The sequence below is a fragment of the Cyprinodon tularosa genome, unplaced genomic scaffold (genome assembly GCF_016077235.1).
Source record: "Cyprinodon tularosa strain WSP-4 unplaced genomic scaffold, ASM1607723v1 ctg672, whole genome shotgun sequence".
NCBI lineage: Eukaryota > Metazoa > Chordata > Actinopteri > Cyprinodontiformes > Cyprinodontidae > Cyprinodon > Cyprinodon tularosa.
This window is the reverse complement of record NW_024039421.1, coordinates 46,025-108,651: the sequence shown is the minus strand read 5'-3', so window position 1 is coordinate 108,651 and position 62,627 is coordinate 46,025. Positions and strand designations below refer to the sequence as shown.

The 62,627-nt window shown below is 43.7% G+C and overlaps 4 protein-coding genes across 5 annotated transcripts in view; 1 reads left to right on the top strand and 3 right to left on the bottom strand.

Moving 5' to 3' along the window:
- Positions 1 to 2,097: 2,097 nt before the first annotated feature.
- Positions 2,098 to 26,791, bottom strand: wdr59 (WD repeat domain 59). Of its 2 annotated transcripts, XM_038267413.1 has the most exons (27): positions 26,677 to 26,791; positions 25,450 to 25,499; positions 25,156 to 25,291; positions 22,682 to 22,767; positions 22,527 to 22,607; positions 22,397 to 22,434; positions 22,214 to 22,302; positions 19,646 to 19,762; positions 19,326 to 19,403; positions 19,089 to 19,245; positions 18,944 to 19,023; positions 18,749 to 18,878; positions 16,034 to 16,140; positions 15,785 to 15,949; positions 15,571 to 15,666; positions 15,338 to 15,442; positions 15,139 to 15,260; positions 13,340 to 13,493; positions 12,419 to 12,475; positions 8,757 to 8,890; positions 6,481 to 6,562; positions 5,260 to 5,372; positions 5,066 to 5,189; positions 4,926 to 4,992; positions 4,728 to 4,848; positions 2,720 to 2,862; positions 2,098 to 2,551 (listed from the first exon to the last, which is right to left on the bottom strand). In XM_038267413.1, the coding sequence occupies exons 1-27, from the start codon at positions 26,728 to 26,730 to the stop codon at positions 2,316 to 2,318; spliced, it is 2,922 nt and encodes a 973-aa protein (XP_038123341.1). In that variant the 5' UTR covers positions 26,731 to 26,791; the 3' UTR covers positions 2,098 to 2,315. The 2 variants fall into 2 exon arrangements, with proteins under 2 accessions (XP_038123341.1, XP_038123342.1); XM_038267414.1 differs by lacking the exon at positions 12,419 to 12,475.
- A 377-nt stretch (positions 26,792 to 27,168) lies between these two features.
- nob1 (NIN1 (RPN12) binding protein 1 homolog) lies at positions 27,169 to 35,777 on the top strand. Its single transcript, XM_038267415.1, has 10 exons — positions 27,169 to 27,286; positions 29,015 to 29,147; positions 29,518 to 29,651; positions 29,728 to 29,799; positions 29,872 to 30,006; positions 30,084 to 30,203; positions 31,777 to 32,001; positions 32,074 to 32,171; positions 32,273 to 32,417; positions 34,776 to 35,777. Exons 1-10 carry the CDS (start codon positions 27,218 to 27,220, stop codon positions 35,043 to 35,045), a joined length of 1,401 nt encoding a protein of 466 aa, XP_038123343.1. The 5' UTR covers positions 27,169 to 27,217; the 3' UTR covers positions 35,046 to 35,777.
- An 8,791-nt stretch (positions 35,778 to 44,568) lies between these two features.
- cog8 (component of oligomeric golgi complex 8) lies at positions 44,569 to 59,035 on the bottom strand. Its single transcript, XM_038267433.1, has 5 exons — positions 58,625 to 59,035; positions 51,803 to 52,010; positions 50,887 to 51,711; positions 47,028 to 47,196; positions 44,569 to 44,951 (listed from the first exon to the last, which is right to left on the bottom strand). The coding sequence occupies exons 1-5, from the start codon at positions 58,942 to 58,944 to the stop codon at positions 44,713 to 44,715; spliced, it is 1,761 nt and encodes a 586-aa protein (XP_038123361.1). The 5' UTR covers positions 58,945 to 59,035; the 3' UTR covers positions 44,569 to 44,712.
- A 1,689-nt stretch (positions 59,036 to 60,724) lies between these two features.
- The window catches only part of idh3a (isocitrate dehydrogenase (NAD(+)) 3 catalytic subunit alpha), an 11,662-nt gene continuing 9,759 nt past the window's right edge, over positions 60,725 to 62,627 (bottom strand). Inside the window, exons 10-11 of the mRNA XM_038267432.1 lie at positions 61,695 to 61,847; positions 60,725 to 61,158 (exon numbers count right to left, since the gene is read on the bottom strand). Of these exons, the coding sequence (XP_038123360.1) occupies positions 61,075 to 61,158; positions 61,695 to 61,847 (237 nt within the window). The 3' untranslated portion in view covers positions 60,725 to 61,074. The remainder of the gene's footprint in view (positions 61,159 to 61,694; positions 61,848 to 62,627) is intronic.

The following is a 62,627-nucleotide window of genomic DNA, read 5'->3' as shown; positions in this document are numbered from 1 at the left end:
GATCTACTAAAATGTAACCTTCTTTTGGGGGAGGAGAACTCTGTTAAAGTAATCCTGAAGGTTATTAGAAAGTGGTCAGAGAGGACAGGGTTGTGAGGAAATACTGTTATTTCTTCACATTCTATGCCGTATGTCAGCACAAGATCCAAAGTATGAAGATGAGAATGCGTGGGACTATTCACATTTTGAACAAAGCCAATAGTGTCTAAGATAGCATTAAAGGCTGCTCTTAAGCTATCGCCTTCAATGTCAGCATGGATGTTAAAATCTCCCACTATGATGACCCTGTCAGTATTTAATACCAAATCAGAAAGGAACTCTGAAAACTCATCTAAAAATTCAGAGTAAGGACCTGGTGGACGATACAAAGTTACAAAAAGAAGAGGTTTTCTTGCCTTGAAATTTGGATCAGGGAAATTAAGGGTTAAATGTTCAAAAGAGTTGTAGGTATTAATTGTTTTGGGAGTAATCAGTAAGTCAGACTGGAAGATTGTTGCTACTCCTCCTCCTCGCCCAGAACTTCTGGGGATGTGAAAATTTAAATAGCTTGAAGGAGTTCCCTCATTTATGCTCACATAATCCTCTTGCTGCAGCCAGGTTTCTGTAAGGCAAAACAAGTCAATGTGATTATCACAAATCAAGTCATTAACTAGTAGACTTTTAGAGGAAAGAGATCTGATGTTAAACAGACCGCATTTAATCGTTTTTAATTTTTTCCCCCCAAGTGCAGTTATTTTTATTTTTATTAGATTATCGAGATGTACTCCTTTGGGAATATTTGCTAATTTATTAGATTTTAGCCGCGAGCAAGACAGTCTGGATGGAGTAATGAGGTGTGTTAACCATACATGTAAACAAAGTTTTATGGGCCCCAGGAACTTGGGGCCCTGGGAAACTGGCTAGTTTTGCCACTTTATTTTTCAGATCAAGGTCCAATTAAAGGAGGAAATGATATGTTGATGTGATAGATGCAGTGTTTCAATTAGGCAGAAAAATAGTGTTATATGCAGCTCACAGGCAGCCGTGGCAGATATGATCTTGTCCTTGCCCCTCCCTCTTTACCCAGCATGCATCAGAGCAGACTTGTTCGTCCTCCAGGCTGACAGCTGTCCCAGCATGCACTGCGGCGGGAGCAGCTTCCAGGTTAGCGCTCACAGAGCTCAGAGGATTAAAGTAAAAGTTCTCTTTTCTGTTGCTGTTCAATAAAAATACATTTTTAAATAATTTGAGGAGAAAACATTATACTTTAAAGCGTCACTATATGGACCATTTACTGATTTAGTGCGGAATAAAAAAAAATTCCGATGTTGAGTGGACCGCGGCAACCAGCGGAGCTCCAACAGCAACTTTTAAACAGCGCGTGCACGAGGAGAAACGGGCTCATGCACGCTCTCGCACGCGTTTAACAGGCGTTCTCCCTCAGAAGCGCCTACATGGCTGTGCATGTGCAGGGCGGGTCTTTTCAAAAATTCACAAAAATCCTCCACTATACCTTGAAGAACAAAATAATCCTCCCCCCATAAGTAGCAGCAAGTTAAGAAAAAAATCGGTATGCCTCAGGGCTCTGTCCTGGGGCCCCTACTTTTTAGTATTATTTTAAACATGTCAGAAATGTAAAATTCCTCTGAAATGTTATCTGGATGACACTCAGGTCTATTTATCTGGTACATCTAACCCCAAACCCCCCCCCTCACCTCCTGCCTAACTAAAAATAAAGCCTGTTTCACCTCAAACTTTAAGCTAAATTGAACCAAACGGAGATCCTCCTGGTAGGAATCAAATGATTTTTTCCAAGGCTGACATTTTCTGTCTTCCATCTGACAGTTCGATTGTCTTTTTTTTTTTTGTTTCCTCAGGTGAAGAGTCTGGGTGTCATCCTCCCACATCAATAACTTTATCTATTTAACGTTCCTTCATCTATAAATCATTGTCTTTGTCCCTTTTTTCCTGCATTCTGTTTTTGTTCTGATCCATATTGATTAATGCAACTCTCTTCTCTCCGGTTTACCCCTAGACTGTATTCCTCATTCTGTTCGTTTTAATATTTTAATCATTAGATTTAAAGCATCTTCATGCAGCTCTGATGATACTGAGGCCTTTCTGATAATGAATAAAACTTTATTTCTTCTTCTAAGGTTTTAAGTCTGTGAACTGGGTCCAACATGAGATTTTATTGCATAATTTCATCCAGCATCACTGTGGAAACGGTGTCAGTTTTGATCCACTGTGGGGAAAAGACACTATCTGAATGAATTAAAGGCGAAACCCGATCGTCTGTAGTTCTGATCTTTCAGACCGCCGGTCCTGACGGAGCTTTAGAAGGTGCTCTGCAGCAGGCAGGGGCAGCCGCAGCCGGCCGGACACTCGTCCCGGCGCCGGAACCAGTCCATCATGTGTGCGGTGTGACCTCCGTGTCCGCAGCTCAGGCAGAAGTTGGACAATCCTCGGACCGCCACGTGGCAGATGGCGCACTGGAAGGTCAGCCGCTTGCAGACGGCGCACTGGGTCCCGCGGGCCTGGCTGCGGCAGTGGCAGCAGTACACCCCGAACTCTGCAGACACACAAAGCCTGCCTGTTCAGAACAGGAGCATCGTCTGAAGCGGTTCTGCAGGTTCTGATCCTGGATTGGAAATACTGGATCCACTGACCAGACCTTCTGATCCAGGAGCAGAACTGCAGAAGCCTTTCAGACCTGCGATGAACCGTGAGGGGAACCTACCGATGCCTTTGTGAGGTTCTGGGGGGCTGGAGGTGAACTTCAGCACGTCGGCCCGCTTGTCTCTCAGACCCCAGCGGTACAGGATCTCGCCGTAACACTTCTTAAAGTCGTCGTACTGCAGCGTGTACGCCGGGTCCAGCAGCCTGGGCGGGAACAGGAAGTGACATCATCTCACTGAGATTTCACTACAGAACCGCTCCTAAGCGGCGTTAACCGATTTTACCGAACCACCGTCAAACATCTGAAGCTGCAGGTTCTATGAAACACGGACCGACCCGGGTTCTGGTTGGTTCTGGTCGGTGCTTCAGTCCAAACAGCTGCTGCAGGAAGGAGACCGTTTCCTTTCTAAAGGGTTTAGGGTTCTGCTGAAGGCGGGCCGGTCAAGGTTTCAACCAGGGCTGCAACTAACGATTATTTTAAAAATCGATGAATCGGCCGATTATTTTTCGATTAATTAATGAATCGAACAAAAAATATTTTTTATATTAACCTCTTTATTCCAAAATAAACATTTTAGACAGAACAAACAAGCACACAAGTACAGGTTGCTCATTAACTGTACTGGTGCAATATGAAAAATAAATGTTTGTGTTAAAACTACGCAAACTTACATGAGAAATGTAGCTGTACATCCACAAAATATAGGCTACTTTGTTTCATAAAGCGCAAAAAAAGACATTTTTGTTTTTAAAGCCCCTAAGGGATTCAAACAATAGGCCCCCCCATTTCAACAAATGAGGTTTTTTAGACTAGAAGAGTTCTGCCTTTTAAGACAGGAAAGTATAGCAGTTAAAGTTGCTGCTTGAGAAAATACTGAACCATAGAGATAAAAATAGCCCTGTGATTCAAATTATAAATTGTATTTGGAATAAAAATGAGAGAACTAGGGGTGCTAAAAACACATCCTCCAAAGACAGATATTTACATGGGAATGTGGCAGATAATTAATTGACATATTACTGATCTTGCTGGATTTTATTCTGCTTTACTTCCATAAATTGCAGGATCTTCTTTACTTTATCTTTGCCAGAAGATTTAAACTTTAAAAGCCTTGTCCTCATAATTTGCAAGTTAATGTATTTATAAAGGCTATTTTAATTATTGTGATCAATTTGCGCCGTCAATCCCGGCGCATGCGCGCTTCATTTGCAGTCTGGACGCTGAGGGTAAACATCCTGCGGCTCTGACTGCAGCGCTGAGAGGGACTCCTGCAGGAGAACGGGGTTGGGATGGGGGAGGCGCCCCACGGCAGAGTAGGAACGATACATGCTTTCACGTAAGAGTCTCCAAAAGCCGCCAGTGAAACCATAAAAAGTCGCCAGATTTGTCGCTAGTCGCTTTTTTGAAAAAATAGTCGCTGGAGGGGTCTGAAAAGTCGCTAAATATAGCAACAAAGTCGCTGAGTTGGCAACACTGCGCACCTGCAGCGCTGGCTCGCTCTGCCGTATATTTTTTCTTCCCCCGTTTCAGTCATGTGGATGTGATGACGGCGGCGGATGACGCATTAATCGCGCGACACAACTAATCGATGATGAAATTCGTTGCAAACGCTTTTAAAAGTCGATTTTATCGATTCGTTGTTGCAGCCCTAGTTTCAACCATCCGACCCAAACGGGCGACCCGGATGGTTGCAGTGTTCAGGAACAGAACCAAAGCTTGAGTCTGGGTTCTGCTGTGGACCGACTGTCATACACGACAGTGGCAGCATAATGCTGAGGGGAGATTTAGCTCAGATCCAGAGCCGCAGGGTTGAAACCTTGAACCAGAACCAGTCGCCTCTGACCGGCTGTAATTTCTGACCCTGGTCCAAATTTGTGTCAGCCCAGGAAACCGACCACCCAGTATAACTCAACCCCAGTTTTCCCCAGCAGAGAGGAAGCTTGGAAAGGATCCAGAACAGGCGTGAATAATTGTGACCCTGGCAGGATCTGAATCTTTTGGACCTGAGTGGTTCTGGAAGCGATGCTAAAGAAGAGCGGATGTCCTTCTGCCCATTTAGCAGCATCACCTCTTGTTCATGTCATGGAGCTCCCGCTCTCGCTCCCGAGGGTCCGTGTAGCCCTGGTTGCCATAGCGATAATCGTCAGGAGAAGACTCCCCCCAGGGGTTGGGGTGCTCGGGGTCTCTGACTGAAAACGAGACAGAGGAAGAGGTTTGGAGCAGGAGGCGCGGCGGCCTGACAGCAGGGGGAGCTGTAGAGTCTGACCTGTGTTCCAGGAGTCCGAGGCGCTGGAGCAGGAGCCGGAGGTGACGGAGCTGGACGTGTAGCTGGGCTAAAGGTCAACACACCGGGAACGTTAGAATCCCTGTCGCCAGCAGGGGGCGCTCTGTAAGCTCGTGACTCACGTATCGGGAGTGGAGGCGTGACGGAGGCAAAGAGTAACCGTCAGGGGGCGGAGCCTGAGCCCTGAACACGCTGCACAGCATACCCAGGGTCTGGACGTCGCTCATCTGGCTGTAGTGCTCCAGCCTGAAGGAAACACAGACTTCAGCTTCAAAGCTACGCCGCTTCAAAAAGGGCTCACCAGATGATCACTTACAGCGTCTCCAGCAGATGGCGTCCGAACGGATGTCTGGCCCAGGGCGTCTCTGTGTCCGGGTCAGAATCTGGACTCAGGTCTTGATTGGTGGCTGCGGAGGCCAAAGCCCAAACCTGCAGATCAGAGAACTGTGAGCTGCACAACGTTACCTAGAGGCAAACCTCTCTACTCTAACAAGCTGGATCGCCGTGGTAACGGATGCTCAGGTCCAAGTGGGACCTCACAGTATCCAGGTTTGCCAGACTGAAGCTCTTCAGATCGGACCGACCTGAAAGTTTTGTTCTAGGTTGGTCCAATCAGAACGTTCTGAAACTTTGCCTCAGAAGGTTATGTCTGCAGACATCAAAGCTGTTGGAGATAAACCTCAGAAGACCTGCAGGCACAAGATCAATGTCAGGGTTCTGACTTCCCATTTCTGCTAGGAAACCATGGAAACCATGGATCCGTTTGACTAAAGGAGCTGCTCAGCTCCTCTACAGTCTGGTGCAGAGGGTGGAAGGTGTGAAGTCCAAAGACTTTTACAGCCTGTTTTTTAAAAAGTAGCGCTACCACAGGTCATTCATTCCTGCTGCAACCAAACTCTCTGGCAGTAACTTGTGCAATGTCATTATTGTCATTCTACTGTCACAAGTATAGAGTAACGAAATTAACTCATGCATTTAACCCAACCCGTTGGGGAGCAGAGGGCTGCCATTGTACGGTGCCGGGGGAGTAGTGTTGGGTTAAAGGGGAACGCCGTTTTTTTGTACATTGGGCCCTTGACAGTGATTGGCCTCCATGATCTGAATGCTGGCGTACCATAAAGAATAAATGATGAACAGTTTAGTTTGTGCCTTCAAGTCGTTGCCCATAGGAAGACGTTACTGGATATAACCTAACAGAATATCTTCAGAACGGCTCCAAATGACACTAAACTCATATGGGAGAGTAGAACATGATGGAATAACGGAAAATCAAGGGTCCAGTGTAAAAAAACGGCGTTCGCCTTTAAGGGTCTTGCTCAGAGACCCAGAGTGGCAGTCTGTGGGAGCGGGGTTCAAACTCAGAACCTCTGGATTCCAAGCTCCATGCCCTAACCACTAGGCTACCCTATACCCCATACACCTTTTTCTTCCTTTGGCACCTTCTTCTTCCTTTTTGACCATTTGAGCTGATGTAATGAGTACATTTCACCACTGTGAGATCAATAAAGTCAATCAATCAAGATTGAAGTATGTTCACCTTGGCCAGGTCTCTGCGCCCCACCGCCAGCGCCGCTGCTGCGTTCTTCTGACACGTTTCTTGGATGTCGTTTATGTTCAGACTGAGGAAGACAGAGGAAAATGGAGACGTTCAGGTAGGACCCAGCTAGAGCTGAGGGAAGGTGTCTCTACTTCGAGTGCAGAACAGTCTGCGTTCTCCAGCTGGAACTACAGAACTACGTCCAACACAGTGCTCTTTGGAAGGGATTCCAGGAGGGGTACCACAGGGCTCAGTGTTGGGACCCATTGGCCAAATAAATCTATTTTTATTTAAAGCCAACTTTATCCACCCAGTAAGCTGAGTTAGTAGTACCCAATGTTGGCTCTGTGATAGACACCATCTACATGGTAAGTGACACCATTTACTAGCTGTCTCCTGTTTAGGAAGCCGGGTCCTGTTCTATTCTGCTGGAAATCACATATGGAGTTCCACAGGGCTCAGTTCTGCACCGCAAAAATTGAAGAAGAGTAAGTCAATTTGTTCTTAAAATAATTGAGACAATTTGTCAATGGCTAAAGACAATTTACATTTAAATAAGAAAAAACAATTGCACAATAGTCGTATTTCAAGTGTATATTATCTAATTATCTTATTTCAATAGTAAAAATACTCATTCCATTGGTAAATCATCTTATTTACTTAAATTAAGGGCAAATACCCTTAATTCAAGACATTTATACTTATTTGTAGTTAGTTTATACAGGTCCACCATAAAGAATAAAAATAATGAAAAATGGCCAAAAATCGCACTTTGACCCAAAATGGCTGACTTCCTGTGGGCTTTAGGGCATACCTCCAAGAGACTTTTTTTCATGATTTGATGAGATCTACCTGTGTGCCAAAGTTCAAATCTCTGTGACTTACAGTTTCCCCCAACTCACATTAGGGGGCGCTGTGGCGTAATTTGGGGGCCGCCATTTTGGATTCCATTACAGACCGGCTATTTCACGCGGGGGACAATTTACTGCCACGTTTTCCTGAGTTTTTGAATATGCAAAGTCCCCGTAAAATGCGTTCGAAGTGCCAAAAGAATAATAATAAGAAGAAACTTTCGAAATACAATAGGCCTTCGCAGCGCTTTGCTGCTCGGGCCTAATAAATCCTTTATTTTCCTGCAGTGGCCATTATATTTTTTATTCTTCTCCCTCACGGCTGTTTTAGTCCTGTTTACAGACTCTTAAAGGGATCCATCATAACTTCAACCAATAGACTTAACTTGGGAAATATTTATTTACAGTTTAATGACAACACTGTAAAAATAATCTAAGCTGTTTCAAATATTTCCATAAAATATTTTTAGACAGATGTTACCATGTTGTTTGAGCTTCAATGCATTCTGGGAAAATGGCGTACGCTAGTTCCTGTAGTGCTACTCACTCTATTACAGATGGAGTAATGTAACTAAAGTAATCCCTCCCTGGGATTATTAAAGTATTTCTGCCGCCATTTTTCTGTTTACTACAGTGTGTTGAATTCATGTTAATGTGGGTTTAAAGACATTTCAATTAGGCGGTAATATAAAAGAAAAAAAAGTCTAATCAACCTAAACTTTTGCGAACACCATGCAGTACCTCTGTGGACCCTCTAGGGGTCGCGGACCCCCTGTTGAAGACCTCTGCATTAAACCTTTCCAGTTTGAACCAGAATGTGTTGAAAATGGTGAGAATGTAGAAATCACAGGAGGAAGAGGGAAGATTTGTCCAAAGAAGTTTGATGTTTGTGCTATTGCTGCTAGCAGATGCTAACCCAGATGGAGAGCTATGTGACCGTTTACGGTTAGCAGTAATTATGATTTTTTTTACATTTCACGTTTTAAGTTAATATAAAAATGAAATGTTCAGGTAGTCGGGATCCCTGTAAACTGGTTTACTGGTTTCACACGGGGGATTATCACTACTGTCTTGGGTAAATAGCTGGAGTTTGTTATGCGCCTCGTGTTTCTACCGGATAAAGAGCTCTCCCTTAAAACACACATTTGGTTCAAGAATTGATGAGGAAGATTGTGTTGTTGTTTTTTTTAAAGAAATTTAGCAAAAAGAACATTGTTGTCAGCGGCCATTTTGCCTCTTGATTATAGAGATGTTGTGTATATGAAGGCCTCAGCCAGGTGTTCACTGGATCCCCTTTATTACTGCGCCCTGTGGCGTCTAACAGGCTGCAGATGGTTGAGTGTCCTTTGAGTTCCTCACAGACTGAAGAACGTCTGATGGTTGGACCCGTCTACAGGACCCGGTGGACTGAGTGGTTTCACTCACATGTAACTCTCTCCCAGAGCTTTGTGGACGGGCAGCAGGCAGGAGATATCCTGGATAATGACTTTCCCCGCCAGCTTGATGGGACGGCTGCCGTAGTCCACGCCTTCCCGCTTTGTCTTGAAGCGCCGGGATTTCTGTGGGGAGACGGGGACAGAGAGGAGGACGGGGACGGACGGCCGAGGAGACAGAACCGCAGCTGATTAAACTGGATCGCAGCAGAGTCTGTTCACACTGAGAGTCAGGAATCTCTGGGAAGTTCTCTGGGTTCTTTACATCCTGGAACTGATACCAGGAAGTCCAGCAGAACCATCCGTAGGAGAAACACTTTACCAGGTGGTCCAGAACCTGGACCCATTGGTCTGTCAGTGTGAACAGCTCATTAACACGCAGCCTGAAGAGCCAAATTACTGCAGCACAGGTGAGACAAAGTCCAGACAGAACCTACCTGGAGATGTTAGATGTTAGTGACGATACTGGACAAAACTTTCTGAGTTAGTTTCACTAGTTATGTGTTCAGAACAAACCCAGAACCCAGAGCTTCCAGTAGTCCCATCATCTGCTATCAGCTCTGTTTAATGGGAAAAGTTCCCACAGGCCCTCAGAGATGAAGAGGCTGAAAACTTCATCACCTTCTACTTCACGTCCAACAGTGTCTCTGAGCTAACAGCGTCCATGTCCAACAGTGTCTCTGGTCTAACACCGTCCATGTCCAACAGTGTCTCTGGGCTAACAGCGTCCATGTCCAACAGTGTCTCTGGCCTAACAGCATCCATGTCCAACAGGGTCTTTGGTCTAACAGCGTCCATGTCCAACAGTGTCTCTGGCCTAACAGCATCCATGTCCAACAGGGTCTTTGGTCTAACAGCGTCCATGTCCAACAGTGTCTCTGGCCTAACAGCATCCATGTCCAACAGGGTCTTTGGTCTAACAGCGTCCATATCCAACAGTGTCTCTGGCCTAACAGCATCCATGTCCAACAGGGTCTTTGGTCTAACAGCGTCCAAGTCCAACAGTGTCTCTGGCCTAACAGCATCCATGTCCAACAGGGTCTTTGGTCTAACAGCGTCCATGTCCAACAGTGTCTCTGGCCTAACAGCATCCATGTCCAACAGGGTCTTTGGTCTAACAGCGTCCATGTCCAACAGTGTCTCTGGCCTAACAGCATCCATGCCCAACAGGGTCTTTGGTCTAACAGCGTCCATGTCCAACAGTGTCTCTGGCCTAACAACATCCATGTCCAACAGTGTTTCTGGCCTAACAGCATCCATGTCCAACAGTGTTTCTGGCCTAACAGCGTCCATGTCCAACAGTGTCTCTGGCCTAACAGCGTCCATGTCCAACAGTGTCTCTGGCCTAACAACATCCATGTCCAACAGTGTTTCTGGCCTAACAGCGTCCATGTCCAACAGTGTTTCTGGCCTAACAGCGTCCATGTCCAACAGTGTCTCTGGCCTAACAACATCCATGTCCAACAGTGTTTCTGGCCTAACAGCGTCCATGTCCAACAGTGTTTCTGGCCTAACAGCGTCCATGTCCAACAGTGTCTCTGGCCTAACAGCATCCATGTCCAACAGGGTCTTTGGTCTAACAGCGTCCATGTCCAACAGTGTCTCTGGCCTAACAGCATCCATGTCCAACAGGGTCTTTGGTCTAACAGCGTCCATGTCCAACAGTGTCTCTGGCCTAACAGCATCCATGTCCAACAGGGTCTTTGGTCTAACAGCGTCCATGTCCAACAGTGTCTCTGGCCTAACAGCATCCATGCCCAACAGGGTCTTTGGTCTAACAGCGTCCATGTCCAACAGTGTCTCTGGCCTAACAACATCCATGTCCAACAGTGTTTCTGGCCTAACAGCGTCCATGTCCAACAGTGTCTCTGGCCTAACAGCGTCCATGTCCAACAGTGTCTCTGGCCTAACAACATCCATGTCCAACAGTGTTTCTGGCCTAACAGCGTCCATGTCCAACAGTGTTTCTGGCCTAACAGCATCCATGTCCAACAGTGTTTCTGGCCTAACAGCGTCCATGTCCAACAGTGTCTCTGGCCTAACAGCATCCATGTCCAACAGTGTCTCTGGCCTAACAACATCCATGTCCAACAGTGTTTCTGGCCTAACAGCGTCCATGTCCAACAGTGTTTCTGGCCTAACAGCATCCATGTCCAACAGTGTTTCTGGCCTAACAGCGTCCATGTCCAACAGTGTCTCTGGCCTAACAGCATCCATGTCCAACAGTGTCTCTGGCCTAACAACATCCATGTCCAACAGTGTCTCTGGCCTAACAGCATCCATGTCCAACAGTGTTTCTGGCCTAACAGCGTCCATGTCCAACAGTGTCTCTGGCCTAACAGCATCCATGTCCAACAGTGTTTCTGGCCTAACAGCGTCCATGTCCAACAGTGTCTCTGGCCTAACAACATCCATGTCCAACAGTGTCTCTGGGCTAACAGCGTCCAAGTCCAACAGTGTTTCCGGTCTAATAGTTTCCATGTCCAACTGGGTCTTTGGTCTAACAGCGTCCATGTCCAACAGCGTCTCTGGCCTAACAGTGTCCATGTCCAACATTGTCTCTGGCCTAACAGCGTCCAAGTCCCACCGTGTTTCTGGCCTAACATCCATGTCCAACAGGGTCTTTGGTCTAACAGCGTCCATGTCCAACAGTGTTTCCGGTCTAATAGTTTCCATGTCCAACAGGGTCTCTGGCCTAACAGCGTCCATGTCAACAGTGTCTCCGGTCTAATAGTTTCCATGTCCAACAGGGTCTTTGGTCTAACAGCAGTTTTAGAAATGTCTTGATAGTTTCATGTTGAAATGACCTTTGTCCTCCTGTAGAACCCTGAACCCAATCAGAACTCTAACTGGACGGCTTCAGAACATCAACACTGCTTGATCACATTGAAATTCCGCTACTGGAACATTTGATCGGACCCAGAAAATATCATTTTAACACAGATATGTCATCTTTGGACCTCAGGGTTTGATATGTCCTCCACAAGGAGGGTTAAACACCTTAGATCAACGCTTAAGGTGCGTATCCAGGGGAAGTTTGGTGAGTGGAAAAGCTGTCACAGAAGGATTACAATCAAAAAGTGAGTTGATTTTAAAATAAAGAACTAGAACTGAGAGCAGATACCAAACAGAACGTGACCACCCTGTTCAGCAGAATCACATATCTGGGTAAAAATCCTTTTACTGGTCTCATGTCATACTATCAAGTTCTGAGAAATGTCAAAACCATTGACACCTGTGAGTGAAATGAGTATATAAACCATCGAACGGTTTCCCCTTCAGATTAAAGCAAAGTTTTTCCAACAGGTTTCCTAAGAAACAAACAAAAAACTTCTGCTGGAACCAAAGCTTCTGTAGAAAATGACAACAAACAGAACCGTTTGGATCTCAGCATCTGGGGTATGGACCCTGTGGCCGGGTGGACCCTGTGGCCGGGTGGACCCTGTGGCCGGGTGGACCCTGCAGCCGGGTGTATGGACCCTGCAGCCGGGCCGCCCAGCATCAGCTGGAACTGGCGTTTTATTTCCGAACACATAAATGAGAACGGTAATGTAGATGATGATGCATTAGAGGTTAGTGGAGGAGAAGCAGCCAATCAGAGACATGCATGTTAGAACAACATTCTGCACTGGAGGGATGGGCAGATATCTGTACCGGCCAATCATGGAGGGTTTGAACAGACCAGCGACGGGAGGCAGACATAGGAAGCTTCTGATTGGAGGAGAGTGGGGAGGAGGCGTGGCCCAGCAGCAGGGTGGGCAGGTGATTGGTCGGGGAGAAAAAATAGCAGAGGAAGAAAAAAAAACAAAGAAAAGAGACAGAAGCCAATCAGGATGAAGGCGGACCAAAACCAGAACCTCTGCAGGGTTCCTCCAGCACCATCTCTGTTACCATGGTTACCTTAGGGAGAGACGGAGGAACCCAGAGTTCTACCTTCACTTTGGTTTCTCTATTAGGACTTGATTCTGATTAAATGGATGAAATCTAGCTGAACTGGATCCAGGAGATACATTTCCTAGGTGTGTATCCACCAGGGTTCTGAGCCTGGCCCGACCCAGTGGACTCTCAGTTCTCCTGTGGGTGAGTACCTGGGTTCCATTGAGATCAATCCATCGGGTCCTAAACTAGTCTTCCAAAAGACACTTTGTTCTAGTCTGCTAACCCAACATCCCAGCACTTCCAGGCATGTTTCAGCTGAGGTTCTGCTAAAACTGAGAACTGAGACCAACCTCCGGTGTTCTGAGGTCTCAGGTTCTGCAAGTCTTGCTCAGATGTCCATTAAGAAGAGCAGAGGTTCTCATGGTGAGGATGTTTGGGATGAGAGTCTAAGAACAGGTCTGGTCTGGTAAAAATCCTTCAAAATCAGACCTCCGATACCGCTAGCACCCAGCAGGGGGACGCTGTGCAGAATCAGCAAAACGCAAATGACAGAGAAGATGGATACCTGCCTCACTTCCTGGGGGAAAGAACCAGCCCAGGAGTCAGTTTCCCTCAGCTGAGCCCAGATCTGAAACCAAACTGAGTTCTGGTTCTGTTTGTTTAGTCCTTTAGTGAGTGTGTGTGTGTGCGTCTCACCCGCTCTTTATAGTAGAAGGAGGAGATGGAGACGGTGTCTTTATCGGAGCGGGTCGGGCTCCCGCTGTAGAGGCGCAGGGTGCTCTGAGACTCTGAACGCATCTTCATCGGGGTCAGAACCCCGCTGTGATAGGCTGACAGAGCCGACAGGGACCTGCACAACAACACACACACACACACAGGTGTATTTCTATCCATATTGGAACTTTTTAATTGACTGTCAAGAATTTTATTTATGCCTAAACCTGACATTCACTGTAACAGTAACGTCTACCCTAAACCCTAATATTAAGCCTAACCCTGACCTACTGACTGTAAAATCTATCCTTACACTGACATCCACCCCAACATATACCCAAAGTTTGACAACCACCCTAATCCTAACATCTAACCTAACTGATATCTACCCTAACCCTGACATCCTAACTCAGATGTCTAGTCTAACCCTGACCCTAATCCTGACGTCTAGTCTAACCCTTAAGTCAACCCTGACCCAGACGTCTAGTCTAACCCTGACCCTAATCCTGACGTCTAGCCTAACCCTTAAGTCAACCCTAACCCAGACATCTAGTCTAACCCTGACCCTAATCCTGACGTCTAGCCTAACCCTCAAGTCAACCCTAACCCAGACGTCTAGTCTAACCCTGACCCTAATCCTGACGTCTAGCCTAACCCTCAAGTCAACCCTAACCCAGACGTCTAGTCTAACCCTGACCCTAATCCTGACGTCTAGCCTAACCCTTAAGTCAACCCTAACCCAGATATCTAGTCTAACCCTGACCCTAATCCTGACGTCTAGCCTAACCCTCAAGTCAACCCTAACCCAGACGTCTAGTCTAACCCTGACCCTAATCCTGACATCTAGCCTAACCTTTAAGTCAACCCTAACCCAGACATCTAGTCTAACCCTGACCCTAACCCTGACGTCTAGTCTAACCCTGACCCTAATCCTGACGTCTAGCCTAACCCTCAAGTCAACCCTAACCCAGACGTCTAGTCTAACCCTGACCCTAATCCTGACGTCTAGCCTAACCCTCAAGTCAACCCTAACCCAGACGTCTAGTCTAACCCTGACCCTAATCCTGACGTCTAGCCTAACCCTCAAGTCAACCCTAACCCAGACGTCTAGTCTAACCCTGACCCTAATCCTGACATCTAGCCTAACCCTTAAGTCAACCCTAACCCAGACATCTAGTCTAACCCTGACCCTAATCCTGACGTCTAGCCTAACCCTCAAGTCAACCCTAACCCAGACGTCTAGTCTAACCCTGACCCTAATCCTGACGTCTAGCCTAACCCTCAAGTCAACCCTAACCCAGACATCTAGTCTAACCCTGACCCTAACCCTGACGTCTAGTCTAACCCTGACCCTAATCCTGACGTCTAGCCTAACCCTCAAGTCAACCCTAACCCAGACGTCTAGTCTAACCCTGACCCTAATCCTGACATCTAGCCTAACCCTTAAGTCAACCCTAACCCAGACGTCTAGCCTAACCCTTAAGTCAACCCTAACCTTGCCCTTTACCCTGACATTTACCCAAATATTCAGTCCACCCTGAACCTGACATCTGAAATATCTGACAAACACTAAACCAATTAACAGTCCTAATGGGTCTTACTCTGGGTCCTTAGAGAAGAACATTTCTACATTAATAAATCATCCTAAACGAGGTTCTAATCGATTAAGAGAGCAGACCTATGATTCTGAACAGTTTTGTCCTCCTGGTAGGACAGGACCATTTGGTTTGGTGGCTTCCTGACAGATCTTCCTCACCAGGAACACCTGCCTCAGATTTTACCTGGGAGTGGGTTCAGTGGGAGGGGCTGAGCGGTGCATGGTGATTGGTCGGGTGAAGTAAACAAGACAACCCGTGCCACAGAAACGAGCTCCCGATGTCCGAGGAAACGGGATGTTGGCATCCTGAAAGAAACGCAACCATCGTGTTAATGAAGAGGATCATCATCATCATCATCATCTTCAGAGAGCAGGAGCATTACCTGATAGGAGCCGTAGGTGTTGGTGACCCGTGGAAATGCCTGCAGGGACGGAGTCACCGGATTGGACAGGACAAAAGGGCCAGAAGCAGGACTGTCCTCCTGAGTCTGATGGGAAGAAAGACGATCAAAGTGCTGATCCTGATGCCACCTGCAGGCCAGCGGAGGCACCAGAGCTACAGAGGCAACTGGAGCGGTCCATTGAGAGGTTTCTGTCCCGGCTCCAGGGTTCTCACCATGTCAGACTCCAAGCAGGACACCAGCTGCCGCACGCATGGCTCCAGACAGTTCTGGTTCCTCTTTACTTTTTGTAAAGAAGTATCAGTCAGAATCTGAGGCAGAGAAACATCCAGTCGTCAGTCCCAATGGAGGACGTTAATGCCCCTTTCTAACCAGTACCAACTCTGGGCCATTCATTTCCCCGACATATCCGTCCAGTGTGGCACCTACCTTCTGGATCTTGATCTTCATGGCAGAGGGGATGGTTGTCGGGGAGACAAACTGGAACGAGGGTGCTGCGTTGTTAGGGTACTGAGCCGGAAACTTAACGACCAGGTGAACCTGATGACTTCCGAAGTGGGCCGACACCACACAGCTCCGATTCATGGCGTCCATCTGCGAGCAAACACACACAGGTTGAACAGATGAAGCATACGGGTCGGTTCAGACCCGGCGGCTATCCAGGGTCCTGAACCTCACCTCCACGTTGACGTTCCTGATCTGCAGGTTGACCAGAGAGAACTCCTGCTGCAGAGTCTGAGCCAGACCAGAACCTGTAGCTGATTCCTGACGGCCGGCGTCCGGATCTGGGAGAAGAAGGACCAGAATTAGAAGATAAAGCCATGATGATGTCATTCTCTGTGCTTCCATCACTCTGTGATTTTAATTAATGCCATCAAGTGTTCATCTGCTGCCCGGAGACTCTGTCTGACAGCTAAACGTTAGCATGAAATATAAAATTGGCTATATATCCATCAACAACGATTGTATGATGATGTATTAACAGTATAATGCAAAGAACTAAATCCATCTACAGAAACCAGGGTAGCTCCTGCAGTGAGCAGACTACGTTTGGCCTATTTACTGCAACATTTATCACTTTATCTGAACTAATAGTTTAATATTAGGAAATCTTATCTTAAACATTGGTTATCAAAAGCAAATAAACATCCGTCTTTCCTGAAATGAACGCAGCTTTTAAGCAAAACATTGTCAGACTGCAGAGATCCATAGGTTTAAACTGTTAAACTGTGTCATCTGCATAAAATGTAACTCAGCGTTTGATAAATCATCGAAATGATCGTTTACTTCTAGAGTAAAAAGCTCCTGATATGGAGCAAGTTTTTATGGAGGGAATTTTACTCCATTATTGTTGCAAGCAAAGGGCACATTTTTTATGAAAAAAACAAAAATGTTTTATAAACAAAACTGTACAAAAAAATTACCTTTTCAATTTGACTTTTTCTAAGAATTTGTATTTGTTGCTCTCGTCGAGTTTTACGCATTGTTTTGAAATAGCATTTTACAGATCACATTCAATTCAACCCCAAACCCTCCATGCAGGACAATAGAAATCCCTCCAAAGGAAACACATTTCCACCTCTGAACCCTTCCTGAGCAGAATCTGGACCCTGAAGAACAGCAGATAAACATATTTTACATCATTCATTATTTCAAAAATACAGCTTCTTAACCTACCTGTCTTCTCAGTCATAGAATATATTGAAATCTGTCTAATAATCAGCATAGAATCCACTAGAAATGCTCTTGGTTCTGCTGCATTAAGGCGGGCGAACACACTGCGATTTTTTTTTCCCTTTTTCGGCCGATTTTCCAGTCGATTCTTCTTCTTCCTCCCAGATGTAAACCCAGCAGCATGGCGGGGGGGCAGTGAGTGAAATGGAGTTCTTTCTGTCAAACTGACAGACCGTAGTAGCCACGTTAGCTCAGCCATGTCTTTGTCCAAATACGTTGTCTCCTTTTCTTTTTAGGGCTTTCAGCACTAAATTACCCAAATATCCTAGTGAGCCACAAATTCCTCTTCTACTGCTTTGCCTTCCAGATAGACGAGTCCGAGTAGCGCCATCTCACTGCGGAGTCCCACCTGGTTAACCTGCTCACACATGGTACAGCGTAAGCAGGTAGATTTTATCATAGCATCGGGCTGAACATGCACCCTGAGCTGTGAACTGTGCAGCTGTAGCTGCGTGCAACTATTGAATAAAATCGCACAGTGTCTGAAAGACTTTATTAGGATTATAAGAGTTGGTAACAGTTCAGATAATCCTGAGGGTGGTGCTGAAAGCACTGAATGACTACTACCTACAAGGAATCCAGAGCACCTATTAGGGATGGGACGGTTTATGAAAACCGTCCAAACTGTTCGGTTCGACTGTCTCGGTTCCGTTCGCGTGTGTTGCGTTCGGTTCATGCGCTGCTCCTTTTTCTCATAGGCGAAGCGATTACACTCCAGAGCAGAAGGTGGCGGTACTGCGACCAAAGCCAACCACCAGTAGTAAACAAGAAGAAGAAGAAGCGAAGCAGCGTAGCCGGGTGTAGCAGGGAAAAAAATCAGTAGTTGTGGAGAATTGTGTGGGTATGGCGAGTGGGAAAGAACAGGAGTTGGAAGACGCGCCATCAGCACTTTATAGGTCTGCTGTATGGGACCACTTTGCATTTAGAGTGACCTACGATGACGGCGGGAAGAAAGTTGTGGATAAAAGTGCAACAGTGTGCAAGCATTGTGCAACACGTTTTGTCTACGCTAACAGCAACATGACCAACATGTCATGTTAACCCCGAAATCCCTCATACTCCGTCAGCGCTCCGCCCCGCTGCGCTCCAGACCGGCTGCTCAAAGCAAAGCCTGCAGCCTCCACTGTGGCTCCCGTCCGCTCCGCTCTGAGTTCCTTGGAGATCGTAGAGAGCATGCACCAGATGATTAAATTCAAAGCAGCAAAACATGCGGAAATGATCCAGGGTTTCCGCAGATCATTAAAAATAATTACAATCCATTAATTTTTTTGGAAATTTTTCATTAATTTCATTAATTTTTATGGGATTTCGGGGTAACAATCAACATATACCAAACCGAAAACCGTGGATTTTGTAAAACCATTCCACCCCTAGTACCTATGGTAATGAGAAGACCCAGATGATCCTTCTGTAAGAACCTGGACTAGAGGACAAGGGGAGGCCACATCGTGTAAGACTTTCAGTACCGTCTTTAGCTGTTAGCAGGGACTGAATTGAAATGGAGAACTGGACGCGTCTGGACGGTGAGATTCACTGAGACAGCCAAACAAAGTCCAAAGAGGATCTCTGCCCCAGAAGTCCAGCTTCAGATGAACTCTGCCTGGATCTGAACCTCCTGAAGCCGTCAGACCGGCTCAGTGGGACAGTTTCTGGTCCTACCCTGAAAGCTGTCTGCAGAAGGGCCCGTGCTCTGCTGGCCTTCAGGCTCCTGGGACCCCAGAGACTTCTCGGACTCCACGGTGAGCGTCATCCCCTCCATCAGCTCCTCCACCATGTCGCTGACACACAGCTGCATAAAACACAACCGATCAGAACCTGGTCCGTCTGAGCTGGAGCGTAAAGCTGCACACCAACCTTCTGCAGCTGAGGGTCCACCCTCCATATCCTCAGAGTCTGGTCTCTGGACCAGGTGACCAGCTGGAAGTCCTTGGAGCCTAAACAGCAGCAGACAGGAAGGAGTCAGTGTTCTGATGGGTCAGCGGGCTGCAAGCGGGCTCACCTTCTTTCTGTGGACGCCACTGGAACTCCAGAACCACGTCGTCGTGGCCAACGAAGGCATGGACTGGGCTGTTGAGGTCCAGTGTGCTCCAGAGCAACAGACTGTTCTCCCTCCTCAGCTGAGGAACCATGACGGTTACCAGGCCGTTGGAGAACGGCTAAAGACACGTAAAAATGGACACATTTTTAGTTTTTAGTGCGACTTCCTCAGCCAGTGTTCCAGCGGCACCGGACTCACCGTGTAGCGGGCCTTCCACACCGGAACCTGGCAGGACAGGATGTTCAGGTATTTCCTGGGCTGTCGGTAATCCCAGAACTAGAAAGCAGACCCAGAAAGGCCGGTCAGTTTGTGAGGTCTTTCTCTTTCCCTTTGGATCCACTGGTCCAGCACTAGAGGAACCTTTTCACCCAGTTTGGACCGATTCCGGGATCCAAACCTGATGTCACCAGACTGAGGACCAGGAGGAGGACCTGATGGTCTCAGCGGGAGATAACTTCCCGTTTCCTCCCAGCTTGGACTGACTGAGACATCGGGACAGGGACGATGCGTGTCCTCACCCTGACTGAGTTGTCCTGGCTGGACGTGGCAAAGATGAACTCGTTGTCCGGATGCCAGTCGAGGCCGTGGATCTTGGACAGGTGAGCGGCGACGTACTCCACCGCCGTGTTGGGTTTCTGTTCAGACACATGAGGACAGACTCCATGACGCAAACTTTACTGTTTCGCATCCAGCAGATCCAGTAGTCTGTCGCTGCCATGCACTTTAATCTGTTTTAATCAGAGGTTTATCTGACTCTAGAAATCTAGAAAATATCTAGAAAATAGAAACCAGGACGGAGCTGCTTCTAATTTCCAAGTTCCTGTTATTGTTGCGAAGCAAAGCACAGAATCTGTAAGTTAGTTTTTAAAAATGTAAACCAGAAATCAAACTTTGAAGAATGTTTTAATTAAGAAAAGGTTTTTAGAGCAACCTTGTCACCATTTCAGATTTTGTTTTTTCAAATACATTTTTTTCTATTTTCTTTTTTAATAAAATTTTCTTTTTTTTCCCTTTTTTTAATTTTTTTTTATAGATTTTATATTTTCACTTTTTATTTCTGTTTTACAGCTTTAGTTATAATAAATTGCATTTTTTTTTTTTTTTACAGATTGCATCCTCTCCACTTCTAGGCGGCTTTGCTCTGGAGTTATCAAAACCATTTTTATCGGTCAAGCGTTTATAATGAGACATATTTCCTGCAGAGCTGAAAGAAATAATCAGATCAATTATTTAAATAAAAAAATCAACTAATTTAGTTATCGATTAATTATTCACTCGAGTATAGAGACCCACTTAGAGCAGGAATTATATCAAAATACAAAAAATCTAAAATGTAAACATTTTGAATTTAAAGGTATAGAGGACGATTTATTTCCAGGTGGATCATCTCAATCAGTGGTCCTCCTAGCTGTCAATCATTCTGGTGATGTGTTTCCGTAAGGCCGTCCTACGTTTTCATCCCGTTAGCGATCTTTTTCTTTCAGGCGTATATCTGTGGTGAGCTGCGGTTTCAGACAGTCAGTGAAGCTCACCTTTCTCACCGCGGTTCTTTGAAAATGGCCGACGGTCGGGAGAGAAAAGTGTCTACGAAGTGGATGAGAAGAAAGGAAAGGCCTCAGAAGAGGCAGATATATCCCAGAATGCTTTGCGTGGAGAGCTCTCTGAGCAAAGCATCATAGATATGCTGTCACAGCGGCCCACTGTCGCCATAGGCTGCCGCTACCCGACAGCAGTGGCTAATAAAGATGGTGGCGGCACCACGCGGTGGAGGAGGAGCAAAAAGCAGTGATCATCTGTCTGAACGGTCAGTTAACTGAGTTCACTATAAAGTTCACTATATAGCACCTGCTACATGTGGACACAGTAAGACCGTAGGAGCCATGAGGACAGCTTATTTCAAACAGGGCGTGCACCAGGAGAAATGGCTGTGCACGCTCTCGCACATGCATTTTTTTTTTAAGTGGAGAGGACCGGTCTTCACTACTAAAGGTATATCCTCCACTATACCTTTAAGATAAAAATCTTTTTCAGCCGTCAATAGGCTTTCCGTTTCACCTGGTTTCATTTCATTTAAAAATCTCCTTTAAGGAACCTTTGGATATTCCATTATTAATCAATTAATTGAAAAATAATCAACAGATTAATCGATTAGCAAAATAATCACTAGTTTCCTGTTTTTTTTTGTGGCTAGCTGCTCTCTGAACTTTCTGACTGGCATATCTAGATCACACATTTCTATTTGGATCGCCCATTCTGGGTTAGGGTTGTCACGATACTAAACTTTTCAACTCGATACCGATACTAAAGAAAATATTCGATAATCAATACCATTTTCGATACCACAAGGATAAAAACTCCAAATTTCAATAGAAATATTTCGATTAATAATTAAAATACAATAAATAAATGCAATAAACAATAAGAACAATATTTTGAGGCTGTATATTAAGCAAGCTTGATAAAAAAAACTTGATAAAAAACGTATAAAATTAAAATCCTTCCTTGGCTATGCTTTGCACACATAGCATTGACGCTAGCCAAACCGGTTAAGAAACTAAAATAATTCTCAGCAGCTGCACATCTTAGAAGTCTGAAACTGAAAAGTGCGTAGAATTATTCAATCACACAGTGTTCAGAAAGTGCATTTTCCTCTATTCTGCACTTTAGATGAATGACTGTTTAGGTGCCACTGGTGGTAGCACTGTATCGATACTTTTAAAAACGAGTATTGTATCCGGATACAACATTTCAGTATCGATACTTTTGACAACCCTATTCTGAGTCCGTATTTATCCGATCCGATCCAACTGTTAAACTCTGCTTTAAGCTCTACAGCAGATGTGATGCAGCTTTAAACCTGAAACCAGCAACACAAACCAGAAGGTTCATTTTATCAGGGAGGAGCATCCAGAACAATCTTCAGGCTAGAATCCAGGACTTTAACAAAAGGACACACTGACAGCTGTTAGAGATTTATATTTATTTAAGGATGGACGTCATTTTATGAGTGTTATAAAAATCGTCTTTAACTAATTTAAAATTGGGTTGGCTTTTAGGAACTTGTGGAAAGGAATGGTCTCACTCACCCTTTTGTCCCAGATTCGGACGTCTCCATCATGGCTGGACGCCAGCAGGTGTTGGTTCCTCCGATTCCACTTCACCTGAGCCGCTCCGGCTGAGACAGAGACACGGAGACGGTGGGTTCTACAGAACCAGTGTCTAACAGGACGCGCTGCATTCAGGTGAACTGGGACAGCAGCGTTACTCACCGACAGCAGAGAGCGCCACCGTGGGCTTCCGGGTGTCCCTGAGGAGGCAGACAGACAGACAGACAGCGGCTCAGTCACCCAGATCATCAGCGGAACCAGAAGGACTTAACGGGTTCTGGTCTCCTCTTACCTGGTGTCCCAGATGTAGATGTACGTGTCCACAGAGCTGGTCACCAGGAGCTCCGGATCGAACCAGGACCAGTCTAGATCGCTGGAAGCACAAACACACCACAGTGAATCAGGCCTGCAGGCGGGTCGGCCCGTTTGACCAGAACCTGGGCTCACCTGATGACCCGGGTGTGTCCCTGCAGGGAGGTGTGGGCCTCCCCAACGCCGTCCCTCCACGAGTACAGATCCACACGCTGGTTGCTCTGCAAACAAAAAGCAAAGTTTTATTCAACCGCAGAACCGCCTCAAAGCAGCAGCGGAACGTCCAGAACTAATCAAACCTCTGAGTGGGACCGGTTAACCCAAACACCTGCTCTGACACCTTAACATCCCTGCTTCATGTCTCCACTGGATCCAGATCTGTCCCGACTACGTATGAAACCGGTTTACTCCTCCTGGTGGCCTGCCAGGCTCCAGAGGTCTCTGAGGGACGTCTGGAGGACAGCGGGGGACGCCACCAGGGCTAACTAGTTACATCTAACTAGTTACAAGCTGATAACTCAGGTATTGATCCGTCAGAATAACCAGCTGTTTGCAACTAGAAAGAGTAACAAGTAACTAGGATACATAACTAGTTATTATTGCAAGTAACAAATTACTAGATGAAAAAATTGGTCACCAATAAGAGCAACTACTTACTGGGCAAAGTAACTGGTGACTAGTCATAATAAATAGTAACTAGTTGGTTGGCAAAGTAAGTAGTTAGTAGGAAAAGTAACAAATTATTATTAAAAGAAAGTAGTTACTAAACATAACAGAAGTAATTGGGCAAAATGGGCAATAACTAGTCAGAGTAATTAGTTACTAGTCAAAGTAGCTAATTACTGGGCAAAGTAACTAGTAACTTTGACTTGTAACTCATAACTGGATGACGTAACCTTGTTCCTGGTTTCAGTAATCTGTCAGAATAAGTCGGATTAACAGAAAGTATTAACCAGAAAGTATTAAACAGAAAGTATTAAACAGAAAGTATTAACCAGAAAGTATTAACCAGAACGTATTAACCAGAAAGTATTAACCAGAAAGTATTAACCAGAACGTATTAACCAGAAAGTATTAACCAGAAAGTATTAACCAGAAAGTATTAACCAGAAAGTATTGTGGTTTCTCATGGCGTCTGCTGCCATTTCTGTTGTGACCAGGATTGGCTGAAACCACATCTGGTAGAAAGACTTTAGGCGTCGTTTTGCCAAATCAGCTGGAAAGGTTCAGTTTAAAGGAATAGTACACCCAAAACATGATTAGCCTTCATTTTCTACTCACCCCCATGCTGAACAAAACTCTGGAGTACTTTTTTGATATCTCAAATGCATCTGGAGATCTGGGAGGCTTCTTGCTGTCTGCTGACATTCAAATAATGGAGGTCTATGGCGCCCGAGGCAGAAAGGTCCATAAAAGTCCACAAAAAACGTGTCAATATTCCTCCATACTGCTCGTCCAATGTATTCCAAGTGTCCTGAGTGGGTAATGTCCATAATTTACTCGAAACGAAGTCATGTAGAATGTTTTTAGAGCATAAACAGTAGTGTATAGGATTTCCTGAAAGCGCGTTCACGAGTCTACGGAAACCGCGGCAGACCAAACCAGATGAAAGTGCGCATTCAGCTCGGCAAAGAACTCATGCTCTTCCTCAACACTGAAGTCCTCAGACATTTTTCTTTCGTTGTTTCTTTCTTTGCACAGGTAAACAGCACATTTCTTCTTCTACGCTTGCATTATCGGCAGAGCAGACGCTGAATGCGCACTTTCATCTGGTTTGGTCTGCCGCGGTTTCCGTAGACTCGTGAACACGCTTTTAGGAAATCCTATACACTACTGTTTATGCTCTAAAAACATTCTAAATGAAGGCTAATCATGTTTTGGGTGTACTATTCCTTTAATGTCTCTCCTTCCTCCAGACAGATGATGGGAGCAGATGCAGATTAATCCAACAAAACCTGAGATTATTAATCTGGCTTCCAGGTTAAGAGTAACTAGTTACAAGCAAAGTAATTCTGCAGATCCTGGTTTATGATTCAAAATCTGAAAAATGAGGATGATTGTCCTTTGTTATTCATCTGGTAGTTTAGTTATCTACGGAAGAGGATTAGGGCCACTGAAAAAAAAAAGTTAACTGATTTTCTAATTTTATTTCAGCATAGTATAGGAAAAACGTCAGAATTCTGAGAAAAAAAATCAGAATTCTGAGAAAAAAATAAGAATTCTGAGATTATGTAGAACTGTAACTGGAGCGTGTAACAAAAGTAATTTCCCTCTGGGATTATTAAAGTATTTCTGATTCTGATTAAAGTCAGAATTCTGACTTTTTTCCCATACTAAACTGAAATATAATTTTAAAATCAGTAAACTTTTTTTTCCCAGTGGCCCTAATCCTCTTCCATAGTTATCAAATATAGAATGTTTGATATAAATAAAAAAACTTATTGACAAATTAATCCTCTGAGGATCAGAGGAGACACCTGAGCGTTGCTCCAACCTGGAAACCCCACAGCTGAACTGAATCAGAGGCTGAATCCTGGTTCTGTTCATCGGATGTTTCCATGTTGGATAAACGCTTCCTGATGTTCCACAGAGACACGAGCAGAACTCACCGAGGCAGCGAAGACGTGGGCCTCTGATCTGTGAGGGTTCCACTGGACCGTCCCCACATCCCACTTACTGTGGCGCCCGATTTTCCGCGGCGCCTCGGACGGAGCCTCCAGGTTCACCATGTAGAGGAAGCGGCGCCTGAACAGCAAGAGAGGCGTCAAAGAAACAGACACTGACCGTTTTCTCTCAGAATCTTAACTCCTGTTATTAAATCAGCTCGGATCAACAAGTATAGCGATGATTCTTAGTGCCTGCAGCCGGGAATCGAACCATCGACCTCAGCAGCAGCAGCTCACCCTGACAGAACGGCGTGGGATCCCAGGCAGTCCACAGACATGGCGGTGGCCTAAAACAGAAGAGAGAAGGTCTATGGTCCATAATGAACTTTTTGAAGAGTTTCAGTCTGGCTTTAGAGCTCATCATAGCACTGAAACAGCTCTGGTGAAAGTCACTAATGATATTCTCATGGCCTCAGATAATGGACTTGTATCTGTGCTCGTCCTGTTGGATCTTAGTGCTGCATTTGATACAGTTGATCAGAATCTTGGAGAGAAATATCAGCTGTGCTGCTGCCATCAACACCTTTGTTTCTAGATGTTGGAGCTTGGCCTGTTTTCCAGTGTAGTCCTGTTTCTCTGACTGTGACTAACTGGATGTGCTCTCTTCATCCTCTGACATGGGAGCTGGCTCGGAGCTCGTCTGCCTGGCTGTGTGTTTCCTGGACGGGGCCGCCTGTGGAGCTGGTTGACAGTTGCCTTTTGTATCTATGCTTCTTTTTCTATGTCTGCTTCTGTCTCCTTGAACCCCAGTGGGCCTCAGCAGATGGCCGCTCACACTGAGCCTGGTTCCTGCTTCCTGTTCAAAGAGAGTTTTTCCTCTCCACTGTCGCTACAAGCATGCTTAGTGTGAGGGATTGCTGAAGAGTCAATGAGTCGATGCAATCAACTGGTTTTCCTTAGATAGAAAACTTTGAATCAATCTGACTGGATGATCTGGTGAACTGGAAAGTTGAGATGACATGATGTGAATTGGAGCTATAGAAATACACTGAATAGAATTAAAAATTGAATTGACGGTCAGAGATGATCATGGTGTCTCCAGGATTATCACTGCAGCAGAACCAGAACTCTTTAGAACTGTGACCTTCAAAGCAAAGAAAAAGGTTCTGGCTCAGTAAACACCAGAGTTCCACATTAAGTTCAAACTTCAGTACTAACCTAAAGCTACATTCCAATATGGCTGCTGAGGGAGTTCCTCAGTTTGAACATCTGGTCTGAGTCTCACTAGAAGATCGATGTTCATCAGAGAAAACATCGATCTGCAACCAGGACCAGAGATACCAGAGCAACCAGTGACAACATCTCACTGGGATGGTCCTCAGGAGGAGCTGGACACCACAGGGATGTCTGAGGCTCCCTGCTGTCGCCTTAGCAACCTGGACATGTTTATCACGTGACCTTCCGGTCAGAAACGGCTGAGTCAGCATAAAAATTTATAAATTAAATAAATAACTAAATAAACACCTGAGCATCCCGAAACTCCACCACTACATTCTCACTGCTCCAGCGCGCCGCCATCTTCCCCTCTTTCTCCACTGTCAACAAAACCTCACGTGACCTTATGAGCTCGGATGAAGCGTTCTGGGACGGTGGGAATTTAGAAGTCCAATGATGAAAAGCATGAATCCCATGTCCTCTACCGGAATGACTTAACCTTTCCTGCACACTTATAAGATCATTACCTAAAGAATTACTGTTAATGAATAATTAAACAGTTTATTCAGTGTTTTCTTATTATATGGAGCACATAAGCCAGGGAAGCATGACACAACTAATAATGTGATGACCATTAATAACTTCAAGTATTAATAGTTTATAATCACATTAATTAATTTATTACTTAAATATTAATGTTATCGTTTGGGTAAATCTATTTTACAGGGTATTTATTTATTTAAAGCGATGAAAGTTCCCACCCGGAGGATGGTTTTAAAGCACCTTCTACGTCATCAGACCGTATCCTCGCCTCTGATTGGTCGCCGGAGCTTCCAGTCGTCAAAGCAAGATGGCGCCGTCCCTGGTGGAGCATGTTGTCGCGGATGCTGGAGCGTTTTTAAAGAAAGCTCCGCTGCAGGTGAGTCGTTATGTTCCGGTGAGCGGAGCCGGGCCGCCGGTGGCGGAGCTTCGGCTGGGGGGGAGGGGAGGCTCCGCAGGCAGACCGACGACAGCTGCTCTTCAGCGGCCAGAATGTGGCCTCGGTCCGCTGCTGGGAAGCCTGGGGGAGGATTTAACGGTGGGTCACAGAGCAGAACCATTCAGTACCGAACCTCCAGGATAGTTAACAGGGTTATAATCCCGGTCACAGCGGGATCCCACCCACTATAGACCTGAGCTGGGACCAGTCAGGGAGTCCAGGAGCTGCTGTGGTAGCGCCTGTCCATGATTGGCTTGTGGGTCACCTGCCAGGTGTTCTGGAATCAGAGACCATGTTTCCATGGCAACCGGAACCACGAGACATGAGCTCTTTGGACTACTCTGGTGTCTCCATGTCTGCTGAGGTTCTGTTCAGCAGTAACAGAACTTCTGTCCTGACCAGGAGGATCCATCCTGAGAACCATGGGCGGTTCTAGACAGGGGCCAATGGGGGCCAGTGCCCCTGTAGATCATGTCCTGGCCCCTGTTATGGCCCCTGCGCTGGAACAGACATGGTTACTGAGAGGTCCTTTGGATCTATTTCATTTATGTCTTTACAAAATTTGTTTTACTCATAATTTAAAACAATAAGGTGATAATAAGGCTTCAGTGGCATTAAGGTAGGATCCCAGTTTTCATCTGCTAAATGTTTTCAAAACAAAAAAAGTCTAATTTTTACAGCTGAATTCATTTGTTTTTCTTGACTTCTAATTCAGATTTGATTGAAAAACTGTAACTTTACTTAAATTAAAGGAATAGTACACCCAAAACATGATTAGCCTTCATTTTCTACTCACCCCCATGCATAAACAGTAGTGTATAGGATTTCCTGAAAGCGCGTTCACGAGTCTACGGAAACCGTGGCAGACCAAACCAGACGAAAGTGCGCATTCAGCGTCTGCTCTGCCGATAATGCAAGCGTAGAAGAAGAAATGTGCTGTTTACCTGTGCAAAGAAAGAAACAACGAAAGAAAAATGTCTGAGGACTTCAGTGTTGAGGAAGAGCATGAGTTCTTTGCCGAGCTGAATGCGCACTTTCATCTGGTTTGGTCTGCCGCGGTTTCCGTAGACTCGTGAACGCGCTTTCAGGAAATCCTATTCACTACTGTTTATGCTCTAAAAACATTCTAAATGACTTTGTTTCGAGTAAATTCTGGACGCTACCCACTCAGGACACTTGGAATACATTGGACGAGCAGTATGGAGGAATATTGACACGTTTTTTGTGGACTTTTATGGACCTTTCTGCCTCGGGCGCCATAGACCTCCATTATTTGAATGTCAGCAGACAGCAAGAAGCCTCCCAGATCTCCAGATGCATTTGAGATATCAAAAAAGTACTCCAGAGTGTTGTTCAGCATGGGGGGGAGTAGAAAATGAAGGCTAATCATGTTTTGGGTGTACTATTCCTTTAAGTTACAAATATGTTAAATCCCTAAATTATGAATGTATATTGCCCTAATAAGACACAGAATTTTAATTAAATCTAATTGAATAGAAATTTCACTTCATGCAGCTCTCTTAATATAGTTGAATCTCTTGTTTTTTAATTTCATGCTTTTCTGTTCCCTCATGAAAACAACGCTGCCCCCTCCTGGCCCCCTGGTAGACTTTTCTTCTAGAACCGCCACTGCTGAGAATCATTCACCCCGTTTGTTTTCTGCTGCAGGAAATGGGTCGGAACATCTACACTCTGAAAGAGGTTCTGGACGAGATCAGAGACAGAGCCACAAGGAGGAGCCTGGCCTTCCTGCCATACCAGCTCATCTTCAAGGAGCCGCACCCAGAACACATCAGAACCGGTAAGAACCCGACCCAGAACACATCAGAACCGGTAAGAACCCGACCCAGAACACATCAGAACCGGTAAGAACCCGACCCAGAACACATCGGGACCAACCACTAACCGACCCAGAACACATCAGAACCGGTAAGAAACATGACCCAGAACGCACTGGGACCAACCACTAACCGACCCAGAACGCACCGGGACCAACCGCTAACCGACCCAGAACACACCAGGACTAAATACTAATCAGGGGTAACTGGGTCATTAGTTTAACCAAAGCATTAAACTTTAATCCAGTAATGAAACTCGGCGAGGTTCTGGTCCAGTCATGAAACTCGGCGAGGTTCTGGTCCAGTCATCCTGGGCTCCTCTTATGGTTCCAGTGACGGAGTTCTCCAAGAAGACCGGGGACTACCCGAGCCTGTCGGCCACCGACATCAAGGTTCTGGCTCTGACCTACCAGCTGGAGCTGGAGCACGTTGGACCGGATCACCTGAAGACAGAACCGGAGCTTAAGGTAGCGGCTCCGTTTGCCTGGGTTCTCATCCGTCTGCTCCGGGTGTCACAAGTTAAACCAGTAACTTCTGTTTCAGGTGAATGTTCAGAGCACACGGCGCCACCCAGAGGCTCCAGTCAACATCGCAGGATTCCATTTTCCCTCCAAGGTACCGGACCGGCCGCTGAATTTAACCTCCGGGACCCAGTGTGGGAAGCCTGAGTTCTGTTTGTCTCCTCAGAGGTCCGCAGACGGTCCGGCCGTCGGACACGTTCGGAACGAAGCGGAGTCCCCAGACCAGTCGGACCAGTTCAACAGCTTCCAGTTCTGGAGGGACCCCCTGCCGAGCATCCAGGGAGACCTGCTGGAGCTACTGGTGGGTCGGCGCCCTGCAGACTCCGCCTCCAGCCGGCGGGTCGTTGGTACTAACGGGCCGTGGTTCTGTTCCATCAGGGTCCAACTGAGTCTCTGGAGGCTGACGTCCAACAGACGGTCCCAGACGGACACTTCAACAGCTTCCAGTTCTGGAGGGACCCGCTGCCCTGCATCGACGACGACCTGTTGGCCCTACTGGTGAGGTCATCGCCCAGCCTGGTCTAGAACCCGAGACTAGAACGGCAGGCAGAGGGACCCGTGACCTCTGGGGTCACCAAGGGTCTGGGTTTGTGTGTCACTTTAGGGAGGAACCAACCTGAGAAAGTAAACTGCCTGTGATTGGCTACTTCTCAGGAAATCCCGCCTCTTGAGACGGAACAGTTTTCTTCCTGGTTTGGCTCCTGGTGTTAGCAAAGCATCTTTAGGCTAAAGGCTGAATGAGATCATCACATCTAGAACATCCTAGATCTATGAAACAGAATAAAGTGCTGATCCAAGCAGGGCCAGGAAGGATTTAGGAAATTTGGGGCCCGGGGCAAAGACAGGCAGGGGCCCCTTTGAATTAAGACAACGCATAGAACAGCCCCATTCTCCAGATAGAGAAATGTTAATAGAATAGACATCCATTATCTGTTCTGGGTTGTGTCCCTCTCTTCTTGTCCCTTTTCTTCTTGTTTTCCTCTCTGGAGAGCAGAGTTCGCTGCTTTTAGATGTTGTCTCCAAAGTCTCCAGTAGCAGAAAAAAGTCTCTAGATTTGGCGCTAGGAGCTTTTTAGAAATCAAAGTGCTAGAGGGGTCTGAAAAGTGGCTAAATATAGCGACTAAAGCGCTAAGTTGGCAACACTGCTCTTTGCATGGTTTGTTTTCAAATGGTTTGCTGCTGTCTGGTTGGACCTTTCTGAACATGTGCAGCAAATGGACTGATCCAATATGGTGGACACTGAAGGGGGGGGGGGGTTCTCACGGATACGGTGGACTGGGCACCATAGATGTCTAATAAGAACGCTTATTAAGTGTTCTGATGGCATTTTAGCGAAAGGATTTATATAAAAAACAAATACGGAATAGTTCCCCCAGGAACTTGGGGTCCTAGGCCGGGTCCTTTTGCCTAAAGCCAGGCGTACACTGTACCATTTTTATTTTTTTCTCCAATCATTGCGTGCAGCTACAGCTCACACTATACGATGAAACCGCAGAGTTTAAAAGTTCTCAGCTCACGATGTTCGGCCCGACGCTCTGATGCGATCTACCTGCTCACACTGTACGTCTAAAAACCAGGTGGGACTCAGCTCCGCAGTGAGATGGCGCTACTCGGACTCGTCTATCTGAAGCCAAACTTGTAGCAGAGGAACATGAAGCTCACTAGAGTGAAACGCGCTGCCTTGGATATTTGGGCGATTTAGTGCTGAAAGCCCTAAAAAGAAAAGGAGACGACGGATTTGGACAAAGACATGGCTGAGCTAACGTGGCTACTACGGAAGAAGAAGAAGAAGAATCCTTGTTTGCGCTCTGAGCGATTTATCTACGACCACCTTACGACGGCCGACTGAAAATCAGACATGTTTAATTTTCTCCTGACCTTCTGATTCCTGATGGGGGGGGGGGTCGTTAGAGGCCGATCGTCCCTCGTTAGCCCCCGGTTACTTTACACGATGCACCATCAGGATGAAAGTTGACCCGATCGAATAATTCTCCCACGACTGGAAAATGGTCCAGTGTTTGATCGGCTTAATGGTAAATCCAGCTACTGAACCTTTGGTGTTTGTTTCCAGGATGTAGACAGAGCCTCACCGCAGACGGAGCAGAGGGCAGGGGGGCTGCAGGACGACCAATCAGACGACGAGGATAAAGAGAACGAGGATGAGGATGATGATGATGGGGGTGGTGGGGGCTGGATCACTCCCAGTAACATCAGTCAGGTGAAGATGGAGTCAGCTGATTGGACGGAACCGGCTGACGTCAGAGTCGGCTGTCTGACCACCGACTTCGCCATGCAGGTAAGGCTCTCTGAGCTGAACGCTGGAGGTCTGCGCTGCAGAGGAGGTGTGATGAAGTTCCTGTTCTTCCAGAATGTTCTGATCCAGATGGGCCTCCGGGTTCTGTCTGTGAACGGCATGGTGATCAAACAGGCCCGCAGCTACATCCTGCGCTGCCACGCCTGCTTCAAGTGAGTGAGTCCCTTCCAGGGAGACGGGTCAGAACCGTCTGGCCTCGGTGTGTCCATGAAGAACCTTCGGTTCTGCTCTAACATGAAGGTTCTGTCTCCAGGACGACCAGCAACATGAACAAGGCCTTCTGCCCCCACTGTGGGAACCGGACCCTGAAGAAGCTGGCAGTGACCCTCAACGACGACGGCAGCGTCCAGATGCACTTCTCCAGGAACCCAAAGGTTCTGAACCCCCGAGGGCTGCGGGTGAGGATCTCCTGCTGGTTCTGATAAGATCAATCATGGATCTTTGATGTTCTGATCCGACTCTGATCCTGAAACCTCCTGATTTAACCAGAGATTCAAAAACAAACTTTACTGATAAAAGTTTCTATGAACTAAATCCTGCAGGTCGGTAGATTGATCTGCTCAGAGACACAAGAACAGGACCCGTTTAGGACGTTTGGACCGGTTCAGAACCGGTCCGCGGTTCGGTCGGTTCTGCAGCAGAACCGGTCCGCGGGTCGGTGGGTTCTGCTGCAGAACCGGCCCGCGGTTCGGTCGCTTCTGCAGCAGAACCGGTCTGTGGTTCGGTGGGTTCTGCAGCAGAACCGGTCTGTGGTTCGGTCTGTTCTGCAGCAGAACCGGTCTGTGGTTCGGTGGGTTCTGCAGCAGAACCAGTCTGTGGTTCGGTCTGTTCTGCAGCAGAACCGGTCTATGGTTCGGTGGGTTCTGCAGCAGAACCGGTCTGTGGTTCGGTCTGTTCTGCAGCAGAACCGGTCTGTGGTTCGGTGGGTTCTGCAGCAGAACCGGTCTGTGGTTCGGTCTGTTCTGCAGCAGAACCGGTCTATGGTTCGGTGGGTTCTGCAGCAGAACCGGTCTGTGGTTCGGTGGGTTCTGCTGCAGAACCGGTCTGTGGTTCGGTGGGTTCTGCAGCAGAACCGGTCTGTGGTTCGGTCTGTTCTGCAGCAGAACCGGTCTATGGTTCGGTGGGTTCTGCAGCAGAACCGGTCTGTGGTTCGGTCTGTTCTGCAGCAGAACCGGTCTATGGTTCGGTGGGTTCTGCAGCAGAACCGGTCTGTGGTTCGGTCTGTTCTGCAGCAGAACCGGTCTATGGTTCGGTGGGTTCTGCAGCAGAACCGGTCTGTGGTTCGGTCTGTTCTGCAGCAGAACCGGTCTGTGGTTCGGTGGGTTCTGCAGCAGAACCGGTCTATGGTTCGGTGGGTTCTGCAGCAGAACCGGTCTATGGTTCGGTGGGTTCTGCAGCAGAACCGGTCTATGGTTCGGTGGGTTCTGCAGCAGAACCGGTCTGTGGTTCGGTCTGTTCTGCAGCAGAACCGGTCTGTGGTTCGGTCTGTTCTGCAGCAGAACCGGTCTATGGTTCGGTGGGTTCTGCAGCAGAACCGGTCTATGGTTCGGTGGGTTCTGCAGCAGAACCGGTCTATGGTTCGGTGGGTTCTGCAGCAGAACCGGTCTATGGTTCGGTGGGTTCTGCAGCAGAACCGGTCTGTGGTTCGGTCTGTTCTGCAGCAGAACCGGTCTGTGGTTCGGTCTGTTCTGCAGCAGAACCGGTCTATGGTTCGGTGGGTTCTGCAGCAGAACCGGTCTGTGGTTCGGTGGGTTCTGCTGCAGAACCGGTCTGTGGTTCGGTGGGTTCTGCAGCAGAACCGGTCTGTGGTTCGGTCTGTTCTGCAGCAGAACCGGTCTGTGGTTCGGTGGGTTCTGCAGCAGAACCGGTCTGTGGTTCGGTCTGTTCTGCAGCAGAACCGGTCTGTGGTTCGGTGGGTTCTGCAGCAGAACCGGTCTGTGGTTCGGTCTGTTCTGCAGCAGAACCGGTCTGTGGTTCGGTCTGTTCTGCAGCAGAACCGGTCTGTGGTTCGGTGGGTTCTGCAGCAGAACCGGTCTGTGGTTCGGTGGGTTCTGCAGCAGAACCGGTCTGTGGTTCGGTGGGTTCTGCAGCAGAACCGGTCTGTGGTTCGGTGGGTTCTGCAGCAGAACCGGTCTGTGGTTCGGTCTGTTCTGCAGCAGAACCGGTCTATGGTTCGGTGGGTTCTGCAGCAGAACCGGTCTGTGGTTCGGTGGGTTCTGCTGCAGAACCGGTCTGTGGTTCGGTGGGTTCTGCTGATTGAAGGTTCTCTTTTGGCTTCACGGTCCCAACATTCTGGGTCTGGAGTTCTCCAGCTTTTCCGGATCTCCTCCATGGAGGCCTGGTTCTGGTTCTGGTTCTGAGGTCCGTTACAGAGGTCGTCATGTTTCTGTGTCTCCATCAGAGAGCATAAAAACACCCGGCAGGAGGTCGGTCCACTTCCTGGTTCTGCCTCCATTTTGTTCTGTTGGACTCAAAGAGAGACCAGATGTTGAGGAGGTTTTGCAGAAGTTCTGCTTCCAGAAAAGATCCTAGACTGATTATTGGTACCAGAACCAGAGAGGCCGGGTCGCTCCAGCCAGGATCCACAAAGTTCTGTGGGTCCAAACTGGACCTCTGCGGGATCGGACCTGCAGCAGATCTGGTTCTGAAGAATCATCCTTTTACCAACCGGTTCCGTCTGCAGTTTTAGCCCTAAAACCGGATCAGAACCAGGAGGTCCGCGTCTAACCGGGTTCTGCTTCCTGTCTGTGTTGCAGCACTCTCTGCCGCTGCCGCAGGGCGGGAAGCACGCCAACAACCCCCACCTGGTGGAGGACCAGCGCTTCCCCCAGCAGCGGCTCTCCAGGAAGGCCCGGCAGAAGACCGACGTGTTCGACCCGGACTACCTGGCCGGAACGGCGCCGTTCTGCCAGAACGACATCTACAGCCGAGCCGCCAACCTGCAGATCCGAGACGGGCAGAGCGGCGCCGGCAGGAGGCGGGCCAACCCCAACGCCGCCCGCAAGAAGTTCGTCAAGAAGAAGTGATGATGTCATTGCCCACGGTCCCCCCCCCCCTTATGAACAGAACCATGACCCTGTATGGTTCTGGAGGCTTTTATCGGACCGTTTCAGACCATTGAACCAGAACATAACGGACTTCTTTCTTTCACAGGTTCTGGTCGTAGTTTAAAGTTATTTTCTGACCCATTTTCCTTCTTAATGAACATCTGAGGCCCGTTTCACTAAAGCTGAATCTGAAGCGGAGTTGGACCCGTTCTGGTCGGTTGATCCTGGCTTCATCCGATCCGCTGCTTCATCAGGCCCGGCGGCGGTACGGGAGCTAAATGCTGCCGGCAGAATCGGACCCTGAGGTCCATAAGATTCAGCAGATTCACTGAAACCATCAGAATTTAAGGAGATTCTGTTATTTTTCTCTAATGAATAAATAACCTAAAAATGAAAACCTGTCATTTAGTCTCTGTGACGTCGTGGAGATCAAATACATCCTGAACGACATCTGGTATAAAAAGCAGCAGATGATTGACGCCTTTATTTATGATCCACATCAGACCCGATAGAACTAGACCAACTAGAACCTGCAGCAGGTCAACATCAAACAGACTGATAGTATCTGGATAAAATGTCACCGACCCAGAAATCCCACATCCTCCATCCCCGTCCTGCTCCGCGCCGACTTCCTCTGAGTTCAAGGAGAGCAAAACATGCAGAAATGAACGATTAATTTAATGACATATTAAAAAGAGTCAGCATCCAGCAGATGTGCAGCTTCTGCTCAAATATTTTCTCTTGGTTTTTCTAACAGGGATAACTGGGATCGTCCAAAAATGCTTTTTTTTTTTTTTGCTTTGTTTATTGAGCATTCTGAACATAAGACACATTATTGGGACAAATTCAAAAAATGTATAAATAAATAAAAAGTATAAAGAGAAAAACAGATCAAAAAAGGGTAGACATGAATGTAAATGTAGATAAATAAGTAGAGATCATGTTAGACATTAAAGTATCCTCAGGGTCAAGAAGATTCAAAGAGTCAAAATATCTAAGAAAAGGATCCCATGTAGCCTGAAATAACGTGATGGAGCCTCTAAGAGAAAACTACGGAAGAGGATTAGGGCCACTGCAAAAAAAAAAAAAAAGTTAACTGATTTTTTACATTTTTTTTTAGTTTAGTATTCAGTTTAGAATTCTGACTTTAATCTCAGAATTTTGACTTTAATCTCAGAATTTTGACTTTAATCTCAGAATTTTGACTTTAATCTCAGAACTCTGACTTTAATCTCAGAACTTTGACTTTAATCTCAGAATTCTGACTTTAATCTCAGAATTCTGACTTTAATCTCAGAATTCTGACTTTAATCTCAGAACTTTGACTTTAATCTCAGAATTCTGACTTTAATCTCAGAACTTTGACTTTAATCTCAGAATTCTGACTTTAATCTCAGAACTCTGACTTTAATCTCAGAACTCTGACTTTAATCTCAGAACTCTGACTTTAATCTCAGAACTTTGACTTTAATCTCAGAACTCTGACTTTAATCTCAGAACTTTGACTTTAATCTCAGAATTCTGACTTTAATCTCAGAATTCTGACTTTAATCTCAGAACTTTGACTTTAATCTCAGAACTCTGACTTTAATCTCAGAACTCTGACTTTAATCTCAGAACTCTGACTTTAATCTCAGAATTCTGACTTTAATCTCAGAACTTTGACTTTAATCTCAGAACTCTGACTTTAATCTCAGAACTCTGACTTTAATCTCAGAATTCTGACTCTAATCTCAGAATTCTGACTTTAATCTCAGAACTCTGACTTTAATCTCAGAACTCTGACTTTAATCTCAGAACTCTGACTTTAATCTCAGAACTCTGACTTTAATCTCAGAATTCTGACTTTAATCTCAGAACTTTGACTTTAATCTCAGAACTCTGACTTTAATCTCAGAACTCTGACTTTAATCTCAGAATTCTGACTCTAATCTCAGAATTCTGACTTTAATCTCAGAACTCTGACTTTAATCTCAGAACTCTGACTTTAATCTCAGAATTCTGACTTTAATCTCAGAACTCTGACTTTAATCTCAGAATTCTGACTCTAATCTCAGAACTCTGACTTTAATCTCAGAATTCTGACTTTAATCTCAGAACTTTGACTTTAATCTCAGAACTCTGACTTTAATCTCAGAACTCTGACTTTAATCTCAGAATTCTGACTCTAATCTCAGAATTCTGACTTTAATCTCAGAACTCTGACTTTAATCTCAGAACTCTGACTTTAATCTCAGAATTCTGACTCTAATCTCAGAATTCTGACTTTAATCTCAGAATTCTGACTTTAATCTCAGAATTTTGACTTTAATCTCAGAATTTTGACTTTAATCTCAGAATTTTGACTTTAATCTCAGAATTCTGACTTTAATCTCAGAACTCTGACTTTAATCTCAGAATTCTGACTCTAATCTCAGAATTCTGACTTTAATCTCAGAACTTTGACTTTAATCTCAGAACTCGGACTTTAATCTCAGAATTCTGACTCTAATCTCAGAACTCTGACTTTAATATCAGAACTCTGACTTTAATCTCAGAATTCTGACTTTAATCTTAGAACTCTGACTTTAATCTCAGAACTCTGACTTTAATCTCAGAACTCTGACTTTAATCTCAGAACTTTGACTTTAATCTCAGAACTCTGACTTTAATCTCAGAATTCTGACTCTAATCTCAGAATTCTGACTTTAATCTCAGAATTCTGACTTTAATCTTAGAACTCTGACTTTAATCTCAGAACTCTGACTTTAATCTCAGAACTCTGACTTTAATCTCAGAACATTGACTTTAATCTCAGAACTCTGACTTTAATCTCAGAATTCTGACTCTAATCTCAGAATTCTGACTTTAATCTCAGAATTCTGACTTTAATCTCAGAACTCTGACTTTAATCTCAGAATTCTGACTCTAATCTCAGAATTCTGACTTTAATCTCAGAATTTTGACTTTAATCTCAGAATTTTGACTTTAATCTCAGAATTCTGACTTTAATCTCAGAATTCTGACTTTAATCTCAGAACTCTGACTTTAATCTCAGAATTCTGACTCTAATCTCAGAATTCTGACTTTAATCTCAGAACTTTGACTTTAATCTCAGAACTTTGACTTTAATCTCAGAACTCGGACTTTAATCTCAGAATTCTGACTCTAATCTCAGAATTCTGACTTTAATCTCAGAACTCTGACTCTAATCTCAGAACTCTGACTCTAATCTCAGAATTCTGACTCTAATCTCAGAATTCTGACTCTAATCTCAGAATTCTGACTCTAATCTCAGAATTCTGACTCTAATCTCAGAATTCTGACTCTAATCTCAGAACTCTCACTTTAATCTCAGAACTCTCACTTTAATCTCAGAACTCTCACTTTAATCTCAGAACTCTGACTTTAATCTCAGAATTCTGACTTTAATCTCAGAACTCTGACTCTAATCTCAGAACTCTGACTTTAATCTCAGAACTCTGACTTTAATCTCAGAACTCTGACTTTAATCTCAGAACTCTGACTTTAATCTCAGAATTCTGACTCTAATCTCAGAATTCTGACTCTAATCTCAGAATTCTGACTCTAATCTCAGAATTCTGACTCTAATCTCAGAATTCTGACTCTAATCTCAGAATTCTGACTCTAATCTCAGAATTCTGACTCTAATCTCAGAATTCTGACTCTAATCTCAGAATTCTGACTTTAATCTCAGACTTTAATCTCAGAATTTTGACTCTCATCTCAGAATTTTGACTCTCATCTCAGAATTCTGACTCTCATCTCAGAATTCTGACTCTTATCTCAGAATTCTGACTCTAATCTCAGAACTCTGACTTTAATCTCAGAACTCTGACTCTAATCTCAGAACTCTGACTCTAATCTCAGAACTCTGACTTTAATCTCAGAACTCTGACTCTAATCTCAGAACTCTGACTCTAATCTCAGAACTCTGACTCTAATCTCAGAACTCTGACTCTAATCTCAGAATTCTGACTTTAATCTCAGAATTCTGACTTTAATCTCAGAACTCTGACTCTAATCTCAGAACTCTGACTTTAATCTCAGAACTCTGACTCTAATCTCAGAATTCTGACTTTAATCTCAGAATTCTGACTTTAATCTCAGAACTCTGACTCTAATCTCAGAATTCTGACTTTAATCTCAGAATTCTGACTTTAATCTCAGAATTCTGACTTTAATCTCAGAACTCTGACTCTAATCTCAGAATTCTGACTCTAATCTCAGAACTCTCACTCTAATCTCAGAATTCTGACTTTAATCTCAGAATTCTGACTTTAATCTCAGAATTCTGACTCTAATCTCAGAACTCTGACTTTAATCTCAGAACTTTGACTTTAATCTCAGAATTCTGACTTTAATCTCAGAACTCTGACTTTAATATCAGAACTCTGACTTTAATCTCAGAATTCTGACTTTAATCTTAGAACTCTGACTTTAATCTCAGAACTCTGACTTTAATCTCAGAACTCTGACTTTAATCTCAGAACTTTGACTTTAATCTCAGAACTCTGACTTTAATCTCAGAACTTTGACTTTAATCTCAGAATTCTGACTTTAATCTCAGAATTCTGACTTTAATCTCAGAATTCTGACTTTAATCTCAGAACTCTGACTCTAATCTCAGAACTCTGACTTTAATCTCAGAACTCTGACTCTAATCTCAGAATTCTGACTCTAATCTCAGAATTCTGACTCTAATCTCAGAATTCTGACTCTAATCTCAGAATTCTGACTAATCTCAGAATTCTGACTCTAATCTCAGAATTCTGACTCTAATCTCAGAATTCTGACTCTAATCTCAGAATTCTGACTCTAATCTCAGAATTCTGACTTTAATCTCAGAATTCTGACTCTAATCTCAGAATTCTGACTTTAATCTCAGAACTCTGACTTTAATCTCAGAACTCTGACTCTAATCTCAGAACTCTGACTTTAATCTCAGAACTCTGACTCTAATCTCAGAATTCTGACTCTAATCTCAGAATTCTGACTTTAATCTCAGAACTCTGACTCTAATCTCAGAACTCTGACTCTAATCTCAGAATTCTGACTCTAATCTCAGAACTCTGACTCTAATCTCAGAACTCTGACTTTAATCTCAGAATTCTGACTCTAATCTCAGAATTCTGACTCTAATCTCAGAATTCTGACTCTAATCTCAGAATTCTGACTCTAATCTCAGAATTCTGACTCTAATCTCAGAATTCTGACTTTAATCTCAGACTTTAATCTCAGAATTCTGACTTTAATCTCAGAATTTAGAATTTTGACTTTAATCTCAGAATTCTGACTCTCATCTCAGAATTTTGACTCTAATCTCAGAACTCTGACTTTAATCTCAGAACTCTGACTCTAATCTCAGAACTCTGACTTTAATCTCAGAACTCTGACTCTAATCTCAGAACTCTGACTCTAATCTCAGAATTCTGACTCTAATCTCAGAATTCTGACTTTAATCTCAGAACTCTGACTTTAATCTCAGAACTCTGACTCTAATCTCAGAACTCTGACTTTAATCTCAGAACTCTGACTCTAATCTCAGAATTCTGACTCTAATCTCAGAATTCTGACTTTAATCTCAGAACTCTGACTTTAATCTCAGAACTCTGACTTTAATCTCAGAACTCTGACTTTAATCTCAGAACTCTGACTTTAATCTCAGAACTCTGACTTTAATCTCAGAACTCTGACTTTAATCTCAGAATTCTGACTCTAATCTCAGAATTCTGACTCTAATCTCAGAATTCTGACTCTAATCTCAGAATTCTGACTCTAATCTCAGAATTCTGACTCTAATCTCAGAATTCTGACTCTAATCTCAGAATTCTGACTCTAATCTCAGAATTCTGACTTTAATCTCAGACTTTAATCTCAGAATTTTGACTCTCATCTCAGAATTTTGACTCTCATCTCAGAATTCTGACTCTCATCTCAGAATTCTGACTTTAATCTCAGAACTCTGACTTTAATCTCAGAACTCTGACTTTAATCTCAGAACTCTGACTTTAATCTCAGAATTCTGACTTTAATCTCAGAACTCTGACTTTAATCTCAGAATTCTGACTCTAATCTCAGAATTCTGACTTTAATCTCAGAATTTTGACTTTAATCTCAGAACTCTGACTCTAATCTCAGAATTCTGACTTTAATCTCAGAATTCTGACTTTAATCTCAGAACTCTGACTTTAATCTCAGAACTCTGACTTTAATCTCAGAACTCTGACTTTAATCTCAGAACTCGGACTTTAATCTCAGAATTCTGACTCTAATCTCAGAACTCTGACTTTAATCTCAGAACTTTGACTTTAATCTCAGAATTCTGACTTTAATCTCAGAACTTTGACTTTAATCTCAGAATTCTGACTTTAATCTCAGAATTCTGACTTTAATCTCAGAATTCTCACTTTAATCTCTGAACTCTGACTTTAATCTCAGAATTCTGACTTTAATCTCAGAATTTTGACTTTAATCTCAGAATTTTGACTTTAATCTCAGAATTCTGACTTTAATCTCAGAACTCTGACTTTAATCTCAGAATTCTGACTCTAATCTCAGAATTCTGACTTTAATCTCAGAACTTTGACTTTAATCTCAGAACTCGGACTTTAATCTCAGAATTCTGACTCTAATCTCAGAATTCTGACTTTAATATCAGAACTCTGACTTTAATCTCAGAATTCTGACTTTAATCTCAGAACTCTGACTTTAATCTCAGAACTCTGACTTTAATCTCAGAACTCTGACTTTAATCTCAGAACTCTGACTTTAATCTCAGAACTCTGACTTTAATCTCAGAACTCTGACTTTAATCTCAGAATTCTGACTCTAATCTCAGAATTCTGACTCTAATCTCAGAATTCTGACTAATCTCAGAATTCTGACTCTAATCTCAGAATTCTGACTCTAATCTCAGAATTCTGACTCTAATCTCAGAACTCTGACTCTAATCTCAGAATTCTGACTCTAATCTCAGAATTCTGACTTTAATCTCAGAACTCTGACTTTAATCTCAGAACTCTGACTCTAATCTCAGAACTCTGACTCTAATCTCAGAACTCTGACTTTAATCTCAGAACTCTGACTCTAATCTCAGAATTCTGACTCTAATCTCAGAATTCTGACTTTAATCTCAGAATTCTGACTTTAATCTCAGAACTCTGACTCTAATCTCAGAACTCTGACTCTAATCTCAGAATTCTGACTCTAATCTCAGAATTCTGACTCTAATCTCAGAATTCTGACTCTAATCTCAGAATTCTGACTCTAATCTCAGAATTCTGACTCTAATCTCAGAACTCTCACTTTAATCTCAGAATTCTGACAGCTAACTAACATGTTAGCATCAAGCCATAGCCATGTCTGTTTTAGAGACTAGCTCTCTTGTTGTAATGACCTTCTGCTCCTCCATTAATAAGGGGACCCCTCAGGCACGTAAAAAGTTGCCTAATTCCATCATTTTCCCCCAATGTGTCCCTGGCCGCCTCAATCAACTCACATCTTTGTCAGTGAAGCTGAGTGCTCCACATCTCTACCTTCATGGAGCCCATCGACATTAAGATCCACAATTCTGAGAATAACCTCAGAATTCTCAGATTAAAGTCAGAATTCTGACTTTTTTTTTTTCAGTGGCCCTATTCCTCTTCCGTGGAAAATCTTAAATTCTCGACTTTGAGGTTGTAAAGCGCTTCTCGAATCCAGCGGGCATGTGAAGGGGGTTGAGAATCTTTCCAGTTAAGATCAACCTACGAGCTAGAAGCGTGCTAAATGCTATAGCCCGCTTCATTCCTTTAGGTCAGTTAGAGGTTTAGAAGTAGGGGGGATGCCAAAGATTGCAGAGAACCAGAGAACCAAATGCTTCAGACAGTGATTTAAAATCCCAGTCCAGAATAGTTTCAACCTGACCAAAACATTTGCATCTGCCACAGGCATCACTTACAGAGGAATACATTTTCGCTAGTCGTGAATTGGTATAATGAGCCCTGTGAAAGACTTTGCTTTGAATTAGTCTACGGCGGGCACAGATGGAAGAAGAATAAATTAAAGCCAGTGCAGATGTGCATCAAAACTGCTTTTATATGAACTGTGTTTGTTCTCTTCATCAGGCCTGACATGAGAAGTTTCTCTGGATTTGATCAAACTTTTAAGCCCCTCGGTATAAAATTATTAGTTTTTTGGAATATATAAGAATTATGCTCTAATTTGTAGATGCTGATCTGTCGTTACCATATTTGAATTTGACAAAACAGATCTTAACATTCGTTTCCTGTTTGGTGGGATTGCTCCAGTGGATCCGGACCCAGCGGCCTGCAGGTAGAGGCGTCATCCACAGAACGGCTGCAGGGATCCAGCAAATGAAGACATTTACTTTTATAGTCTGACTTCAATCTCTCTAATCCTGTCATCACAGCAATAGCCTATTAAAGGCCTTTCTGTCAAACGTAGAACTATAGATATAGAACAAAATGAAGTTAATGTTTTAGGAAAGAGTAAATAATTTATGTAGATGATTAAATAAAATTAACGGTATTTAATCTGGGCTGAATTAAAAACACACACAGAGAGGAAACTCCGGTTTCTGATCTGTGTGATGTTGACTAAACAGCCGGGTCTGCACAGAATCAATCACCATGGCAACCAACATTTCTCTGAAATAGTCCAGGCTTAAATCAGGATATTTGGACAAATGAGTTAATCTCTCATCCTGGTTTTGTTAAACAGGCGTCAGATCAACCTGGTTTCTGCCTGTTTTAGTTCATCTTCTTGTTTCTGAAGCAGAAATCTAAATAAATAAAGATTTTATTCATTTATTCGTAGTGATGTTAAAGAGGCATCTGGAAGCTGCTCTGATTCTGTCTCAATACTGACACCTGCTGGACATTTAAAGACACTACAGGCGGCGGATTGGACTGATTGATCTGATGACCTAAAACTATAATATAATTTAAGTTATTAAAGGTTATATTACATTATTTCATATCTATGTTTAAATTGAAATTATCTTTGATATTTTTAGATGCAGATAAATTAAAAATATAACGTGAACATTTAGGTTAAAATTTAATGAGGATGCTTGTGGATTAAGATTTTAAATCCTATTTCTAAAAATCAGTTCAGTAAATAAACTAAGAGTCAATTTGAAATGAACTTTAATTCAGATAATCTGATTGATAACTGAGAGGAAAAGGATGAAACTAAGAGGAAATAAAAACGGCTGAAATGTTCCTTTTCCTTTTAGGCTCCAAATTTCTTAATAATTTTAACGATAAACTGCAAAAGATGACTTTTTTTTTTTTCAGCAGATGCATCAAGTTGACAGAAACAGCTCCTGTATCGGTCACATGACTTCCTGCGCTCCGATAGCGTTTTTCTCTACGGTTTCACGCAGCGACGCATCGCTGCTAATGGATCCATCACAGAACCTCCTCTGAAGGTTCTGATGATGCTGATCCAAACCTCACATCTCAGCGGTTCTGTTTGATGAAATCACCAAAGACTCGACGCTTTAGGAACTTTTTATTGAACATAAAAATATCCCAACCAGAACCATCCAGAAGGTTCTGTTCAGTCCAACGTTATTTAGATCCCATCACCAGAGTCCAGAATGAGTCCGTCTCTCCAGAACCCAGCAGAGGTTCTGTCCTCACTGTCCCTCCTCCTGTTCATCAGGCTTCAGTTCTGCCGCTGGATCCGACTGACCGGATTCTGCTGCTCCGAGCGGCGGGTCAAAGGTCAGCGGGTCCAGCTCCGCGGTGGCGCCGACCTCCGGCATCAGCGGTTCCGGCTCCTTCTGAGGGAGAATGAATTCCAGCGGCTGCAGAACCGCTGAGACATCTATGGTGCCCAGGCCCCCGTAGCGGGTCAGCTGAGAGGCAGGAACGCCTGCAGAAACAAGCGGCAGGTTTCAGAACCACCGGGTAAGAACCCGGGTTCTACAGAACCTAAACCGTCTGGAGAGGTTTGTAAAACCAGTAGAGCTGAAACAGTTAATCAATTAATGAAATAATCAAATAATTCAGTAATCGATTAATCGTTAACTGGAGGATAGAGATGATAAAACACGCCTTTAGCTGACAGAACGACCCACAACCAAGATAGAGAAAAAATATATAAATATTTAGCATTTAAGATAAAATAATAATAATACATTTTATTTGTATTGCACTTTACATTTAAAAAAAATCTCAAAGTGCAAAAGAACCTTTTATTCTGTCAGTCTGCTCTATCCAGAACCGACAAGTGGAAACGTTTTAGTTTCTCCTGCTTTCATTCTGTATAAAAACTTCTTTAAGGAACCTTTGCGATCCCATTATTAATCAATTAATCTCGTTCTACTCTATGAGCATCTCCTGTCTGGTTCCTTACCGGCTGGTTTCGTTTGTCTGACCGCCATTGTGGAAAACGAGCAGCTAGCAGAGCGAGGTGAGACCCTTCCTCCAGCCTAAAGGTCTGGTTCTCCTCCTGCGGCAGTTGAAGCGTGGTCTGCGCTACGTTATTCCACGCCACAACGCCAGAGGGCCAATCAGGAACCAGCTGTGGGTCTAGATGCGGCCGAGGCGGCGAGGAAGTGGGGGTGAGTTTATGAGACGACGGGGGGACATGAGGGCCAAAAAGAGCGGAGATCCAGGTGGGAAAAGGGTCCCAGCGTTCTCACCTCGCTCTGCTAGCTGCTCCATCTTCACCAGTCGTTTTCCACAATGGCGGTAAGACAAACAAAACCAGCCGGTAAGGAACCAAGCAGGAAATACGCATAGAGTAGAGCGGATGTGGATTTGACCAATCAGAGGCCTCCTGTCTGCGCTCACCTACAGTCAGGGAGAGGAGCAGCAGAGTGTCTGCGGAAGGGGGCGGGGCTTATCTGCATTAACTGCGACACACGCAGACCACCTGGTTTCTGAGCATAAACCAGCCTTTATGAGACGTCTGCTGATTCATTAACATTTTTACTAGGGATGCACGATATAATCGGCCCCCTATCGGTATCGGCCTTAAAACTGAATATCGGACATCGGCCCCCCCACCGATATTTAACCCGATATTTGATCAGTTTCTGAGTTTCTAAAGTCTAAAAAAAAAAAAAATATTACTTCTTCTTCTTCCTCAAAAACTTATTTTTTACAGACTTAAAAACTTCTAAAGACGAGGGAAAAAATATTGATCCATTAAAATATCCCAATATCTTCATATGCTGATATATTGCCATTTAAAAACACCATATCAATCTCTTTCTACTAATGAAATATTGCTATATGTCATCGTTATGCTACGAAATCCCCCGAAAATTCACCAAATGTTGCCATATTTTTATATGTTGATATATTGACGCGGTATCGATCTATTTTACTAACGAAATCTCACAAGAATTTGCAAAATATCACGATAGTTTGTCACAGAACGATGAAATTTCACCAGATTTTGAAAGTAAAATAGATCGATACCGCGTTTTTAAAAATCTATTTGATATCAGCATATGAAAATATATTTGAGTTTATTATTTTTCAAAGTGTCAGAAATGGATAACAAAACTGCTATTTTCAATGACTACTTATTTTTGTCCAGCTTTAACATCGGTATCGATATCGGTTATCGGCTACATGAGTTTTAAAATATCGGCATTTCGGATATCGGCCAAAATCCCGATATCGTGCATCCCTAATTTTTACAGCAGCTCCAAAGTTTGCAGGAATTCCCATAAACTTTAACGCAGCTGTGCTTCATCACAGCGACACATCAACGCTGTACCTGAGGCCCCCTGGTTCTGATTCTGCTACAGTCTGGACCTGGTTCCTCCTCCAGGAGGTCCAACAGTCATCCAGCCCAGACTGGAGTCAGTGTAGATCTGTTATTATGGGATGTTTGCGCATCTCTGAGGTAAAATCAATGGATTCCAAAGGATGCTCAGCAGCTAAAGTGAAAAGAAAGCGGACTGGAAACCAGTGTTTCCAGTGGGGTCCTCACCCAGAACCAGAGCCAGCTGAGCTGGAGGGAACAGAACCTGCAGGCAGCGGTTCAGGAAGGGCAGCAGGTCCTCGGCGTAAGACGAGCAGAACTGGACGAAGAGCTCCTTCTCTCTGCTGCTGAAGGCCGACTGCTCGGCCCGATGGAACGCCAGAACATGGCGGGTCACCTGGAGGGGAACGCACAACATGCTTTAGGTTCCTACCCAGAATCCACTCTGTTCCAGTTTAAAACACCGACATCTAACTGGTGGAGCAGAGCTGAAGATGAAACGTGGAGCAGAGTCTGGAATCGTTCCTGGACGTTAATATGTTTTCTCTTTATCTATTTGTGAGATAAAATGTTTTCATTTTTCCTTTCCTCTGCATAAAAAGGGCCGATTGTTTAGAAGTCTGGTTCCAGTCTGTATGATGGAGTTTAGTTACGGAGTTTAGATTGGGGAAAACAGGAAGCAGTTTCCTCGCTGCTCCAGATATCAGGGAACCATGAGAGATAAGATGAGTTCAATCAGCCTCCTTCACGCCGTGAGCAGCAGACCTGCTCTGAGCCTTAATCCGATTAAAATGAACGTCCTCGATGAATTAAAGCGGATTATCTTGGGGATAACCAAATGTTTGTATGTGAGAAAGTTCTTTATGTAGAGATGGGATAGTTCCTAGGGAGAGTGTATGAGTTGGGAGGTGCTGTATAAAAGTACTGAGCGTTTCCCAGTCAGAGCTCCGTCTCTCCATTTAAACCTCTGCTTCCTCCTAAACTCCACAAACTTAAATTACTACACAGAGCTCACCTGTCCCCAAAACGGAGGTCTAAGTTTAAACTAGCCTCCTGTTCACTGTTTGAATGCAAACTACATGAAGGCAGCCTCCCACACCGTCTCTGGTCATGTTCCAGTTATACTGGGAATCTATTGAGGTGGAGACGAGGAAATGATTAACACCTATAATGATCATCTCCTTGTGACGGTCACATGGTCAGTAACTTCACACACAACCACTTTTTCATAAGTTTTAATACACACTAGCATAAATATATTGGTTTGTTTATTTTGACGATATTGAAAACATTAGTTCCAATTGCAGCGCGCACATTCGGTTCACTTTTGTATATTTAATTTTGTCAAATGCTTAATATATTTTCTGCTTTCTTTTCTGGTGTTGTGGGGGTGCCGTCAACTGGGAGAATGTGGCTGACTAATGATGGGCTGATTGGGTCGTACCATCTGGAGTTCCACTATCGGGGAGACCATGGACTCCACATTTTAAATATGTTTCTTCTTACTTTTGTGATTTGCTCATTTTGTTAATTTGTTTAATGATTGTCATTTAAGTTTAATCCTTAAGCTAACTGTTTATTTATTCTTTGTTAAATTGGTGTAGATGTTCTCCCTCCCTCTTCCTCAGTGTGTCAGTATTTAAGTCTCCTTTGTTTGCTGTGTGTTTTGCTCAGTTTTTGTTTGTTCAGTTAGTTTGAGGTTTGATATTTTTTGCCCTTAGTTAGTCTCTTCATTTGACCTCTTTTAAGGGCCCTAAAATCTTTGTTTGGATTATTGTTACTTTGGGAAAATAAAACCCAGTTTTCTTGACAATCACCACTGTGTCCTCATGCTTGGCTGGCTCCGTCCCTCACACTCCTCTCCTCGGTCGGTCAAATAAACACCCAAAATCAAAACAACAGCAAACTGTATAACGTCCTAATTTTCTGAAGAATATTTTGTTAAAATGGATTCCTAATAAATCTATTTTTTTGGTGGAAAAAGCTTCTTTTGGAATAAATTCCTCTCTGGAACAGAAACAAGGAGAAAAGTTGACAGAAAGAGGAAATAAAAGGGAGATAAGAATAAAACATCTCCAGTCTGCTTCATCAGCTTCTGTTCTGTTCTGTTGTTGTTATTAAACAAAAATTAATAAACATATCTATAAAAAAAAAATGTTTTATCTTTTAAAGATTTTCTTTATCAAGTTTCTGTTTTTCAGATCAGGTTTTTCTAAATTGTAACATTTACATTATTTACATGGATGTAACTTTAATAGCTTTACTAACTGGAGTTAATGGTTTATTTGATTTAAATCTATTCTCTCTGACTAATTAATGACTTCTTTCACTGTTGTAATGTTACTGCCGTCCACTGGAGGGCGCCAACGTTCACTCCCAAATGAAGCCTCACTGAAACTGACCCAACCAACACCGACGCAAATGTTTGGAACATGATAGAAAAAGACCTGCTAGATGTTATTACGGTAAAAGGCGACGCTTTAGTGATTTGATGCGTTTCATGGAGTCAAATTTTAAAATGAGAGAACTGCCTGTTTAAAAAAGCGGCTAACATCAAAGTCTCTCTCAGCGCTTGATGTTGGATTAGACTAAAGCATGAAAGTCGTCCAGTTCAGTGAAACAAAGCAGATCGTCTTTAGAGAACATCGGAGCATGAAACCCTGTCAACCGAGGATAGTTTTATATCTTTGTACGTCGCAAAAAATAAACGTTTTCCATGTTTTGTACATTTTTTTTCTATTAATTTTCCAAATAACTTCCTGTTTTTTGGTTTATTCGGTCAGTATTTATCACAGCTGGAACAAAAATGAGTTAAAATATAGTGATGTACTTTAGAGAGGCCCGATATAATCGGCCCCCTATCGGTATCGGCCTTAAAACTGAATATCGGACATCGGCCACCCCACCGATATTTAACCCGATATTTGATCAGCTTCTGAGTTTCTAAAGTCTAAAAAAAAATAATAATAATACTACTTCTTCTTCCTCAAAAACTTCTTTTTTACAGACTTAAAAACTTCTAAAGACGAGGGAAAAAATATTGATCCATTAAAATATACCAATATCTTCATATGCTGATATATTGCCATTTAAAAACACCATATCAATCTCTTTTACTAATGAAATATTGCTATATGTCATCGTTATGCTACGAAATCCCCCGAAAATTCACCAAATGTTGCCATATTTTTATATGTTGATATATTGACGCGGTATCGATCTATTTTACTAAAAAAATCTCACAAGAATTTGCAAAATATCACGAGAGTTTGTAACAGAACCATGAAATTTCACCAGATTTTGAAAGTAAAATAGATCGATACCGCGTTTTTAAAAATCTATTTGATATCAGCATATGAAAATATATTTGAGTTTATTATTTTTCAAAGTGTCAGAAATGGATAACAAAACTGCTATTTTCAATGACTACTTATTTTTGTCCAGCTTTAACATCGGTATCGATATCGGTTATCGGCTACATGAGTTTTAAAATATCGGCATATCGGATATCGGCCAAAATCCCAATATCGCGCATCCCTAGTTTACTTTTTAACAAAAAAAAAAAATCCTTTCGATGCGAGATAAATGTCCAGTTTTTAATGTCAATTCATTTTAAGCTTTTTGGAAACATCTGAAAATGTGCTTAATGCAGACGAAGCGATCAGAGCGAATCAGAGTTAAATTCGATTCCGTGAATCTCAGCCGGTCAGATTTATTTTGCTCACATTCACTTCCTCTGATTCTCCGTTCGTTTCGGACTCTTTCCGTTTTATCGGCTTCCTTCTTCCAGGTTCTTTTCGGTGGAGCTGCAGCTCCGTATCCGCCCACCGCCGTCACGCTGCATCGAATGATCCGCAATCACGCCGACGCTACGAACACAAACCCTGAAAACTGCGACCCTGGAGCTCCGCCTACATTCTGACATCATATCTGCTCTTCGTGACCCTGACATGTTTTTTATGGTTCTATTTTCCTTTGCTTCTTTTCCCAGAAATTAGAATCAAACCTGAAAACAATCATTTTACCAAAGCCGCATTTTAAAGATTTTTATAGATCTGAGGAAGCCGGAGATCGGGGTGCGACTCACCGCCTGCAGGCCGCCCTCCAGACTGCGGCTGACGTCCTGCGCCAGCCCCAGGGGGCAGCAGAGGCGCAGGTCGTTGAAGGCACTCAGGATGTTGTTGAGGAAGCAGGCCAGTGGCTGGAAGTCCAACAGAGCCATGGGGGGCTGCAGGGTGCCGGGCTGCACGCTGGGGGCCACGGGGGGGACGGCGCCCCCGAGCGCAGAGGGGAGGGCGATGAGCGTATACATGTTCATGTCCTCCTGGAACTTCTCCACTGACTCCTGCACCGCCCCCTGGAACGTCTCCAGCGCCACCCGCTGGAACAGCGGCGCCAGCTGCCCGCGGAAGTCGGCCCCCACCCTGCTGAAGGACAGACCGAAGTACATGCACTGCCCCAGCAGGGAGTCCAGCCGGCCCCCCACGCCGCGCTGCAGGTCCCTCTCCAGCGTCTCCAGGAACTCCGCCACCTTCTGCACCACCCAGCCGTGGAAAATGGCGCCCTCGCTGAGGGCCGCCTGGCCCCCCGCCGGGGGCAGCAGAGGGTCCTCGTCAGAGAAGATGGCGCGGTACTGAGTGATGATGTCGAACAGGTGGACCCTGCAGGCCTCGATGGTCTTGGTGATGTGGAAGTACGGGTCCTCCTCGGGAACGGCGGCCAACATGGAGCTCAGCCAGCTGCCTCTGGCCTGCAGGAACTTCACCCGAAGCTCCGCCTCCGTGAACACGTCCATCCTCCGCAGGTAGCCAATCACACGCAGGCACACGGGCAGCTGGGAGTTGGAGCGCAGCTGCTGCAGCAGCTGGTTGAGCATCAGCTGCGCCGACTGACGCACCTCCCGTACGATGCCCTGCAGGAGCCACAGCAGGGAGGAGTTTACCGCCTCCGCTCCTAATCCAGATTAGGATTAACCAGCCGCTCTACGGGACGCCTCAGCTCACCTGGATGACGGGCAGCGCGGCGTGCTTCTTCTCCAGCCTCTTGACGTACGCCGCCAGCTCCAGCGCCTCCTCGTAGTAGCCGTTCCGCACGCAGGTGTCCATGAGCTGAGGGATCTCCAGGATCTCCAGGATCTCGGTGTGGCGGTTCAGCGTCAGGCTGTTCATCCGCCGGCTGACGGCGATCTCCTCCGCCTCCTTCATGAAGGCCCTAAACCCACAAACACCTTTAGAGACGCCGCAGCCGGATCAGACCGGTTTGATCCAGACTTTAAACTGAAAGATCCTAAAACATTGTTAGTTTTAATCATGTTCATCTATTTATAGAAATGGCTAAAACACGGTCACATGGTGTTTCATCCACACGCCTTTCAGACGGGGCTTTAAAATTTAGAAAACTTGTTTCAGAATTAGTTTTTCACAACTAAGTTTTGTTTTATAGCAGAGAAAACAAATAAAATGAGATTTAAAATTCCACCTGAAATGTGTGACTCTGCAGGAGGAATGCAACACACTTCAAAAAATCTAAACCTAGATAAGTCATTTTTTCCTTAAAATAAGTGCATTTGTTCTTGGATTGAGGAGGTAAAAGAGACATTTTGTCAATGGAACAAGATAATTTACATTTAAAATAAGAAAACACATTTACATTGTCTTATTTCAAGTGCATTTTATCTTATTTTAAGAGTAAAATTACTCATTCCATCGGCAAACTATCTCATTTACCTGCTGAAATTAAGGGTGAATACACTTAATTTAAGACATTTTTACTTATTTCTAGATCGTTTTTGCAGTGCAGCAGGTATTCATGTTTAGCCCCGCCCCCTAATGGGTGCCATCATTGGAAACTAGAGCCTCCGACCTTTTCAAGGAGGGGTCAGAGGTCATTGTGTGACCCTTTCAGGAGATGTAACCGTCATGCGTTACATAAGCTGCTCTTATTCTTATTTTCTATCCAGTTTGGTGATTTTATTGGTAAATTTTAATGAAATAACGACTAAATCTCAGGAGCAAAAGCTTTGCTTTATGCAGAAGGTCTCCAATAACTAAAATCAGCATATTTATCTGACCAGATTCCCTTTGATGAGCGAAAAAATAAATTTTTGCATGGTTGGAATTTCGCCAAAATCCCATTTCCACCAATCACACTTCCCACTAAAACCTCTGTGGAACAAATATTCTTCATCTTATTCAGTCCAGATTAGCTTGAGTTCTAGTCTAGATGTGGATCTATAAAGTCTGAGGTTCATCCAGAGTTTAAAACGGGTTTTCATGGTATTTTGCAATTTTTATCTTGGAAAAAAAATTGTGGCGAGGCGAAATATTTTAGACTTTTTCTGTTTAATCTCCTATAAATCAGACATGCTGACATTTAAAATAGTGGTTCCACCTTAAAAATCTTCCTCAATGCCTTTATTTCACACAAATACAAACTATTTTATTTCCGATTTACAGTTTGGGAGCTGAACTTGCTTTAATTCACATCTGGAATTTCAGGCAGAATTTGCTCCTAAGACTCTCGGTGCTTAAAGGGTTAAATAATCTTCAAATCATTTAGAAGTCGATTAATTGTTAACTGGAGCTTAGAGACTTTAAAACATGCCTTTAGCTGACAGAGCGACCTTAGAGCAGTAATTATACCAAATTTGTAAAACAAAATATGTGAAGTTTTTTTATTTAGGATAAAAATATTTTTCTTCTCTCATATTTTCTATCCAGAACGTCTGAAGTGGAAAAGCGGCTTTCACGGTATTTTGCAGTTTTTATTTTGGAAAAAATGTGGCGAGGCAAAATATTTAGACTTTTTCTGTTTAATCTCCTATAAATCAGACATGCTGACATTTAAAATAGTGTTTGCACCTTAAAAATCTTCCTCAGTGCCTTTATGTCATAAAAATATAAATAATTTTATTTCCAATTTATAGTTTAGAGCTGAACTTGCTTTAATTCACATCTATAATTTCAGGCAGAATTCACTCCTGACACTCTGGGCTTAAAGGGTTGTTTAAGATTATTTCTATTGGAAGCGAAACATCGACCTGCGGAACAATGCAGAGGATTCTGACCCGGTTCTGATCCAGTCGGGTCTGGTTCTGGTTCCAGTACCTTCAGATGGGTCAGAACCAGGTCAGTGTTCCTGGTTAACGTTGGACTGAGGTTGGTTGACTGTCAGTACTGGACTGGATCTGGGAATATTTTTTATTTTTGGACTTTATGGTGTAAAGGTTCTAAGGGATTTAGGGTTCAAGGGTCCAAAACTACGGAGAGTTAAAGGGGACAAAATGAATAAATCAATTAATTGGTGCCATTAAAAGATTCAAACCAGCCAGAGTTTGATGAGTCAAGTTTAACGTTTTAAACATTTTAATGAAGAATTCGCTGCTGAAACGTCATGAAATAATTAAAATAAAATAATGAAAAGGACCTTTTAAATGATGGCATCATTTAAAAGGTATATTAAATTACTAAAAGGCACATTTCATAATTTAATCTTAGATTTAATGTTTTTGGGGAAATTTGCAGCAGTTTTTACTTTTCATTAAAACAACTTGTTTCAGAATTAGAGCTGAAACAATCAGATGAATTGATTATTCAGATGATTTAGTAATAATTTAATCGTTAACTGAGACTAAAACATATCTTTAGCTGAAAGAGAAGCCCGCTTAGAAAAATTATTATATTTGCTGGCAGATTTTTCATTGAAAACAAACAATAAAGATATTTTATCATTATCTCCCTTTTATCTCCTCTTTCTTTCATCTTTTCTCCTTTTTTCTGTTTTTTCTTTCCTGTTCTCCTTACATTGCAGCGTCCATATAATCTGTAAAACTCACTGCATTATTATAATAAATCTATTTATATGCATAAATCCAGACAATTATTGTTATTGCCACATCGCCAGACAGGACACTGTTAAAAAAATAAAATAAAACATTAACAATGGATCGATCAATTAGCAAGATAATCATTAGTTGCAGCAGAATGAAAACATTTCAACATATTAAACTCATATCTGCCATCTAAACATTCAATCACTTCCTATAGTGAAGGCAGGTCTAGTAATGTGGTTAAAGTCAATAAAACTCATTTCTCATCATATTTTTCTAATTATTAGCCAATTTAACTTTAACTGAGTAATGTGATTATATTATATTACCATCACATTTAAAGATGCATAAATAGATTTTTTAAATCTCAGGTTTTACATGATAATCCTGTCTGCTGCAAAACAGAGAAGAATTTATTGGCTTTACTTTTATCACATCTTCACCATGTGAGGAAGTTTATAATAACTAGAAAAAGCTGTTTCGGAGAAACATCAAAGTGGGAATGCTTTTGCTGAATGAAAAAAGCTGAAATTACCTGAAGAACATATGAAAATGTGATAGGAAGTCATCAGAAACTTCAAACTGCAGAAAACAATTGAATCATCTGAAGATTTTGTAGGGTAGAATCATTTGGCAGTAAAATGGCAGAAACAAACTCATCTTAAAAGCTGCACAGCCAAACCATACATGATATCAAAAAATGTCTTGAATGTGGGCACTAGAAGGGTCTTAATATAATGTCTCCCAAGTTTCTAGAAAAATGTATAAAGAAATTTTGAAGTGGGGTTTACGTACTTTCCAGAAACATGTCAGGCGTGTTATTAATTAGCAGCAAACAGAAAAGCTTAATTCCTGTCCAGAAACAGAGCAGAATGAAGCCAAAGTTCACAACATAGGCTGAAAAGTATGAAATTAGCTGAAGTAGAAAAGAAATTACAAAGAAAAACTTTAATCTTATCTGGTTGAAGAAAAAATTAGTAGCTTAAGGATGGGAAGTAAAATGTTGAGGACGATGGTATTGAATAAGTATTAACATTTTGAAATCATATGTGGAAATGTCAAGACTTGGCAAAACAATTCGAAAATTATTTAAAATGTGTCAGTTGATCAGCATAAAGAAAACAGTGTCATCCTTAGAGGATTGAAAATCTACAAACCTATGTGCAAGACTGACCATGAGAAGCAGAGGAAGGACAGAGAGAGAAGCTTATAGAAAGAGAGCTAATACCACTTAAGGAGCTGAATTTATAAAAAAAAAAACTAACCTGCATGATACGAGCCGCTGTGGTGATGAAAGCACAGTTGGCAGGCTTAGGCTGCAAGTTACAAGGTTAGCAGATGCTTTATTACAGTGTAAATCTTAGAACCTGATTAAGAAATATGCACTGAGGTGTGTGGTCAACAGGCCTTGGTAGTGTAATTTGAAGAAATTGGTTGACTTTGGGTCATAGCTACAAGCCCTACGGCACAATGAATGAGTGTGCGTAAGGAAGAGGCTTTTATTTTGTAGGTTCCCTTTAGTCTTATTTTGAAAGTCTATCATGGATGTGTGTCAAGGGGAGGGTCATGCCCAGCAGTGATATAGAATCCATTTCCAAATATGAAATCACTGGTTTTCCATGTTATTGGGTGAATAGATGCTGTATTAGAGTGTAAATGGGAGACTTTTATTGTGAAATTTGCTCTGGGGTATGTTTTGAAAAGGTCCCTAGAGTCTAATAGAAACAAGCTGGTAGAGTTTGGGTCATAATGCTGAGCCATTTGCATCAATTAATAGGCGAGTATAATATAGAGGCTTTTATTGTGTAGGGTCACTGTAGTCTTATTTTGAAAGTCTAGCAGGGTTGTGTGTTGAGAAAAGGGTCAGACCCAGCAGTGATACTTGATGACTTTCCAATCGTTAAATCACTCTTTTCCCTTGTTATTAGGGCAGTAGATAAAGTGGCAATGGGAGGCTTTTATTTTGAAATTTTCCATGGGGTGTGTTTTGAAAACCCCCTGGAGTCTCATTTTTAAAAAAGTGGTTGAGTTTGGGTCATAATATTGAGCCATATGCTGGGAAAAAAATATGAGTTTAATTTAGGGGCTTTTATTTTGAAGGGTCCCCGGAGTCTTATTTTGAAAGTCTATCAGGGTTGCGTGTGAAGGGAAGGGTCATGGCCAGTAGTCATATTGTATCCACTTCCTAATGTTAAATCAGTGTTGTCTCCCTCCATTAGATTAAAATGTGCTGTTTAAAGTGGCAGAGGTAAAATCTCTTTGAAGCACGGTTACCTTGACAACGCTTAACGAGCCTGTCAGTGAGAGAGAGAAACGCGCTTCACTTTCGTTCCTTTCCTCTCAGGCTTTTTTGAATGGGAATATCAGCTCCGAACAAACGAGTGCTGAAGACAAACCGTAAATGGTATCTAAAAAATTCTTTCAGTCTAAGCGAGAGCTATCCTTTGTCTCCAATTGGGGTAACTTTCATGGCTGTAGCTCATTCACAACCTTAATGGGAAGGAGAAATATAAAGGTTTATAAATCCTGCTGGTCTCATTAAATAACATGCAGCAACATGGTAGAGCAGAACGCTCAAAAGCAAAACTTTCCCTGCGAACAAACGAGTGGTGAGCTAAAACCGTAAAAGGTAGTCAAAAAATTCTTTCACCGTTGGCGTCAGCCATCCTTCGGCTTCGACTGTGCCAACTTTCATGTTTCTACTAAAAACTATTTGGCCACGGTGACGATGTAAAAATGTGCATTTTCTGAGTTTGAGGATTTTTCTCAGAATCAGCGTTTTCCTATGCCCGAACAAGTCAGCTAAAAAGCTAAACCATAAATGATATTGAAGAAATTCCTTCAATGTGAGTGCTAGAAGGTTCTGAAGATGTTGTATACCAAGTTTCATGTTAGTACATCAAATAGTTAATAAATGGGAGCGATACGAAAATATGTATCGTTTTGGATTTTGTCTGTGATTTTTGGAAAATCTCTCATTGGATTTCTATTGGGGAAGTGTGGACTTCTTCATGGTCTGGGCCAAACTGTCGGAAAACCGTAAATGCCACACAAATGAGGGTTATATTTCCTGAATCCTGACAAAAATCCCTACGTTTTGATGTATAATTTATTTCAATTGAGTTAAAAATGAGGGACTGAGAAGAATTTGTTCGGAAAAACCAGAACAGCTCAAAAGCTAGAGCACGCACTCTAGCAGTTGAAGAATTCCGTCCATAGACTTCCATTATAAATCTGAAAATCTTAAAAATTTCTTTTAAAGTTTGAAGCTTCACTGAAGCAAAACTGTAAAAGTTAGCAGAAAGCCGAGTTAAACAGTAATAGCAGAAAGATACGGAAACATTTTAAAAGTTGAATGGTGTTTCTAGCTGAAAGTATGCTGAAGTAGTTAAAGGTCAAAGATGATGAAGGTTTAGCTGAATTTTGCTGAAATCTAAGAATTCTACATGCATTTCAATGGGACAAAAAAAACGCAGAAAAAGCTGAATAACGCGAAAACTACCAAAAATATCTTTACCAAAAGACATAGCAGAATTCTCCTGAACGAGCTGAACGTTTTGATACCAAAATTGTTGAAATCGGTTGAAAACTGCGGGACTAGTTAGAGTCAGAAAAATTTAAAGTGAACAACAATAAGTGGGAATGCATAAGCATTCCCACTTGATAATTGAACTTTGTTGACCTTTTATCAGAGAAATTAACTCTCAGCATTTAACCCCTTAGGGAGCAGGGAGGTTTCAAACTCGCAACCCCAGGATTCCAATCTCTATGCCCTAACCGCCCCATCTAGCGGATTAGATTTTTATTAATTTTATTTCATGCTATATTTTTCATTTCCAAAAACACAAACTATTAATTTCTTGCTTTATCCATTTTGTCCCTTCTGACTCTCCATAGAAACTGAGTTTTGACAGTTATTAATAATTTGAGCCAAACGAACCGTCCGGCTCGGTAACAGAACAGTTAATCCAGGCCCAGTCGGAGCTCCGGTACCGACCTGCATCTCTCCCCGAACCGGGGCAGCTTGTCCAGCAGGCGGGACACGCTGCCCTCCACCTTCCCGAAGTCCCTGTAGATGTGCTGGGTGCAGTCCGCGGTTCGGATGAAGGTCTGGTAGTTGGAGAAGGCCAGCTCCCGGGTCTGCTGGAGGATCTGCTGCCGCTCCTCGGCCAGCCGCTCCGGCTCCCGGCTCAGTGAGTCCAGGCCGCAGGAGCTGAGCTCGGACAGGTAGGCGGAGAAGTCCGGGTTTTCCCTCCAGCTATCCGGGAAGCTGTCCTTAAACACCGACACCAGGATGCTCTCATCCTCCACGTCCATGATGCCGCAGCCGGTTCCGAACGTCGTTGCCCCGGATCACGGATCTGAAGCTGTTTACCTGGAGGTGACAACCACTTCCGGTTTGACTTCTTCTTCTACTACAGTAGCAGCTTTACCGCCACCTAGCGGCCGGACTGAGTCACAAAAGTGACCTGTCTGTAAATGAGAGCTGCTCACTGTGTCAGATTCAGATCAGGATTATTATTATTTCAGATAATAAAGTAAAAAATCTTGGTGTTGTTTTTGATCAGGACCAGTCATTTAAATCCCAGATCAAAGAGGTTTCTAGAATTTCCTTCTTTCATCTGAGGAATATTGCAAAAATGAGCAATCTCCTGTCCAGGGGTGATGCTGAGAAACTAGTCCATGCATTTGTTACTTCAAGGCTGGACTATTGTAATTCTTTACTATCAGGAAGTCCACAAACTGTAGTTAAAAGCCTTCAGCTGATCCAAAATGCTGCAGCCAGAGTTCTGATGAAAATGAAAAAGAGAGATCATATCTCGCCTATCCTGGCTTCTCTTCATTGGCTTCCTGTTAAATCCAGAATAGAATTTAAAATCCTCCTTCTCACATATAAAGCCTTAAATGGCCAAGCTCCATCTGATATCAGAGATCTGATTGTTCCTTATGTTCCTAACAGAGCACTTCGCTCTCAATCTGCAGGTTTACTAGTGGTTCCTAGAATTTCTAAAAGTAGAATGGGAGGCAGATCTTTTAGTTCTCAGGCTCCTCTCCTGTGGAACCAACTACCAGTTTTAGTCCGTGAGGCAGACACCCTGTCTACTTTTAAGGCTAGGCTTAAAACTTTCCTTTTTGATAAAGCTTCTAGTTAGAGTGGCTCAGGTTATCCTGAGCTATCTCTATAGTTCTGCTGCTATAGGCTTAGACTGCTGGAGGACATAGGGACCCCTTTTTCATCATTCTGCTTCATTCTATCTCTATTCTCCCACTCTGCAGAATCTGTTAGTTCAATCTCTAACGTTCTGCTCTCTCTGCTTTTTCTCATAGTAGCTTCATCTGGTCTGTTCCTGTTTGGCTGTGACTCCATCCTGGAGAGAAATATCAGCTGTGCTGCTGCCATCAACACCTTTGTTTCTAGATGTTGGAGCTTGGCCTGTTTTCCAGTGTAGTCCTGTTTCTCTGACTGTGACTAACTGGATGTGCTCTCTTCATCCTCTGACATGGGAGCTGGCTCGGAGCTCGTCTGCCTGGCTGTGTGTTTCCTGGACGGGGCCGCCTGTGGAGCTGGTTGACAGTTGCCTTTTGTATCTATGCTTCTTTTTCTATGTCTGCTTCTGTCTCCTTGAACCCCAGTGGGCCTCAGCAGATGGCCGCTCACTCTGAGCCTGGTTCTGCTGGAGGTTTCTTCCTGTTCAAAGGGAGTTTTTCCTCTCCACTGTCGCTACAAGCATGCTTAGTGTGAGGGATTGCTGAAGAGTCAATGAGTCGATGCAATCAGCTGGTTTTCCTTAGATAGAAAACTTTGAATCAATCTGACTGGATGATCTGGTGAACTGGAAAGTGACCTGAGATGACTTGGGTTGTCAATTGGCGCTATAGAAATAAATTGAATTGATTACAAAATAGTTCCTTTAAAATGTTCCAATTTTATTTACCGACAGTTAAGAGCTAAAAAATCTACTTCCTGTGTTTGTCTGCTGAAGAGTAACCACAGCAACCAGTGACTCAGCCTCTCCTGTTTCCCTGATTGACCAGGAGTCGACTCCATTTGGATGAGGATGATGAAGAGGAATGAGACTCATTAAACACAGAAGGCTTTTTTTCCATATGAACAGTTTATATTTGTGGTTCTAGAGGCAGAATACGAACAGAACAGGAAGTAGAAACAATAAATAAGACACTTGAGCTTCGCTGACTGAGCACTACGGTTAAAAATCAGTTAATGAAACAAGCCGATGACACTGATGAGCTGATATTTGGTTGGAACTCCTCCCCCTCCTCGGATATAATCTCGTTCATTTGTGCGTTATATTTGATGTGAATGTTGTGGACACAGAACACCTCCTTAAACATTCAGAGGCACCACCCTGGATGATTGAAGGAGGTCAAAAAGTGACAGAGTCAGCAGAGGACTGGGCAAGCCCCGCCCCCCTCAGCTCAGCCGCGTCAGTCCAGATCCTGGACGCGACGGCAGATCTCAGCGGTGAACTCTGAACATTTGGAGTTTCCTCCCAGGTCCTTTGTCAGCACCTGAAACAGAAGCAGCCAATCAGCTTCAGCCTCAGCAAAGAGTGTAAACCGCCGTCGACTCCATCCAATCACAGCGCAGGAGGCGGGACTTTACGATGGGCGGGTCTCAGTGCCAGAATTACCCATAATGCAGCAGTGCTTTTCTGCTAGCATAAAAACAAGCTGGTGACGGCAATGGAGCAATGACACTAAAGAAAGTACCAGAAAGCAAAGCTTCTTTTAAGGAAACCGGCAGAAATCGGCCACTGGAGACTTTCCTCTATGACTAAAAATGTTTCACAGACAGCAAAATGACAAAAACGGAGCGCGTCGCTTGGAATTTTTGCTTCGCATCAGTAGTTATCGGATTGGTTCTGACCTGATGAGGCTAACCCGTTAATCCCGCCTTTGAAATTGATCTGTTCCAGCTCTTTACGATGCTGTAAACAGATAATATTCTTGATCTAAACTAATCCGGACCAGTAGAACCTTAGAGTTTAGGACCAGGGATTAAAAACAGCATCATCCACCGACAAAATAAAACCAACCCGCCTCACCTTCTTCTCCTTGATGGTTTCGAAGCAGGCTGTCTGGACCTTGGTGGCGTGCTCATGCAGACCCATGTGGCGCAGCATCATGACGGCGCTGAGCAGCAGGGCGGTGGGGTTGGCCAGATCCAATCCAGCTATGTCGGGCGCGGTGCCGTGGACCTGCAAGAAGGAGACGCATCTGGTCTTCAGAAAGTTTCTATTACAGCAGGGAGGTTCTGGAGACAAACATCCGTCCACATGAACGGTACGGTACCCCAGTCAGCCTCAGCAGATGGCCGCTCACACTGAGACTGAGGTTTCCTCCTGTTCAAAGGGAGTTTTTCCTCTCCACTGTCGCTACAAGCATGCTTAGTGTGAGGGATTGCTGAAGAGTCAATGAGTCGATGCAATCAGCTGGTTTTCCTTAGACAGAAAAACACCGGGTCTAAGAGAATCCAGCAGCAGGAACCTGATGCTGAAACCAGTTTCCTCTGAAATGGACCCAATTCTGCCTGCTGATCACAGGCAGAGAGCCAGCTAATATGAAATAATAACCAGTTTAATTGACTAATAACCAGTTTAATTGGCTACTAACCAGTTTAATTGGCAAATAACCAGTTTAATTGACTAATAACCAGTTTAATTGGCTAATAACCAGTTTAATTGGCTAATAACCAGTTTAATTGGCAAATAACCAGTTTAATTGACTAATAACCAGTTGAATTGGCTACTAACCAGTTTAATTGGCTACTAACCAGTTTAATTGGCAAATAACCAGTTTAATTGACTAATAACCAGTTTAATTGGCTAATAACCAGTTTAATTGGCTACTAACCAGTTTAATTGGCAAATAACCAGTTTAATTGACTAATAACCAGTTTAATTGGCTAATAACCAGTTTAATTGACTACTAACCAGTTTAATTGGCAAATAACCAGTTTAATTGACTAATAACCAGTT

Excerpts from the sequence above, each read along its gene's own strand:
- wdr59 (XM_038267413.1), bottom strand. The coding sequence starts at position 26,730 with ATGGCGGCGCGCTGGAGCAGTGAGAATGTAGTGGTGGAGTTTCGGGAT. Across the intron at positions 25,500-26,676 it reads TGGAGTTTCGGGATGCTCAG|GCCACCGCCATGTCTGTGGA; the intron begins GTGTTTATTTAG and ends CTTCTGTTTTAG. Across the intron at positions 4,993-5,065 it reads CACGCCTCCACTCCCGATAC|CCCAGCTACACGTCCAGCTC; the intron begins GTGAGTCACGAG and ends GTTGACCTTTAG.
- nob1 (XM_038267415.1), top strand. The coding sequence starts at position 27,218 with ATGGCGCCGTCCCTGGTGGAGCATGTTGTCGCGGATGCTGGAGCGTTT. Across the intron at positions 27,287-29,014 it reads TAAAGAAAGCTCCGCTGCAG|GAAATGGGTCGGAACATCTA; the intron begins GTGAGTCGTTAT and ends TTTCTGCTGCAG. Across the intron at positions 29,652-29,727 it reads AGACAGAACCGGAGCTTAAG|GTGAATGTTCAGAGCACACG; the intron begins GTAGCGGCTCCG and ends CTTCTGTTTCAG.
- cog8 (XM_038267433.1), bottom strand. The coding sequence starts at position 58,944 with ATGGACGTGGAGGATGAGAGCATCCTGGTGTCGGTGTTTAAGGACAGC. Across the intron at positions 47,197-50,886 it reads TGGAGGGCGGCCTGCAGGCG|GTGACCCGCCATGTTCTGGC; the intron begins GTGAGTCGCACC and ends GTTCCCCTCCAG. Across the intron at positions 44,952-47,027 it reads TCAGCTGGCTCTGGTTCTGG|GCGTTCCTGCCTCTCAGCTG; the intron begins GTGAGGACCCCA and ends TTGTTTCTGCAG.